Source organism: Acipenser ruthenus, chromosome 7, assembly GCF_902713425.1.
Source record: "Acipenser ruthenus chromosome 7, fAciRut3.2 maternal haplotype, whole genome shotgun sequence".
NCBI lineage: Eukaryota > Metazoa > Chordata > Actinopteri > Acipenseriformes > Acipenseridae > Acipenser > Acipenser ruthenus.
The window spans coordinates 3,536,896-3,597,843 of NC_081195.1; the positions used below are offsets into that span (position 1 = coordinate 3,536,896).

Sequence of the window (60,948 nt, forward strand, 5' to 3'; positions counted from 1 at the left end):
GAAGAGGACAGCGATGTGAAATCTGGGAGCCCTGCAGTGCTAAACAGTTGATGCAATATCTGCAGGAAGCTTGACATGAACTGTCAGTTGTCTATCTTGGAAAACTGATTGATCAAATGCCTGTCATTTAAAGCAATGGGGGTCTGTTTTGATTAAGCAGTGTTGAAGTGTACACAAGCATTGTGTCATTCTTCCTATGGTTCAGTTTGTTTAATTATTTACATTAGGTGAGGTGCTTAATTGCAATACATTGTACATTGTAACAAGCAGAGAAACCTGTTCCGAATTACGTTCAAATATATACCAACATCTTCTAGTTTATTAGTGTCTGGTGCTTTGTATTCATTATATTATACAACACCTAGATATTTCTCACCCATTACTTTTAATGGGTATCAATTGTTTTATCAATTTCTTTAATAACAGAAGGGCAAATAAATCCTCTTGCCTCTCTACAAGTCTTGCTCAGTTTAACTGCTCAGAATAACTTTTAAAATATCTGAGAAATCAGTGTAATGATATTTCTGTGACGTATTGCTCTGCCAATTTAATTGACTAACAAACAGTGACTTCAATTTAAGTCATTTCTGGTCACTGTGAGAAGCTAATTTTAATAGAATGCTGCTAAATGCAATTTTGATCAACGATGGGTTGGAATTGATTAAAAGGGAATGGGAATTGGAATTGGGAATTGATTGTAAAAAGGAATTAGAAATGGAATTGAAAAACAGGAACTGACCCAACCCTGCCTGCAACTAGTGCACTTGCATGTTTCACATGCAAACCTATAGAAAGGGTCTCCAAGCCTGGTCCTGGAAAGCCCCAGTCCTGCAGGTTTTCTAGATGTCTTTACATCATCAATAGCTACAGATCTGTAACACATGTTAATCTTGAGCCAATAATTGGTTCAATTAAATAACTGAGAGCTTGGTTAAAACGAAAACCAGAAGACCCTGTAGCTCTCCAGGACCAGCGCTGAAGGCCCCTGCACATGACTCACAGCATCTGCAAGCAGGCTTGGCCCTGTTTGTTTCTCTCTCCCAAACCTGGGGTATCTTCACAGGAAACCCACAGCCTGTCATCAGGATACCTCCCCCCAGTGGGGTCCCAGCCACTCTGACACCAACCCATTAAAGACTCATCTAATAATGGGATTCACTTGAACTGCATGGGTAAAAATGGGATGGAATTGGCTGAAGTTTAAAAAGAGTAAAAAGATACAGATGGCATTTTAAGAAGCACTTGTGTTTTAAGAGTTCAATTGTTGCTGCATTATCATGTATGAGGACTACTTACCTGTGACTGATGTGTGGTTTGACTTATGTACTCTCATTGGTAAGTAAAGTCAATCAATTTTATGTTTGATTTTTGAGTTACAATTTATATTAGCATCTCCTGTGGGACAGTAACAAAGTTGGAACAGCCTTCTTTGTGAGTTTGTGATGTTTCTTGAAGAGGGGGATTTAGATAAAATACAATTATCAGTGTAAAAACAACAACACGCTGGCTTTAAGGGTGCAGTTGCAGTAATGCCAGGAGTGACACATTCTGGTCTTTTTGGAGTCCCTGAGCCTAAAAGCAACACAGATTAGAGGACAATCGGGCCTGCCCCTTCCTCCTGGGCGATGCTCTGGGGAGACACACACTGTTTGCTCTGAACTTGCAAGAGTTTGAGATAAACAGAAGAAAGACAGTTGCAGGTTGTGTAACTTTCAATCCAGTCAGCATTACAGCCCAGTTCAACCCCCTGTTATGGAGCCTGTGCCTCCCTTAGGAATCAAAGCAGTTTACACAAGTTTGCCAGACAGAAAAACGCTTGCAAAAAGCCATCTTTTGGGGGCTGTTCTTTTGGGCCTTATAGGATGCTTTTTAGATTGTCACTTTTGGGGTTGCTCTCTGTAACAACAAAATACAAGGGAGAGTGTTAACAAGGAATTTCTGAGTGTTCGCCTCAAACTGCTGGACCACCCAATTTTAAAAAGGTGTATCTAATGTCTACAGCTCAAGGGTCTACAGAAACATATGCTTTATATATATATATATATATATATATATATATATATATATATATATATATATATATATATATATAGTGTGGAGTGGTGGTTAGGGCACTGGACTCTTGACCAGAGGCTCATGGGTACCTAGATTGCTCCAGTAAAGAAAAAACAACTGAATAAATGGGTAATTGTATGTAAAAAAACTAATGTGATATCTTGTAACAATTGTAAGTTGCCCTGGATAAGGATGTCTGCTAATAAATAAATTATATATATATATATATATATATATATATATATATATATATATATATTTCAAAAGAGAAAAGTAATCTTGATGGAATGACGTACTTGATAAAAAAAACAAAACTTTTTACTAGAACTGAATGTTTGCAGCATGCTTCTTGTTCAAACTGCACTTTTTGATGTTTATATTTCACTATTCTCTAGGAACTTCAATTCAATTTTGCTAATAGGATATTGGCTCTCTACTGGGTCTGTCAGCATCAGCATGCCCCTTTGCTTGCTACCTGATCCTGTGCTCCAGGCTGTTTTCGACAAAGCCAAAGTAATCCTCAGAAAAAAAGTTGCCTCTGTTGTGTAACAACATTTAAGGTGCACTAATTATATTGTAACTGCAATTTAAAATAACTGTAATTACATCATAATCAACCACTGTTTAGTTCAAAATGAACTGCTTTTACAAGCTACTTAAATGGCAGTCTAATTGCACTGCAGGTATTTGTCGCAATTTAATAACTCACTTTCACTGCAGATAAGGGCTGCCTAAAAAGCTGTTAAACAAGCAACACATCACAAGCTGTTCCCCAATTCTTTAGATGTTTTCTAGCATATTAAAATTAGCATTTTATTGTTATTTACATTTTCATCAAACTTATTATTTTCTCATTTTAAGAGGGTTCTTTTCTGGTTTTAAATAAAGAAGTAAATAAATTATTACTATACCTATAAACTTTACAACCTCTTACCGGGCTTTACGGAAGTATACAATAGTGCATTTTTTACTGCATTTTGCTGTGTGGTTTAACAGCCTTTTATCAACCTTTAAGCAACTGTTTCTCAACCAATAGAAAGACTATGCAAATTGCCTTGGCACATAAATATGACATCAAAGACCCCCTCCAGTGAACTTAGCACTGTTTTAGTTTTGCAGTAGTTCTCAACTAAAAACTCTGCATAAAGAATAAAGAAGACACAGAATGCAAAAACGTTTGCAGTTAATAGATTATTTTCTTTTACCTTTAATGTGTGCCTTCGTCACCAAAAATAGAAATTACAATGTCAATGCCTTCTCGTTCGTAACACTTACAGAACATCAATACAGCATATACATACACATTCATAATATATTATTACCACATGATTAGTGTATCTAATTCATTTCAACACTCATGCCAAAGTATCAATGGAGATACCATGTTTGCTGTTATACATTTTAGTGTTTTGCATGTATATTGATTACAGCTATACATGTTTTCTAAGCAAAAATAAATGCAAGAAAAATGACAATATTTTAAAATAACAACAGCACAATTTTTTGTTGTTGTTACGGGCTGTCCTGCAGGTAGACCTGAAGTAAAGTTTATAGGAGAGATTGTGTCGCCATAGCAATAGAGTTCAGCTAAAACAGCACACAGCTCCAATTTTTGTATTATTGAATTGTGGTTTGTCACACTTGTACTTTGCTTGAACAAAAGTTATTGTATTTCTTGCTCTTATTGTATTACTTGTATTGTAACACTTGAAATGTATTTGCTTACGATTGTAAGTCGCCCTGGATAAGGGCGTCTGCTAAGAAATAAATAATAATAATAATAATTTCATCCAGGCCATGCTTCAGGTTGCCCATTTTCAGATGCAACATGGTATCATTACCAGCTGCAAAGCTCACTCTTAAAAGTATTTTAAATCCTCTCTTCAGATGTTTCTATAGTGAATCAACCCTCTAATTTACACAAAAGGGAACTGGAATTGTGAAACATGGCGTTTTTCACAAAACAAACGTCCCTTCGATAAGACACAGGGCCAAGAGTGGACAATAATGCCTAAAGCTGCCAGCCATTTCTCTGACCTGATTAATTACATTGTGTGATGTAATGCATTCAATTATATCAATTTTTGCTATTGTTTAATCCAGGGGTGTCCAATCCTGGTCCTGGAGGGACAATGTCCCTCCTGGTTTTTGTTCCAACTGTGTCCTAAATTACTTAATTAGAACAATAATTCATAATAATTGGTCCAATTAAGTAATTTAGGACACAGTTGGAACAAAAGCCAGGAGGCACACCGGCCCTCCAGGACCAGGATTGGACACCAATGGTTTAATCAATACTTGAGTGGTTGTAACAGTTTCAGCACGCTCAAAAATGCATGCAAAATCCATGGATGCCACTGGCAGATACTGGTGAAGCATCAAAACAGGAGCACAGCTTTCTTTAGTCATGACAACCATGATTTCTTTATCAGGAACTATTTAATTCTCATCAGTTGGCTAATCTGAGTATAATATGATCTGCCACTGGCTGACACTTCTGTTGTATTATTATCTATGCAGATGTAATTGCTTGAAGCAGTAGCCCTGTTTAGACAACAATATTTACCCTGTTATCTATGATAAGATAGTGAATCCAGGCTCTTGTTTTATGGGCTGTCCTGTGCATTAGCTGAAGTAAAGGTTATATGAAAGCTTGCTCTAATATACAAACTAATTCAGTTTACATTTCTGCTTAAGAACAATTTGCTTGTTTGGGGCTCAGATGATAGCACAGCAAGGTCAGCAAGGTTTAGGGAGAAATGAGGCTATATCAGATGTGATATACTACATAACACTTCAGGCAAATTTGTCATTTTAGCAAGCCTCGGTTAGCACTCTTTGATAAGCTAGGAGGGACACCGGTCCTCTGTACATCTGAACAGGACTTCAAATAAAGGCCTCTTAAACCATTAGAAAATCTTGACTTCTGAAATATTCTCTCCACTTACCATTTCTGAATCCTGTACTGCATACTGCTTGCTGCAATATGACATTAAATATATGTCAATGAGAAATGTCAACACATTTCAATAAGCATACTCTATTGCTATTATACTCATAACCCTTACCATTCTAACCCAGTCAATGAATTACCAATTTATTAGACTACGTGGCAATCTGATTCAAGCATTCAACATTTTAAAAGGTATTGACAATGTCGACCCAAGGGACTTTTTCGACCTGAAAAAAGAAACAAGGACCAGGGGTCACAAATGAGATTAGATAAAGGAGCATTCAGAACAGAAAATAGGAGGCATTTTTTTACACCCTGGGATCCTTCAAGAAGCTGCTTAATGAGATTCTGGGATCAATAAACTACTAACAACCAAACGAGCAAGATGGGCCAAATGGCTTCCTCTCGTTTGTAAACTCTTATGTTCTTATGTTCTTAATGATTCACTTCTAAAATGGTTTCTAATGTTCCCTATAGTGTATGAACTGCCTCCTTGTATTGCCTGTAGTTTCTCCTAACAGTGCTGGCCATGAAGTCACGTGGATTGAGTTGCAATTTGGTTTTAGTAAGAAGGTTTTAGAGGGCCTATTTACCTGAGGGCAATATCCTGCGGTATCAAATTTATTAAATTGAATAAATAAAATCTGCTCTCACCTGAACAGGCAAGTACCATTTTTCGACATCTCTAAAAATCTCTCACCCCAGACAGTAAGGATCTTCAAAGTAAATGCTCATTTTTTTTTTTAATTCAGTTCAGTCATGTAAATTCTCCGGTGGTAAAGAGCCAAGTTGAATTAAGCCCTGGTTTCTAGGAGCAGCCCTGGCAAGGTCAGTGAGGGGTCAGAGTGTAAGGGGACACCTCAATGGGACAGTGTCTTGATCCCTAAGACTCCCTGATAAAATGTTCCAGCGGTAAGCTCTGCTCCCAGCTTAGCTTGCTGATCTTTGAAGATAATCAGGGATAATGGCTGGTAAGGCACATCAGCCCTGTATCACTTCACAGGTGGATTCATTCTTTATCCCACCTCAGCACCCATCCTGCTGTGTAGTTTATTTTTAGTGTAGCTGAGCAGCACCAGCCTCCACATGCCCAGCCAGGCATGACCCCTATCCCAGCTTAAGCAAGGTGCCTACATCGTTCCATCATATACAACTGCAAATACCCATAAGATATCCAGTAGGACTAAAAAGATGCTTAGTTATACAGTGGTAGTCAGTGCCTTTTGGGCTTCTGGAATACAATTGGGAAAATTGCCCAATACTATGATCTCGTTCACAAGCATCAGAATACAGCACACATCTTCTCAGCTACTTCCAGTTCTTGGTGTACCTGCTGAATGTCGTGATGCTATTGGGATTACCTCTTCTGAATCAGGTCCATAATAAAACATTTAACAGGTAACCAGAATCAACAAGAAGTTCGCCGTAGTAAACGATAACGTTTTGACCCTTCGCTCTTCGTGCTTTTCTAGTGCAATCTGAATTGAGATATTGATTATTAGTTATTAACCCAGGATTCACAAGAAACTCTCTCTTCTAATTCCCCACCATCTCCCTGCTTCTCAGATCAGCGCCACACTTTTGGGTAGAGCCCTTGCTGTCAGTGGCTCTGTTAAGAATTTCCACCATTTCAGTAGAGGCTAAAGAAAAATCCCTTACTGCTTTAATTATTTTGAGGCCTAAATGAGAGCCCTTTGTTCTACCCTCCTCTCTGCCTAATCCCTCTGCAGTCTTGTTCACCTCTGGCGCGGGAGGCTGTCTCCTCGGCCACAGAACAATGGAGTTTAAAACCAGGCCATGAATTCACAGATTAGGGGGCTTTAAAGTGATGTACAACCTAGCTTTCCCCACCTCCCGTTCTCCCCAGGGTTCTTTGATCTCACATCCAGAGAGGGCTGCCGCTGGACCGGCGGGGCCGCACAGAGGCTCTTCAGAACCAAGAGCAGTCTGGTTACCATGTTGATTCAATATTGAGAAGGCTGCAGCGAGTGCTCCTTCAGTTCAAACATGAGGAGATACGCAAGAGTTCTGAGAAGGGATCAGCAGTTAGCAAAGTATAGCAAAGTGCAGCACAGCATAATGAAAGCACAGACATGTTGAATGAATCAAAGGAAAAGCATGGTAAAGAAACATGGTGAACCTGCTAAATTACTGAGCAAACATACTGAGATAAACTTTAGTAGAGTGGATGCCTCATAGGAGAAACCAGTCCTCTACATCTTGGGCACGATGTATCGGATTCTTTACAGTACATAGCTTTGAACTGGAGGAAGAAGCAGCTCTTTATGAATTATGTTCCAATTAAAGAAGATATGGAATTCTCAAATTTTAAAAACAGCTGTGTAAATGGCAATGATTTATTCGTGGATGCGTTGTTGAACACGAAACGGTATACTATCTCAGTATGCGTCTCCAATGCTTTCTCTAAAAATTGTGTTGAATTCAAATCTTCTATGGCTGGAGATTATTTTAAGGTTGCAAGTTAATGTTATGTATTCCACACAGGGACCAAACAATCATGAAAAAAAGTCCACTAGCACATTTAATTCTGGGTGTAGGGGGAGACAGCATTCACTGCTCAGTATTACTTAGCACACAACACAGCACTATTCAGGTAATGAGAGGATAACTAGATTAAATGGATAAAAAAAGGATCAGTAGGTAGCACTTCCTAGAGAGAGCTAGTGATCACCAGTTCAACTTACAATCAGGAGCAAATCGGGCCGATTGTCTTTTCCAGAGAATGTCAATATGATTCAATGTGACATCCACTACCGGTATATTCAATGAAGAGAAAGCTGTCATTATATTAAGGACTGCTTAACAATGGTTTAAATTGATCCTCTTAGCTTTATTACCGGCAGTCATTCTGACTTCTGTTGCTTCAATAATGAATTTGAATAATCATTCTCTATATCATTACCCACTTTGAATCGCCTGTGCTTTTAGAAAGTTAGTTGCTAGCTCCTTTTGAGTACTTCTGGGGGTGTGGCAGCTCCTTAAGTCTTATTTTCCTCAGGTTGAGACGCAGGGTTTCTGGTTACCTGTAAAATATTGTATTATTTGCCTGGTTCAGAACAGGTAATCCTCAGCCCACTAGGATTATTCATTGTCTTAGATCACAATCAGAAGACAATGGTTTTTGTGTATGGTAAATGGAATTAAAATGGTCAGTTTTCGGTCACAGTCCCCACTTGTTTAGACTTGTGTTAATTAGATTTCTGCCCTACTGCAAAAACTGACCACAAACACTGGGGCTCATATTAGGCCACAGGTATTTAATTGACAGCTGTCAGTCCTTCAGCTGCTGCTTATGCCACCTAGAACCCTGATATGAAAAATAAATACATTGACCTGTGTTATTGCCATGTTCTAGGGCAACAGTTTCATGTTTTGCAATCGCAGGATTGTGTTCAGGGTGTGTCCTCTGATATCCATACCTTTTACCTAACCTTGACTTGAACATCACATGATGTCATGATGCGACTGCCTTTAGCAAAATACATGTCTGATTCTAACCTTTGCATCATTTCAAATGTTTCTTGCAACACATGATCACTCCCACTATGTAGTCTGTGCTTGGAGAAAAACTGGAAACATCCAGCATACACCATGAGACTTGTTTCCTCATGTGTGCTGGGTTTAAGAAAGAAAGAAAGAAAGAAAGAAAGAAAGAAAGAAAGAAAGAAAGAAAGCTCAAGGCCTCACTTTACCAGTCTTCTTTTTTATACTGGCCCTAATTACTATTTAATTTTAGCTGATAAATTAGAGAGAGAGAGAGAGAGAGAGAGAGAGAGAGAGAGAGAGAGAGAGAGAGAGAGAGAGAGAGAGAGAGAGAGAGAGAGAGAGAGCCCTGTGCTCTGTAACTCAATATGAAACACTTTATTCATCTGAATGAATCTTTGTGGCGATGCAGTGCCATTGCTGGTGGTTGATCACACTTTATTTTGTTCTCCAAATCATTTAGACACATACTTTGCTGTTTGACAGCCTCTGAACTTCCACAGGCTTGTCCCAGTGAGGTCAGTGTTGGAATCACATTCCTCTTCCCATAGGAAAAGAAAGAAATCAGAGTGGAATGCTTTGCTGCTCCGAATGCCTGGCAATACAGCATGGATCTCTATTGTTATTTTCTGTAATAATGAAATCCGTGGTGAATTCCTATTCATACAGTAAACTGCCTGGGGATCTCAGGAGGTTAAGTAAACGAGAAATGAGTGTGCTGTGAACAACACTAAAGTACTTTAATAACACAGTATAGAGCACTGACCCATATTCCATACTTACCATAAATTGATTTATAAAGTTGCATCCCACTAGCTCAATTGCAAAGTGTATGCTTATTAACACCCCTACAGAAAATATGTGTCTATTTTATAGAAATATACTATATCAAACCTAGAGCAGTCTGTTGTTCGTTAACTGGACCTGCAACACGTAGAAGCAACAACCTATCTTGTATAGTACTTCCTATCCACATTAGATACATGTGTAGCTGCGTTTTGCATGAGTTAGAAACAGACGAGAGATTGGTAAAGTACAAATTCAGATGGAATTAATATGAATGTGTGGACATTATTTGAGAGTGGAGAGCAACCCAAGCACACTGCCTCGGGGGATCCTGGCAAAGACAGCAATTAGTGCTAATTGTGATGGGGGTTGGGGTGTCTCCTGTCCATTGTAATACCACCTAAAGAGCAACATACAACTAATTATATTTGAACTGCCTTTAGCATCACTCGAGCTGCACTCTCACTGTGATCAGGCTGGTATAATCTGTAGTTACAGTGTTTAGCCTGATTGAATTATATTTTCATTCCAGTTCATCCCACACATGCATGGTGATGACGTATCAGATAGAAAATTGCAGGATAAAGAGCTAGCACACTGGTTAGGATACTAATAGGGGCCCCCGTGTATCACAAGCATTTTCAACCAAGAATGTTAAGTCTCATCGTGCCGTCCCACACTGAAGCCTATTAATACAATTTACGACACCCCACCTTCATTACATACACTGTCCTTGGGAATCCAGACAAGTCTGTTTGCTATTACCAGGCGAAGGGGGTTTTAGTGGCACTTCAAGTGAAGCGAGCCAAGGTGTAGTGATCAAATCAGCTGGGCTATATCAGCTCCTTAATTAAGAGTTTAGTCGCAATATAGTAACACCAGTGAACCCCAGAGGGATGGAGAGCATACAAGTAAAGCAGATTTATGAACTTTAGGGTGAAGTGATTTAGCATGTTGAGCCACTCCACCTACACAAGTTAAATCTATATTTATATGTGTCCTGGTGGTTCGGTTATTGGCTACTACTAAAGCAACCAGTTGTCGTTGATTTGCAATGAAACAAGTATGTGGAAAATGTGTCGGTGTATAAAATGTTATGAACTCATAAGAAAGTCGTATGTAACATCTATCACAATGAACTTGTATTTGACTGTGGCTTAATTGCACTGCAATTGTAGTTGCAAAATACTTGTTAAAAGTTTGAAGAAACAGCAAAGAAATTTACGAAGGCAAGCAACACACCATTGTATACAACAGTCAGAATTCCAGTTTGTTACATTTGTTAAAACTGCCCATTGGTGGAAGATGGAACACCGTTGTATAACAGCAGCTGTAACAAGAAAATGAATGACACAATATCTACAGAAGATGAGTCATTCAGAAGCGGCTCCTTCAATATTAATTCAAATACATTTGCTGCAATCTTTTGAACGTGATAGAGGTACATTTTGTGTCTCTCTCATGCTTTTATTCAAGTCTCTCTTTGGTTTTGTTCCCAATCTGGCAGGTAAAAGCATTATATCCAACCCTTACTCCAAAGGTTTCTCTCCCATCCTTGAACATGCTTTCTGGGGTAGCTGCCAGAGATGGTCAGTGCTGCTTGGAAGTCTTCTTGGTTTTACATTTCTATCCCAGGGGGTGAACCCCAGTCTTTAAAATAACATATCCACACGGCAGCTTTTGTAGCTGATAACTAAGCAATAATACCTGACACAGAGGGAATTATTTGACAGTAATAAACTGAGTCATAGCAACATCTTGTATCTTCTGCAATGGGGGGTTTTACTGATATTTTATGGAAGTGCATTTTATTTAAGCTTTGTTTTATTGTGATCCATTTTAGGTTTCGTGGAGGGAAGGTCCTTTGTGCTCTTTGAGGTGGGGTATTACTTGCAGCTTCTGGTTAAGTTATCAGGCAGGCAGCTACTGATATATCACATATCATAATAGCTATGAAAAGGAAAATGTGGATTTTAGATTTGTATTTAAGATTCCTTCTTGGATTTGACTCAATACTTGTACTTGCCAAAATATTCAGATGTCTTTGTGCATACCTTGTGAATGTAGGTCCTTCAATAAATGCCCATTTATCTAATCTATAATCATCTATTATGAGATGTTTAAAATGTTTTTTTCACAGGGACATGTATTGGTATTACCAATTAGGCAGGAGTCAGTGATTCTCTTATGCTCTGATGCCATGCAGCCAACTAAATCCGAACCCTCAGTTCATTAGACCCCAGCTGAGCTGAGAAGTGCCATCCTCCCTCAGTGACATTAACTTAGGCTAAATTGAAAAGTTACATCAAAGACATGTGATGAGTGCAGTACCTAACCAAAACAAACAAACTGTCACACTGTCCCCGCTATTAACAGTGGGTAACCAAGTCTCTGTCATAGCTGTGGTACACAAGCAGGCTACGAGATCTGTGAGAAGGGCAGACAGCACAACACACTGTACAAATAAATGGGAAGACTGGGGAGGCGTGGGATACCTAACTTTTTGAACTGTGGATGTGTATAAACCTCTGAAAGGAAAAGGGGAGGGATCAACATGTTTACAGTGCTTTTAATGATATTTTATTATTGTCATATTTTTGTTTAAGATTCGAAAAATAAAGAGGAAAGTACTTCTCCCATTTTACAGAGAGCAGGCAGTTTGTTTAGTTGGGAGGGGAAAGATGTCAGGGCAAATCAGGTTAAAACTGACAAATCCAAGTATTAAAAGCTGGGGGATTTGTTTGTGGAGCGCACTGTATAGGCTGCCCAGATTTGTGACAAGCGCATTTTCTTTTAAATGTATATCCCATATTGATATTAAGGCACACAGACTCCAATATTACTGTACTTGTGATCAGAGGTGTAGTCCTACATCTTAAAGTACCAGAACAGCAATTCAAATAATGTTTTTTTTTTCAAGCAAATTATACAAATTTACGTTTTATTTGTACATTGAACCTGAGGCAACACTTAATAGGTAATGAATGAGTCTCACATGTGACTTGTAGGCTACTCCCCTCCCCAGCTAAGTCAGAGACACAGGAAAAACATGGACGCACATTCCAGCCCACCGGCACCTCATTCCTCCCCCACCAAATCATAGCTTAACATGCACTTTTTTTCCCTGCAAATTTACAATGTTACCTACAGGCCAAAAAGTGTCACACAAAGCCAGCAAGGTCAGTCGTTCATTCCAATACCCAGGTCTCTGCATCGACCGATATACAAAGCAGCTTTAAACCTGTGTTTATGGCCACAGACATATGATGCACATTTGCTGTCTTCTTCATCAGCATTTTTACAAAAACAATTGTTAGCTGAAGTAGTGCTGTAGTTTGCAATAGAAGTCCCTAATGCTCTCTTCATTGCATCACTAGGATGACAGACTGAAATCAGACAATTGTGCGGGAGCTGTGTGTGACTCTCGACTCTACAAACATTTAAAATACGGGCCGGTTATTAGAGACGCCGATTCAGAGTGTACCATCAAAACTGATATTAGGGAATCCGACATGGATTTTTTTGTTCCTTGTGCCTATTCAATTGAAAGACTCACTTTATTTCCCCACGGACAATAGATAGCTTTATTGATGCCCAGGCACTGAAATTAGACCGGTCTGGCACCATATAAGCATTTTCATAACAAATTGGTAAAGATTCTTAAGCTAATTCTTAAGTCAAGGTTCTGCCTATAGAAAAAGGTACCGGAATGGTACTATCGATATATATATATATATATATATATATATATATATATATATATATATATATATATATGTATATATTACTTGCTTTAAAAACAGGTTGAATTCTTACTTGCTTGGCCATGTGGAATATTTTGTTTTGATTATTCATGGGTTGTTGGGACCTTTAATGGGGTAGCTGTGTAAGGCCTAAGAACTCAAAGTGGCCTTCCCTATTGGGGTCATAGTGAATTAGTGTAAGTTACCACAAGGCCTCCTGGTTCAGTGCTTTACTCTGAAGGGCTGCACTTACCTTCAGAGCTAGAAAATGTTTCTCCTCCCAAGTACCCATCCTTGATAAATGGATATTTTGGCCTGCCCCATCCTATCACCTAATCCTACTGAACTAAACTAAACTAAACTAAACTCTACCTCTCCAAGCGGCCTGTGTTTTTATTTCTTTCATCAGCACCAGGGATGCTCTTTATTAGGCATTCCAGCCCAGCGGGGGTCCAGGCTTTTTCCATGCAGGCCGACAGCAGGAGTGAAGACCGGAGAGTGACAGTTACTGGCAACCTGACAAAATGAGTAAACAGCAGCCGTCTATCAATCCTCACTGACCTTGGGTTAGGGTGTGTCTGTGTGAGAGGGGGTCTTTAACAACACCGCTTCAAGTGAGCGCTCAGAACCTAAATACGTTGTCAAATGTATTTGTTTATTTATTTTAAGGGATCTACAGGGGGGTTAGATTGCAGTGCGATCCAAGGGCAGGAGTGTCATGGAGATTGGGATTCCACCACTATCACTGCAGTCAATCTTTTAATTAGGATTTTATTGGGGTCATCTTTTCAGTATACATCTTTTCAGGAAGAATTCTGTATTGGGAAATGCCTGTACTGGTGTCTTTGTGTAGCACTGAATTGTGTGATCTCGTAATTGATAGAGGTGGAATTGAATTTTAGAAACATAATAATTGCTGTGATTGTTCAACTGCTTTCATTTGAAGCCAATTTAATTGACTAACAGTGACTTCCATTTAAGACATGTGTTGCCACTGTGAGAAGCTCGTTTTAACAGAATACTGCTAATTGCAATTTTGATCAATGATGTGTTGGAATTGATTAAAAATGAATTGGGAATTGATTTTAAAAAAGGAATTGGAATTGAAAAACAGGATTTGACCCAACCTTGTTCATAACATGTGCAAAACATGGAATGTGTAATAACCCAGCAATCCTAATTGCAGATACATGTCATCCCCTTACAATCAACTTTTGTCAAAGACAATGCAGTAAATTAAAGGCAAACCCCATATTTCACAAGATGGTAAGTTGAGTGGAACATGCTGAATAAACCAAGATAATTCTGTATCTTGTTATCAAACACAAGGGTGACAATTGTATCTTGTAGCTTCCTGCCACAAAAGGAATGACGGAAGATGCCAATAAAAATTCCTATTCTGTTTGCACCAGTGCAAAGCACCCCCACCCGCCCTCAAGGAGAAATAAAACTGCAGAGTTAATGTAATGGTTCTGAAGTGTGCTTCATGTGTTTGTGCTAGCTGTTTAACTCCTTGCAGAAAGCACTGGGTGCACACACAATGAAAATCAAGACCGACGTTTTGCCAAGACAGTAGGTACTGTAGCAGTTCAGTTTAAAGCTTCACAGCCCTATCATGAAAGTTGCTACACTGCTGGTTTACATGTGCAATTTTCAATCGGGTGTGTGGGGCAATCATGTAGTACTTCTTTAAAATAGGATTATTATTAGCTTTCCAACAGCCCTGTGTCTATAAAGAGCTTATAAAAGACAGAGATTTTAAATTCTTATCATGTGCCATTCTTAATATTCCACAATACTATTGCAAAAACTAGAATCTCTATGTCGGATTAGAATGATTAAGGTAATTTGTGATCCTTCTTTATTATGATCAACTGTGCATTCCCATGTAAAGTACCATAAACAGTGGTTGGTCTAAATCCCATTGGTCTAAATATTGTACAAAAATACAATAAAGAGACTTGTGTGGTAAAGGGTAATATTAATCTGCATTTAGACAGTCCACCGTTTAGATTACTTGAATCTTTGAAAGCATGGACCTTTTGTTGACTAACTCTCCCCTAATCAAGAACTAAACTGTATTCTCCTATTTTTAACAAAAACTAGATGTACTACCATATATAACTAGGTATTTTCTGGAGGAGGGGTTGCAAGTGAGCTGCTGTGTGCTCTCTTTCGCATGCATGGCTATCTTGTGATCTGGAGCACCCATTAACTGCTCCTCCGTTAGGTACACACAGCCCTATCAGTGCCACCTCAATCCGGAGATTGACTTGTCACGCTGAGGATTGTGGTCGCTGACAGCTCAAGGTATTAGACCTCAGTTAAGCCTCTGTCTCTCTCCTGGTTTACAGAAGGCATCAGCTCAGCTTTGCGAGGGACCGGCTATAGGGCTGCAATGTTGTAGACATCAAAGCATTAGAGGCAATTAAAGGGCTACTTAATCATATCCTGATGTAACTATCACTATTTAATCATATCCTGATGTAACTTTCACTATTATCTGCTGTATTATTGAATTGTGGTTTGTCACACTTGAAAAAATTATTGTATTTCTTGCTCTTATTGTATGAATTGTATTGTAACACTTGAATGTATTTGTATTTGCTTGCGATTGTAAGTCGCCCTGGATAAGGGCGTCTGCTAAGAAATAAATAATAATAATAATAATAATAATAATTGGTGAGAGATGAGAGGATCAGGGAGAGTAAACTGATCTCCTTAGTATCAGAGTGGATAAGCGCTGCAAGGGTGTATCTAGGAGGTTAGGAGGGCTGCACATTTCTCAATATTCATTTCCAATACTTTCTCAATAAAACATCTAGGCACGGTCCATGAAGTTTGTGAGCTTCTTTATACATCTCTACCAACACACATCAATCCGAACCTAAACGACCAGCATTGCTATCCTGTTCTTGTCCTTTAGGAGTAGCTGCAGCCTAACTCATTAGTATTTTTTTTTTTCCTGTGGGATACAATGGGATGAGGATAAAGACCAACAAACCCATTTCACTCTGAACCTATGGCAGATTCTAAAATATGATGTGAAACAATGAATTGGAATTGCAGACTACGGTGTGATGACAGCAAGAAACTCGTGCTCTTTCCCACTGGAATCGCTTGGCTTTGAGACCTGCCTTTACTGGTTCAATTCCCTGTCTCTGCTGGTTCTCTATAAGAAATTTGCTTTTGCCTGGGCCTGCTTTGGATTCACATTACAATGATCTAAAACACTGTTTACATGACTTAAATCTGGCCTTTCGTATACATTTAACAGACATACATACACAAATGAGACTCCCTGTTAGGGATGTGTCACTTTCCATAATCATGGTACCCAAAGCAGGGTCTTATTTTAATAATCTAAATATTGGTGATATTAAATCCTTCCACATTTGGATTAGAATAATATGGAAATGGAAAAACAAATGTCAACCGAAGTAAATGAAAAAGGGGAATTCTGATTCTCAACTGTTGCTGTGCTGATTACCAGTTGTTGGGAGGAAGTGTATTTGTGTTTTTACACACAGACATGAATTAAGCGATGATGACAGAATGCTGGGTTCCCACGACTGTTACTGCTGTCAGACTGGCAGGGTTGGCCCCTTCACATTTGAACTGCCTGCATCTTATAAAGAGCCATTACTCACCTCCCTGACCGGAGCAAGATGGCGGGGAAAAGGCAGGATCAGGTTAATCATTCCTGTGCCGCCAGAACCTCTCCGCTCACACTAGGATCAATGGAAATAAGACGGCTCAACAGGTGCTTTGTAAACAGGGAACGGAAAAAGGTGCACACAAACAAGAACACGTGATAAATTACAAATCGCTGGAGTAAGCAAATGACGGAGTCTCGACAAAGGCATTAGGTATCACTTGCCATATCACATTCCTGTAAGCACTCAAACAGAGGCGCTCATGAAAGGTGTCTGGGGCTTTTAGAAGCTCTCAACTCTTTCTTTCTTTCTTTCTTCTGTTTTTCAAGTAGCAGGTCAGGAGACAGGCTTTGTTAAGAGCTTTTGCTGCTGAGAACAAAACCCCAGCAACTTTAACATACTTGACAGGGCACAATCAAAGTGGCATTGAGGTTTGGCTGTCCTTCAGCTGGAGTTGCTTCAATTGCAACATTTACCAATTGTAACATTTTTAAATAATACAAATGATGTCTGGCCAAAAGGGTTGTCAAATTGTATCAAACATTTTTTTTTAGTGCCACTGAACCACTGAAATAATAACAGGGGGTGAGTCATGCAACGCAGGTTCGTGTCCTGGCTGTGTGAAGTCACTGGGGATTCCACTATTGGCATTGGCTCTAGTGCTCCAGTGGGTTAGGGAGGCAAAGTCGGCAGGGACTGTTCCTCCTCATCGCGCTATAGCGAACCCTGCTGGCCAGGCACCCAGTGAGCTCAAAAGCAGACGCCTGCAGGGCTGGTCTTTGTCCTCCAGAGGTTGGTAGCTCGCTACATCTGCTCTCGAGTTCCTGGGTGTAAAACAGGAAACTGGCTCGTCATGGGATCAGGGGATGCCCACTGAACCTTCAGTGCTCCTGAGCTGTGTGGGGAATTGTTGCGGTGAAGGGAAAAAATATTGAACATTCCAAATTGGGGAGAAAATCAGGGGTAAAATAATTGGGCACACTAAATTTTAAGTAAAAAAAAGTAGCAGAAGTATAAACACCTATATTTACTGATAATACATCAAAAAGTAAGTACTGTATTGGTGATGGCCTCTGCCTTGTTCATTGCAGACAGGGGTCCAAATGACAATAACCACTATACAACAGTGTTGCCACTAATTGACACCTTAGTTAGAAGTTTTACAGAGAGGCAGGTGCGACTGGAGTACTTTGTTCTCACCTTCTGAAAACAGGGATGTCTTTAGGTCTTGGTTTGGCAAATTGATTTGGTTCCACAACCGTTCTCTTGATGCCCTTTATATTTTGTCAAACTTCCACAAGTAGGCCCTAGAGCCTCAGGCCCAAGTTGCTTGCTTCTTCCCAGAGTCGTGCATGCACACAGGTATGTGTACTGACCTGGGGCTGTTAACAAGATGCTGTGTCAGAGGTGTTAAGTTGGCTGTCCCCAGGGGCTGAAGAGTGATTTCCTGACCTATTGTGCGCTCTCTCTACCTCCAGTCCAACGTGTTCATCACTAGGTAAACTGACCCTTATGCAAAACAATGGTAGCTAAACTGCAATGACTGTGTAGTAAATTGGTCCAAACAACATTACAGAAGTGTAGTCAGACTGCTGTTTAAGTGTACTGTAATTACAGGAAGAACTGAATTATTATACTGCAGCTGAACGGCAGGAACATGGTACAGATAAACACACTTTGCTCAGCACTGCAAATCAATTAGAGAATGTCTGAACTCGGCTAGATGTAAAATATATGTCATTAAACATTTTAAAATACATTACAATCTCCCCCTGATTTCACTTTGTATATCCATTGCCCCAGCCAACACGTTTCTCTACTTGACTATTATATTTGCAATTACAGATCTGATCCTCTAAACATAATTCATGAATTATTTCTAAACTACAGAACTCACTGTACAAGCAGTGTAGGAACATTTTGATTTTCTACTGCAAGGCTCTCATACTGCAGCTCATTCACCCTTTGAATGACTTGTGCTCAGTTAATACCTGAACACAGATAATCACTTTCTCTTGCCGTATTCCTCATGTGTGTAGATGTGAGCGCCCCTCCCATGTATGTGCTCTAGCTCCCTCACTGAATCTCTAGCTAAAGGTCAAATGCAGAGAAGAGACTGTAAATGGCCTCTGTACATTGCTACTGGTTTAGCTGTACACATAACACATGTGTGAATGCATTTTAATGATGTTCTACATGTAGCAGTTGTTAATAAACCCGTTATTTTCCATCCAGGACCACCCTGGCCTAAAAATGAATTTCCCCTCTTGACAATGGGTACCTGATCCACAGCCCACCTGAAACATTACAATTCTAACCCTATCCACAGCAGAGTGCGTTTATCTGTTCAGACATTGCTGTTCCAACCTGCTTGCTTCATTAGCTCGTTTGTTTTGGGTGTTTCTTTTTCAATCCAGCAATTAGTAAAGGTGGTAAAGGCCCCAGCTTCAAGATTGGAAACCTGAGAATAGGAACAGCTAACCCCAGCCTTACCCAACCTTTCCCCTGCGTTTAGTGCTACCAGCTAATGTGTAAGCGAGCTCTGTCTAACCCTTCTAAGCCCTGATACATTCAACAGTACTCTAAATAAGAAGCAAAAAAAGCTTTCAACACAAAAGGCCTGGCTTGTTTGCAGCCGACCCTTTTAAGTGCCCATGCAGTACTGTAACGGTAACACTGCGACAGTCTCACTGCGACATGGCTCTGTGGCTTCTGCCAGCTGATTCCACAGTGAGTGGAGAGCTTTCTGGTGCAGCCCCAGTTCATATACTGTGTAAAGAGCGTGAACCAACCTCCGTTCCAATACTCTTCTGAGACTTGTTGGAAGTGTATAATCGTTTCTAATAATGGCTAGCATTTATATTTAAATGAGTGGATAAATACACGTGTCTATACTGTACGTGAAATGTTTAGCTCATCTCATTATTGAATCTATATCATATTCATTCATTCATGTCCCAGAATAAACAGCATACTCATGGAGTGCTGTGTTTATTTCACTCATGCGGGTGGCAATGACCCATTTTCCCCTTCTATAAACATGCATGGAGTATCCTTTACTGGTTAATAAGTACATGACAGTCCCATTTATTATATGAAAGCGTCGTTCACATGGGTTCATTGGCCTTGCTCTGCAAACCTGCATCAAACAAACCCAATAACTTATCTGAGATTTAGAACGCTTGTTTGCGCTTCACCATTCTTTGACTATGCTTTACTGTACTTTGTTACTGGTTTACTGAGGTATTCAGAGGCACATTTTTTATAAGGTAAGGAGAGTTGGAATACAGAGATCTGGACTAAAGAACAAAGCTTCAGGCACCGCCTGCCACCACCCGGTACTTGTTACAGTATATTGACCCAGGTATTCTTCAAGACATTAAGTGGTGAGCAAAGTCTTTATGAAATTGAAAGCAATGTAATGTTCCTCCATCAATGTATTCCAATACACAGTTAATCAAGGGCGTCTGCAATTAACAGCAATCTGGTGGACAATAGCAGTGACACATGGCTGACTCGGCTTCTAAATACTATCAAATTGCAGTGCTAAGGATATTTCTAGACATTAATACAATACAGATACATGTATTTGTATTCTATACTGGCTGATTTGTATCTTGTGTTAACCTGGGCTAATGTTTTGAGACCTGATACTGCGTTACTGTATGTACATCTTTGGGAGCAGTTGAAAAGCATATATGTGTGTGTGTTAAACTCAGTAATTATCATCAATTCAAAACCTAAAACATAAAAGTGTTTTTTTTTTTTTTTTTTGCAGGTAAGCCTGTCTATAAAAACATTAGAGCCGAGATATTACCCTGGCAACTCTTCAGGTCAAAAGGTCAGGGGTTATTGCATTTTTTCGTTTTTGAGAAAGTGTTGCAACTTGTCTCTAAGTGTTAAAGTAACACAGCGTCTTACTCATATGAAAGGAAAATCAGGGCGGACTGTGCAATCACTGACCACAGAGGAGAACAAAACAAGGGGGTAAATGAAAGAATGTTGTTTCTGGAGCTCTTTGAAAGGGAATCCACAAGATGCTGGGAAATGGCAGGTATTGTTATTCAAAAAAAAGAGTCGATTTATTTTTTTCACTGCACTGTCTGAAGGGTTACAGGTAGTTGTGAATTGTCCCCATTTGTTCAATCTTTAGGTCCAGTACACAAAAAAAAGAGATTGTGTGCATTTGTGTGTGTGTGGCGGGGAGGGGGTTAAAAACTTCAAACATTCCTTCTGCAAAGTACTTACTTTAGAGACTGAAAAAGTAAAGGCCTGGCTCACATCTACATATACTGAACCTATGGCGGCCGAGAGATACCAAATTTCCAAATGCAGCCAAGGTACAACACACCGTGGTTTTTTGTGCTTGTGAGACGCAAAAACAAACGTGCCCTTCAGGTTTCCTATTCCATACCATCTCAGCTCTAAATTATGAACTCAGCTGGATAAACGAACGTGACTTGCAGTTCAGTTTTATCATACAACCTGACACGAGTCACTTCGCTGCTGGCTCCAGCCTTGTCATGGTATGCAGTTTTCCCAAGACTTTACAACTGATTCCAACAATCTGTGAAAAGAAAATCCCAAACAAATTAAGTTTAAAATGAATAAAATTAAGAGCTTTAAATGCAACACATCATAAATGCGACACATCACCTAAATCAATAGAACTGCATTCTGGTCGTCCCTGTATTTCTAATTCGCAATCAAATAGAAGACAGGTGGTGACTGCACTGCTTTAACTGGCAACGACTGCATAGGCCACTGCAGCACCACCACCTTTCCAGCCAGCACGGCGTGTACCTCTAGCGCCCTCTAGTGTTGTAATGTATATTTCTTCCTCTTCTTTGCTGTTCCTCGTGTGATCATGGCTCTTGCAAGACAACCTCACGCACCCCTTCTAATGTTATTTCAAATAAAATTTGCACGCACTTTGGAGAATATTCAGTTGAATCTAATGGTGGCAGATCCCATGTTTTAGCAAACATAAAAACACCAAAGAGACCCAAATGTGGTTCCTAAATAAAACAGGATCTTAACAAAAAAAATTTTAGGGGGAAAAAAAGGACTGAGCATGCTTCCCCTGGCTCATGTACAGTATGGGTAGTATTAAAAGGGATTTCTTAAATGTATTTTTTCAAACAAACGATCAGCACAGTGATCCAGACCTTTAATGTAACCCCATAAAATCAATTGTATGATAATAAAGTCCGCTCAAAATCAAGTTAGAATTATTCAAACTAATGAGGGTGGTCAGAAAGTCCCTAGTGCTCAGTTGTAATTACATGTGCTTTATATCATTGTCACAAATGTCCTTGTCTTTCTCAGAAGTTCTCATTCATGCAGATCTTGCAAATCATTGTAGATCTCTTGGATCCTGCTTGGTGCCATTATAAACTTTAAATCAAGTATAATGGAATTTCTAAAGGACAAAACCCCTGACACTTGAATCGATCAGCAATCTGAACTGTAAATACATCCACAGTCACCCCCCCACCCCCCTCCCTGGTTAACCTACTTCACACCGCGCTGGTAACCAGGGACAAGATCAGAGATCAAGCGTGGGTCGTTGAAGACATTTACAAGTGAACAGTAAAGTAGTAGAGCCAGAGGTGTGAGATTCGACAGCTAGGTGCCGGATCAGCAATGCACGGAGGTGTGGCAGCTTCACTGGGGGACACTCTACAGCTTACAGGGCTCAAATAAAGGCATTTTATTTTATTTTATTTTATTTTATTGAGCCATTCAGTCGCCATGCTAAGTAGCATCTACAGCTGGGGTCTTTTGAAATGGATGCGGTGGGAAGCAGCTGTTTGGATGTTTACCCCTGGGAAGAGGTCTAGAAGTCCGAACTAATGAAAGCTTCATTAGAAAGGGGGCTGGATGCGTGGGTCGTAGAAGGAGGGTGGGAGTATTCAGAAGGCTGGGTGATAGGTAGTTGTTAAGACCATTAAGCCCCAGGTTTAATGCAATGGAGGACTACTATCCCCATGCGTAGAACAATGCACAACAACACAATCCTCATATTTTTTACAAGGGATTTCATGTTTCCAAATGGAGAATTTTGAAACATGACATCAACCATACCTGACTCGTCAGGAAGCCTTCTCAATAAGTCAATGAAATGAAATAAGGCTAAAAATAGGGTTTTAAAATGGGGCTCGAAATCTCAAATAGTTTTGGAGGTATAAAACCCCATCTCTCCGAACAGTGTTAGGTTTAGGTGCAAGTGTAAGATATATTCAATAAATGCTCACCACCCCAGCCCGGGACAATCTCATTATTCTCCAGCTGGCGGAGGGGTCCTGCGACCCACTTTTATAGACGTTGTGTGGCTGAGGTATTAGGAGGTTATGTTGTTTTCTCCTCCAAGTTCACACATTGAGTTCTGCAACTTTTCCATGAGTACCATGAAAACACAAGATGAAAACACTGTGCATACCAGAAGCAATCACAGACAGCTGGAAATTTGCCAAATCTTTCAGAAAGTATGAATACTAACAAACAAACGCAACAGAAAATGACTGATCGAGAAGAGGAAGAGCTCTTATTATTACTGCTGTTATTACTATTATTATTATCATCATCATTGTTATTATAGGCCTGATGGTAATGGCACTATATTAGGCGATATGCATTTAATCATGTATGAAATTATACAAGCAAGGCACGCACATCATTAGAAATGGACTCCCATATTACGTTTTTGGCTTCAGTGTTTTTATAATTGCTTTGACTTGTCAAAAAGGTCAGGGAAATTAAATACTGCAAGTATGATCTTCTCCTACATTTTGAGTGAAAGTGACACAGGGCTTGATTTCAAACCACATGACATGAAGCTGTTCTCTGATTGCTCAGTTGTGTAGTTGTCGCGCGACGAATTCGCAAAAATAGGACCAGGTTCTTTTTTTTTTTTTTCATCGCTCGCTTTGGAATTTGTGTCGTGGCGACGTCGCTTGTAGTGTCGCTCTTTGGTGTGAATGGTGCTATTGAAAACCATAGGTTTTATTGAATTTCTCACGTCACTTTGCGGTGTCGCTCTTCGCATCGTGTCTGGAGTGTAGGGTGGTGAATTTACGTACTAAAGCTAAGTTTATTTCATAACAATAACCTAACCCTAAACCTAAGGTTCGCGGGTATTGGCCGTGGATCACCAATTAATTCTCACAGGGTAATCACGATGTTCAGTGTTCTCCCTCCCATACCGTTTATCGTCACGTGGTAGCGGTGTTGCGGTTGAATGAAGCACGATGTAAATTACCAGTTGCGCATGCAGCATTACCCCGTGTGCGCTACCCTGCGAGAGCTACGTTGCGGGAGCCTTCATTCTGCAGCGATATACTCTCAGACGCAGGAGCGGCATTGGAGCGACTCAAAGCAAATAGGATTCAATCCAATTTTTTTGCAATTTGTCTTGCGTCAGCTGGGCACTGAGCAATCAGAGAACAGCTTCAATGCACGTGGTCCGCCAGGTCAGTAAAGCAATTTTTCAAACGTATTTTTCAAACGTGTCGCATCGCCTCTGTGTGGGTTCTGGTGTGTATGGTCATGTCGCTGTGAAAGTTTTTGTCGCCCAATTAAAAAATCAAATCGCGTCTGGTGTATGCCTTTACTTCCTGTTGAGCTGCTTGACAAATAAATAAATAAATAAATAAATAAATAAAAGAATGATTATTGCTTTAGATGCAACACAAAACAATACTGTTGTGTTTAATGTATGCACAGAATGGATTCAACCGAGTAGAGAGGAAAATTGAAACCGAAAGGATTTTAGCAGGAGTGCAGATGCGGCTCTGACAAGCAGCTGCTTATGCCCTCTGCTGTTTACAATAGGTAGTGCAGGTAGTCAATTTTGCAATCGTAATAATAACACTATGTTTTTGTTTCTGGGTAGTAAGTGTTATTTCCTAATTGCTTATGCCTCAAAAGTATAGAAAATGGCTATTATTTCCCACAAACTTTGCTTTTGTGACCAGACAGTGATATTTTGAAATTTACCTATTTCCAATGAGAAAACGGGAGAATTTGTGTCTTTTCGTTCACATAAAGTCAGAAAAAAACAACATATGAATCCAAATTAACATGTATTTATACTAAAGTAATACAAAAATGACTACAAAAGATTTAGAAGTGAGTAGTTTTTCGAGATTTACGATTATACTGTAAATCACTTTCACGAATCAGCCCCCAAATGTAGTCTCCCATCATGTTCTCGTTATACTGTCCTTGGTAGCGGCGTTCAAAGTCCAGTATATCCTGGTGGAAGCGCTCGCCTTGCTCCTCCGAGTACGCTCCCATGTTCTCCTTGAATTTATCAAGATGAGCATCAAGGATATGGACTTTGAGGGACATCCTACAGCCCATTCTTCACCAGAGTCTCAACCAGCTCCACATAGTTTTCGGCCTCGTGATTGCCCAGGAAGCCCCGAACCACTGTGACAAAGCTGTTCTAAGCCGCTTTCTTCTTACTAGTGAGCTTCTTGGGGAATTCATTGCACTCCAGGATCTTCTTTATCTGTGGTCCGACGAAGACACTGGCTTTGACCTTTGCCTCAGACAGCTTAGGGAAGAAGTCTTGAAGGCACTTGAAGGCTGCCGACTCCTTATCTAGAGCTCTGACAAATTGTTTCATAAGGCCCAATTTGATGTGCAGTGGTGGCATCAGCACCTTCCGGGGGGTCCACCAGTGGCTCCCACTTGACGTTGTTCCTCCCCACAGAGAACTCGGTCCGCTGTGGCCAGTCCCGCCTGTGGTAGTGCGCCTTGGTGTCCCTGCTGTCCCAAAGGCAAAGATAGCAGGGAAACTTGGTAAAACCGTCTTAGAGACCCATCAGGAATGCCACCATTTTGAAGTCTCAAAATGCATCTGCCGGATGCTTGCAGCCTCTTGATGCCATCTCAGAAAAATGCAGATATGTATCCACTTAGGCAGCTGGAACTAAACTGAACTGGTGGGCTTAAGGCCCCTGTATTTATACTACTATTTATATTACTGGAAAGTTCTAGAAAGTTCTAGAAGTTACTCCAAGTTTACTCAGCACTGAATCTATCTGGAATGTTCTGGAAAATAGGTACATTTCAAAATATCACTGTCCTGGTCACAAAAGCAAAGTTTGTGGGGAATAATAGCCATTTTCTATACTTTTGAGGCATAAGCAATTAGGAAATAACACTTACTACCAGGAACAAAAAAAAAAAAAATTGTTACACGGTGTAATTTATTTATTTATTACAAATATGTTTAAAAAGTAACAGTTGCTAAGACTGGGGCAAATATGGCTGTTTGTGTTTGAATATTCTGAAAACCTTTTAAAGAGTTTAGTTTTAATTATAAAACTTGATATATCAAGTCAAGAAATATTCTAGGAATAAAACTTAAACCATGTATCACAACAAATTACAAAACCAAGGTAGACAAACAGCGTACAGAAGAATGTGTGTCAGCCTTCAGTTAATACATTACATATACAACTGGGTGGCAGGGCTTCTTCAAAAGCAATGCCAATAGGAATAATAGTGCAATTTCACTATAAATTGGATAATGCTTGAATTGACAGATGTCTGACTTGAGGCCGCTGGTTACACTGCAGTATTCCAATTCTGTTTGGTAGATGCATCACCTACTATAAATGGTCATTATAGTAGTGTGCATAAATTGAAAATTGTCACAGATGGATTAGGCTATCAAGAGAGCCCAACAAGGATAGCAGTGGTCTGAAAGTTCATGCCTGAACACGTAGGACTTTGGCGCCCTCTGGAGGATTGTTTGCAACACACATTTCAGTGTGCTGTACTGTATTTTGAAAATAAATTATGCAATGATGTTCAAAACAAAGTAATACCAGTGATACAGCTAGTAGAACCTCTTTTTGACAGGTAGTGAAAATAGAAACAAATAAAGTTTTTCCCCCAGGTGCAAATGTTGAGTGGCAGTTCTTACAAATACAATCCCAGCCATGGCCAGTACGGGTGTATGCTGGTTTTCAAGGGCTAGTTAAGAGGGTCGAAATATAAGCCTATTTAAAATCCCTACAGTATAACTTGTACTAGGCCATGTTTGTTCTAATTGGCAACTCTTATCTGACCACCAGTTGCTTGGATTCCCACAGAAGAGTGGTTCTATAAAAAAGGATTTGGATAAAGTGGGTTTGAAAACCTTATTGAAAGAACCTATAGGTTTTTGTGACACATGCAAATCAGTATTTCACAGCTTTCCGAAGCCTTTTTCAGGTGCATATGAAACCCTGGAAACTAATAAAATAGCAATGTACAAAGTTAGTTGTATATTTAATTTATACGTGCAATATGGGTCCAACCCATAAGACTCTTTTGAAATCCCCTCCCCAAAACGAATATGATTTGTGAGTGGACGAATTATGACAGTGACGACAGTTTTGATATCACACCATTTCCCGTAAACGTCTCGGACTAGTTAATTGCAGAAAAAAAGATACTTTGTTAAGTTGTTAAAGATATTAATTAATTATTACAGTATGCCAACGATTGTAAAGAGATTTAGCGCTGCGACTCGGAGGGTTGTAAGAAAATAACGTTTTAAACATTCATCTATTAAAACGTTTTGGATCAAAAGAAAGTAAGTTTGAACACCTACCTTCCACGGTATAAATCCGCGGGGGGCTTTCCAGAAGGTCGGTGCATATATCATTTTTCTTAGCTAGGTTTTAATTTCTTGACTGATGAAGAAAGTAAAAATGGTTAGTAGTTTCGTTTATATTTAGATCGCCAAAATTTAAAGATTTGTTGCATTTCTTACTTTCACTTTCGGTATGGACGGGTGATGGGAACTGAACTATGTTGCTGTGTCGATTTGTCTTTTGATTTTATTATACTAGATTTATATATAATATAGAAACCATGGACCATGGTTAATTTGCACTGTAAATGTAATACTTTCATAATTAAAGATTATGTAGTCTTGTCAATTGTGCAATTAATTATAAAATTAAGCTCCTGTAATTATAGTTGTGAACAGCTTAATAACGTCATAGGGTCAATATTGTTAGTTTTGAGTGCATATAATGACAGGTCCATTGCAGCTAGTGTCGTGTTATTTTGTGGTACGCGTTAAAAAGTGCGCCGTGTGCTGCGCTTGCAGGGGATGCACAAATGATTTTAGCTCAGAAAACAAGAAAACACCATCTAAAAGGGGTACAATGTACTGAGTCTGACCCTTAAAGTTCTTTTTGATATCATTTATTTCACAATCCTGCAAATTTATGTGACTTCTACTGACGAGCAACATATTGGGTCATCCAAAATTGTAAACATATACGATTTTGTGGGTGAACTAGTTTGTCTTGTTCATATTTGTGCAGTGGTCAATCACAGCACTACAGCGTACCATTTCCCGACATTACACGGGTCAAGTTTTGATATGCCTACCACATTCTTTAGAAGTCCACTAACTAGTTAAAAAGGTTAGTGGACAACTATAGGCTGCTCACAGTTCAAGTACTTTACATTTTCAAACAAAAAAAAAAAGCTTTGTTTTTCAGTTAACGGCAGTACCTGGTGCTTACAAGACACTGAGCTGACACTGACTTGTTTGCTGTGCAGTATCCAGCATTTCATGTTTTTTTTTTCTGGCATCTCTCTGTGTTTTGGTATTGGAGGTAGCAGGACTAGTAAATTCATTCCTAAAGAGAGCAAGGTGTGTCAGTTAGTAACTGCGAGCGAGGCTGTAAGTTCTGCACGCACTACTGGGTGGGACAATAATCCAGCTTCTGAGTCTTCTTTCCTGTAGAAAGAACAGAGTGGCTCTTGAAGATGAATCCGACACAGTCTGACAGCCTCGTCCTCAAAGAAGGACCAGCAACGGATAAAGGTATTTTGTAAGAAGATACTAACAAATGCAACACTTTTCATAGTACAAACTATAAAATGAACAGTATGCAAAGACAGCCCAAGCTTAATACAATATAAACAGGGCCTGCAACGGAAAAGAGTTGTGGAGGACTGGGATAACGTCTTAAAAAAGCTGTTGGACATAGTGATTTACACAGAAACCCCTTGAGAGTCCTTGCACAGTCCTAGTGTAGCACATGTGCAGTGGCTGTCAACATGGCCTAACCAGGAAGGAATGGACTCTGAATGATCAAAGCATGAAATAACCGGGAGCATAGTAGCAGCTGTATTTTATTTTCTGCCTGTTCTTTTATTTTCTTTGCATTATATTTTGTTTTAAATACATACTGGTGAAAGAAACAACACACGGTTGCACTTTACAGTTCAAACCTGTTACTTCAGAGGAGAATATAGGCCTGGTTAACTGGTTAAAGTCATTTTAAAACATGGGGATTTGTGTTTTATATGCAGAGCCCTTGCAGAGGAACACACCTGAGCAGGATGAATCGGGATATTTTGAGTAAGTAATCCACATAAACTGTGATCATTCCCTATAGCAAAGGTAGAAATTATATTGTTTTTGTCATATTTGAGCCTTTCCTCTACATTCATTTTCAATGAGATTAGGAGTGAAAAATAACTTTTTACCAGACTGCCAGGTTCCTGGAGAATCAATATTGCCCATAGAGATAGAGTCTTGCAATAACAATGAAATAATATCAATAATAAAAAAGTAATAATAAAAAATAGATGGGTAATCAGTATCCTGCTGTTAGATATACTAAGAGAAAACAATACGACCACATCGCAGGACCACCACAAAGTCCAAGGCATGGACATAAAACCCAGTGGACGTAAAACCCAGCGAACCGTTTTCTGTTTCAGACATTCTTTAAATGGCAGAGAAGAAACTGAAGAGCAGGTGGAGTGCAGCGTTGGTGAGGCCAAGTGTCCAATCACCACAGAGAGTGACAGAGATGTTACCGCAGCCCTGCTGCCCTCAGGGGGATCTCAGAGCCACCCCTATGCTGGAAGGGTGTCCGTTAGAGAAACCAACCAACAAGAGGAACAAGAGTCCTGCGTGGAGCAAGGGTCTAGTGACTACGGACAGCCAGCGAGGAATGAGCCCTGCGTGGAGCAAGGGTCTAATGACTACGGACAGCCAGCGAGGAATGAGCCCTGCGTGGAGCAAGGGTCTAATGACTACGGACAGCCAGCGAGGAATGAGCCCTGCGTGGAGCAAGGGTCTAATGACTACGGACAGCCAGCGAGGAATGAGCCCTGCGTGGAGCAAGGCTCTAGTGACTACGGACAGCCAGCGAGGAATGAGCCCTGCGTGGAGCAAGGCTCTAGTGACTACGGACAGCCAGCGAGGAATGTTCACAACAAACTCTTCAGCAGCCTTCTCCCCTCATCCTCGGCACATCCCTGGAACCTGGGAACCAGTGCCAGCAAAGACCTTCCACATTTCAATATTCCCAAACCTGATATCCATCTTTCCCAAAGCAGGGATCCACCTTCCATCAAATATAGTTTACCTTCGCTTCTCAAAAACCCGGAAGACAGTGATGGTGAATTGGAGAATTACCAGCAGTGCCACGAGCCAGGATCAATGGATACAATGTTTCAAACGACAAGCTTGAACAGCCAGTTTGAGCCAAGTGCTGTGTCACCTTCTGCTCTTTATGTGCGAGAATATGTGAACCCAGCTAATGTTTCCAAGATGGGTACATGTGAACGTGAATTCCTTGAGGAAAATACTTACAAGAACCAGAAAATCAGCCAGTGCTATGATTCTGATGTTAACAAAGAGGAAGAGCCTGAAGAACAACCAAAAGAACTGGAGTCAAATGATTCTATGACAGACGACGGAAAAGATACGGCCACTTCAGTTCTCAGCCAGGAGACACTTCCAGACATCCCTGAACTAGAACCCACAGCAACTGAAGAAGTTGTGTCTCGTACAAGTAAACTCTACCAACACCAAAGGGAATATTTAACAGCTGATCTACATCCAGTCGACACAGATCAAGATGATGGGGTATATGAAGAGCAGCCTCCAGACGTCGTTGAGCTGAGCTTAAGTATTTCAAACCAGTGCATGGGCCGCGGTGGTGGCAGCGATGAAGATTCACAGGCTGGTGAAAAAGCACACCAGGGAGTTGCAGAAGAAGGAAGCAGTGAAGCAGAGGAGGAAGCTGCAGAAGCCCCAAAGATTGAGGGTGAAAGCAATGAGAACGTAGCCCCCAGGGCTGACCAAGACGGGCCCCCCTTGCTCCAAGACGTTGGAGGCAGATTGACAGCCTGGCACTCGGAACGTGGAGTTAGAGAGAGCCAAAGGTTGACCTCTTCTGAGCCCTTCATCAGGCAATCCGTTGAAGATGTTTATGGGCGAATCATCAGGAAGTGTGGGGGCCTTTTCTTGGATACACTGAGGGAAGTTTACCTGGCGACCTATTCAAAGGACCAGTGCCGGTTCTACCTGCTGGATTCTGGACTGGTTCTGTCCGATGCAATGGGGGAGAAGCGGTCTGACAAAGTCCTGGTCACCATGGTAAGTTTTGGGTTGTTTCTTGAATTAGTTTTAATATTGGTTGTGTGTTTTAAATATGTGCTTAAGGCATTTTTGACTTTTGGTCACAAGCCTGAGGGCACTATAAAATTGTAAGATTGTATTGTACGAATGCAATAACACTTGACTGGGCATTCAGATATGGTCCAGTGTTCATACGCCTAGGGCTGTTATTTGGAACAAGGCGAAGCCAGGCCAAGTGAATCAGGCAAAATGGTTCCAAACGTTCCAAGCCGTGCTGGTATGGTGATATATTTACACAAGTTGGAACGCTTGTTAGCAATGAGATTGCACCCTCTGTTCTTGCCCTTTTATAATGTATTTTATTTGTAGAGCACATTCCTTGTACAACCAAAAATGATCAAGATTATATATAAAAAAAATGTTGATTCGATCTCCAGTTATCCATTTTAAAATGTACTGTGGGATATTAGAGGTGGCCAGGAATTTAATGACAAATCACCGTAAGAGAATTCTATTTATTGGTATCCAAAGTGTGTGAAATGCAGCTTTTGTCCTAGCCCTGGTGCTCAATACCACATATGTTTCAGAGAGACAACGTGAAATTAGCCCTAACTCCAACAAGGTGCAGCGACTATGAATATCCGATATATTTCATCAAACAACTGGATGATAACTGGTTCAGAGCCATCGACAAGCTTACACAAGAAGTGATGTTAGTGAAAAGGGTAAGTCGTAACAATGACAATGCATTTCACAGTGATAACTTGGCTTAATGATGCAGCTCTTGTATTCTTACCTTTTCCACACTCTTGTGTGACACTTCTGCTGCAAGACTGTGTGTAGTATCAGAGGATAAACAAGGTTTTAACAATGCCTTCACCATTGTGCGTTACACTTAGTTTTACCTCAGTATTTATGGTTCAATTTTTGATGTTACAGAAGATTTAACTGTATTTAAAAAACTACCATAAAAAAGTCTGTTACTTTCAAGAGACTAGAATTCTACAACAGATTCTCAACACGGTTTCACTGTTGAGTCCTGCATCATTGCCTAACCTGGCCAGCCTTTAGGAAATGCTGTTTGAAAGAGTCATTTAATAGGCACAGGGAATCAGGATTAGCAGTGACCATCACAGCAGCCTCTGTGCACTTCAGTTTAATGGCATCACAAATGCACATTGTAACACTAAACTGAATGATGTTACACTACAGGTACAGTGTTCAGCATTTTATTATGTTGTTAAACTGTAGCTTTTAATTGAAAGTAATGGATACCTTCTACTGCACATTTTCTGCAACTGCATTGTTTAGTAAAAGGGGACCAAACACAATGCCCAGTTTGAAGATGCTTTATCTGAGTTATTACAGTTGCAGTTCTGAGGTTGGGCAGATTTATCTATTCCATCTCACTCTACAACAAAATTAAGGCTTTTTTTATCTTCTAGAGCCAAGCTATAAAACTAATCACTTCCATGAATTTAAAAATAATTGTGTCGAAGCACCAACTGATCTCCGCTTTCTTATTTAACTTTATTGGTTCTATTAATCTTTTTTTGCTCCCTGCATGCACACTGAGACCCCTAAACTGTAATTTCATAATCATGATACATTAATATTCCTACTTCTTTCCTTACAGAACATTTTGTATTTTTTTTTTTTTTTTACAATTTGCGATGCTGGCCGAGTTATTACTATAATTACTTGTGTAAAATATTTACTCATGAATATTAAAGACAGTCATTAGCATGCTAACGCAGTGTCATCCTGGTTTTTGCCTCATTATTTTCTCAATTCGCTGGAGCCCTGTTGGCTGTAAAGGGAGCAGTGGCTTCAGATTCAGGGCTCCAGTGTGAACTATCTGGTGATTTACATCTTGATCTTGTGCTGTTATTAAAGGCAGCTGGGAAAAGGTGCAGTAGGCAAGGCGATGCATTTTACTTTTAATTTAAAAAGAGTCACGTCAATGAGCCACCCAGTGTTAGTCTCATGCTCAGAGTAAAGAAACTAGAGCCAGACTGAGTGTAAAGCAATGTTATTTTGTAGCTAATTATGCAGCTAATGGAAGTGCAAAATGCCTAAGATTTGTGGAATTATTTTGTTAGCTGTAATTACTTTAAGGGGTCAACGTAACCCATTTAACCTGCTGTGGAACGGCCCCATTACTGCCCTACATGCTTATTGTTTTCTGTTTCATGCTTTCATAGGTTTTAGTGACTTCTAATTGGAGGAAAACCCTGGAGAACTTCCTGTTCCTCCAGCCCCGCCCCTTCGTCCTACTTCCTTATGCTGTTGTATACGACAGGAAGGGATTCATCTACTATATCATGCAGGATCGGGACATTAAAGGTGCAGTTGCATGTGACACATGATCAGCTGCAGTATATAAGACCTGGAGCAGGTAGTTGTTAGGTAGTTTGCAGTCAAATAGGTAGAAGCTTTTTTTTCTACAGATTGTTATCCCACAAAGGTGTTTTTAAATCATATCCTGTGTTTTTTTTTCAGATTAAAGGAAAACATACTTTGTTATATTATTATGACAATCGTCCTCACACAATTCAAGAAAGTAAAAAAAAATATGTCTAAGATGTTCTAAAGCCTGATTTGTTAAAAAGCAGTTTGGTTATCACAAAGCTATTACAAAAGCATTGTGTACTGTTTGAATCGGGTTTGTTATTTATTGGCAGTGGAGGTTTACAGACATGAATATAATGTATATTACATCTTTTTCTCGTCTCCAAAATCTCCAAGGTTATAAAAATGTATTTCTCTCTCCTTCAGACTTTGGAATGCAGCTTACAGATAGCTCCTTGAACAGAAATGATGTCTTTAAGAAGAGCCTGCAGTTCCTCAGGTTCTGTAAGGAATACCACCTTCAGCCACAGGATCTCAACAGCAGCATTCTCCATACATCCCAGGCATGTCACCATCTCCGAACTTAAAACAGTTTGTTAATAATAATCCTTTTTATTTTTCACACAGATTTACTGTATGTAATTGATCTTGTTTGCAGGGTGTGTACTTTGACCCCACGACCCTTGGAAATATGGAGGACATGTGTTTGTTTAAAAAGACCCTGAGAGAGGCTGTCAGAGGAGTTTTTCAGGTAACGTACAGCTTCTCTTTTTAACCCTTTCATGCATGGAGACATCACATGGGAACGGGTAACAACAACAATCTCTCTTCTAGCTTTTATATGGGGACATATGGAAGACGCAAATGCATGATAGCCTCATTTCTTCCCCATATAAGCAATGGAAAAAAAGTAGAAAATAATTTAAATGTATGTTCATTATGTATGTACATCTATGTTGTATTCTACATGGGCGTTTCTAGTACAGTATGGTATAAGAATTGATTTCAGTGATAAAGCACCCAGAGGTATAGCTTCTTTGTATTACTTTTCAGGACCCTGCGCTGGAGGAGTGTGTCTGTGAGCGGGTGTGGAGGAGTGTGGAGGGGGAGGAGGTGGACTGCAGTCCAGCAGGCTTCTGACCTCTCTAACCACTGTGCAACAGGACAATCACACGCCTGGGAAAGCTTTAACAAATGAAAGCAGCAGTGGACTCTAAAACTGGGTGCTGTGCTTTCCTAACATATACCCTTAGAAAAAAATACTATATACTTAAGCAGTATTCTTACCATGGACTGCAGAACAAGGGGTTAATGTGAACAGGCAGGCCATTGCTACTGTAACAATAGCAGAAGATTCTACCTATTCAGAATGAGGGGTTAATGTGAACAGGCAGTCCATTGCTACTGTAACAATAGCAGAACATTCTACCTATTCAGAATGAGGGGTTAATGTGAACAGGCAGTCCATTGCTACTGTAACAATAGCAGAAGATTCTACTACTCTGATATTCTTAATTCTGCTCAGTTTATTAGGGATATATGAAAGCAGGGGTTGCTGTTTATTTTGCTTTTGACCAGCAGGTGGAGTTATAGAGATCAGACTGACTGGGCTGAAGTTTTTATTCTGGTATTTGAGGATTGTTACATTCATCCAGCGTTGCTCTCTATACATTGTTGGTACTTAAATCAGAGAAGTAATGAGCAACACCTCAGTGACAGTAATTGCTTTTCCATTCATTTACAGTATTAATGGGAATACAGTCACCAGGGATGTGCCTCCTTTTAGTATCATAGTTTTTGATAAGGTTTCCCTGTACCTGTAGTAAAATAATTTGTACTTACATTTTTTAAGTTAGTTTTGAAATATGAAAATAAAGTTATTAAGCTTCTTTTATTATTAAATTAAACATTTTAGCATACAAAAAGCTGTTCTTCTTTCCTTCAGGTAAGGCCCAGGCCATGCTAGTAAATTTGGATTAGGTGGCAAATTCACTGCATTCTTGATTCAAGTCATGTTTCACAAGCTATGCTGTAGTATTGTCACTTGGGAAGGTCAATGGGCTTGTTGTTGAGAGCCTCAGTGCCAGTAAAACTCTGTGTCTCCAATGTCCCTGTCACAGGACCCAAGATAACTGGGTAAAGATGGAAATATAATTCAATAAAAATTACTGTCAACCCATCCATGATTAATAACTCTGCCGTCTGTGTCTGCCTTCTGTGCTGCCCTATAGGTCAGATATTACCAGAATATACAATATTTTTGTAAAATGATAATTAAATGAGACAGCATAGTAAAATGGCCTAACTTAATTTTCTTAGTCAAATTCAAAGTGTTTGATTCAGTTCAGTTTTGCTCAATGGTTATGCTTTTTTCAGTTTCAAGATAAACCCCCCCCCCCCCCCCCTTTTTTCAACTATTTTTAAATGACTGGTCAGAATTTACTCTACAGCCCCCAGCTTATGCATATCCCCATCGTAATAAAATGATATCAAAATCCAGTATGGCATTAATTATTATTGCATCTAGCTATACATGTTAAGAGAGCTAGGCAGCTGTTAAAGAAAGGCTTTCTTTACATTGATGTATCTATCTATTGTATCTACATGTAGTGGCACATACACAAATCTAAATGCTATGAACATTCAGAATAGATATTCCACAGAAATGTATGATCTATTTGCTGGTAGCTGTACTGTATTCTTTCCATTCTATAAATACCTTCTTCAGCAATGACTCACGTAGACTGCTGTCAGTGCCTCTAACCTTGGCTCCTCCAGTATTGAATTGATTTATGGCTGGTCCAGCTTGCACTGACCTTGTACTTGGTCTCAAGCATTATAAATAATGGCAGGTCAGCAGCTTTGGGAATGTGGTGAACTCGGGGAGGAGCCGGCACACACTGTTTCAAAAACAACCTCCTCCATCCTCCAATGGACCTCTCGCAATTTCAGAAAAGACATCTTAAGAAAAAAAAAAGGACTTGAGGATCGACGGGCAGCAATGTTAGCTTTAATTTCATGCCTAATTTCTCTCTGTGATCTTTCTCTATCTAATCTCGGTGTCACTCTCAAGAACAAGGCTCTGTGTAAGATACAACTAATTCTCACTGGGCTGGGGAACTCTTTCATTCTTTTTGTTCTGTGTACAAATAAAAAAAGAAACAACGCCCAGACACTGTAAGCCACATGATTCAAGTCAGTCAATAGATATTAATTGTGGGGATGGGGGGGTAGAAAGTACATAATAAACAGGGAACTGAGTGTTCCAATATCCTGTACAGATTGAGATACTGGGCTGCTGGACAGCTTGTGCTAATATAATGAACTCAATTCATTTATAGAAATGATTTAACATATTACATAAAAACATCCGGCTTTAAACCCAACTAGTCTGGTGAATTATATTAGTAGCTGCCTGGAGAAAAGTAAATTAGGAGACTGGTGGTCTTTAGGGGGTGTCTCTGTTTCTCAGCTTTGCAACAACGCTATAGATTTACCCTGACTAGTCTACCCATCAATAACAATGATCACCCAGGTCATGCAATGAAAACTGTCCACCCAACACCTCACTCCAAGGTACACAGAACATCACTGAAGTACCACAGCACCCCCTGCAGTATTTAGAAGAAACATGCCATGGGAAAAAAAAAAAAAAAAAAAAAAAAAACTAGCATTGTTGCGTGATCTGGAGACACTGCGATCCTTGGACAAGGTGATTTTACATTTGTAATTAAGGGATTTCCCAATACTGTTCCGCGTTCATTCATAAGCATGTGTCCTGCTTGCTTTGTGTTTTATTAAACAGGTACAGACAAAAGGCTATATTGAGAGATGTTCTTGTATCTATTGAAGGTTTGCAGCTCTGGGAATGGTGCTTTGGGTTTTCTAGAATGGCTGCCGCTGCTCACACGTGACAAATGACTCAAATTAAAGCTTGCATTATGGGATGTTCAGCTGTTACTTTGTTTTACTCAGCTAGTGAAGAATGATTTCAATGGAGCTGGGACCCAAATCTGGTAATGTTATGGAACTAGCTTTGTCAAAACATTTAAAACAAACAAATAATAACTTACTGCTGAAAGTGCTAACCCTCTGATCAAACATTATACAATTGTTAAAAAAAAAAAAAATTAAATTATATAAGATGGTAGTAGCATTAACCATGATGAATTTCATGAATTACCAATGGTGGCTCCATAAACTGGAATGCAGAGTGTTCTAAAGATCATTCATTCCAAATGTCCTATACCATTGTAATTATAAGTACTCAGTGGGTAAGAGTAAAGGCCTATTCACACCGGAAGCGATGCGACAAGCGAATCTGTAGCATGATCACACCGAACCACGACAAGAAAAATAAAACATGTAGTTTTGATTCGAACCCTTCACACTAAGAGATGTGGAACAAAATAGGGTTGTCTACTTTTGCGATTTTGTCACGCAACAGCTAGGGAACTGATCAATGACCAACCAGAGGCGGCGTGCCTGTCACCACTGTCTACCACATCATGGATCATTATTGTTCTGTTACCTGTTTAACAACCTGGGCAATAATCCTTACACTATCAGTGCACTAGAGCAGACATTTTGAAAAGAGCTTTGAAACTGATTTGTACAGCTTTGTACAGTTAGGCGTGTAAAAAGTAGTCCGGATGCTAGCAATCAAAAGAAAAATGACAGGTACATTATTTAAACAGTTGTAGTAATACGTGGGGATATGTAACACTGTGTTTTACAGAACCCTGCTACTTACTCCATCACTATTGCTGGACAAATCACATCACGTCCAGTGTGAATAGGCCTTGAGAATTAAGGAGTAAGACGATCCTGGGATCAGATTCTAGCTTAACTCTCTGGGTCTTTGGACCGAGGCATTTGACCTCTATACAGCTTCATTCCACCCCAGCTGAAACAGGCTGGTACAACACAAGCAAAGAAAATGGAAATGATATGTTGCATTGTAGTTTGGCTGTCACGCAGGACCGATTTGTTTATCCTGTTTGGTAGTACAGATGTCTGCCAGTCTACTTCATGTTATACAGTGCTGTACACGAAAAGACATCGCTGGAAGTGCTATGGTACTGCAATTGAAAATAAAGAAGCACCAGCAGTATATATTACCTATAACTAGAGCAGGCTGTTTAGTCAGAGAATGATCTCAGCAAAGCCATGGCTTATGGTAAGCAGTATTTCATGTGTCGCTGGTGCTTAACCCTGGGACCTTTTCAAAATGACTGGGAAACTGAAATCCTTTAATATACAGTACAGCACCCTCCTCGGCTGCTGTGGGGATCAAGAGGTAATACACTTGCCTCTAGGGCTGGACCGCCGGTCACAAGGTCAAAAACAACATTGACTTACCCTTTACCTGCTCCATCTTCCAGCAATCTAGCACTGAATGTGGAGGAATTGTGCTGTACAGGCATCCCATGCATTTACTACAGGACCAGCACCCAGCATGGTGTATGATATCCACGACACACTACAGCACCAGCTCTCGAGCATGCTCTAATACTATGTGAGGCTGATGTACTGTTAATAGCTATCTGTTCCTGCTTACTCTACTAGAATCGATTCCAGGTGGAACACTAGATACAAAACCAAGGTCTTGCCACCTTTGAGGACTTTACTGTGTCCTATACACTTGCCTCTGTCAATCAGTCAGTCTGTGTACTGGCTTGTCTGTGGTATCGATCTCTGTTTCTTCCCATCTGTGCGCCCATTTATCTGCCTAACGGTATGGGGCGGTATTCATCTCTGTCGGCATGATCTGTCTATCCTCCATCAATCCTTGATAGTGTAATAACAGCTCATATTAGACATATTCCATCAGCCATCCAGACTGCTTTTTAATAGACAGAACAGACATCAGAGAGAGAGAGAGGGAGAGAGAGAGGTAGGAAGAGTAAAATAGAGAGAGAGAAAAGAGAGAGAAAGAGAGAGTGCCTTTGGCTCTTCAGACACAATTAGTGCAGCTTGTGTAGCTGTTTCCAAGCTCCTTTCCCTTTCTCTCCTTTGCCTTAATTGGAAGCCAGAGAGACCAGCTGAAATCGCATTAACAGGGGCACCGCCAGAGAAAGCCATCCATCTTTTTTTATTACAGCGTAATGGGGCTGCTTGGGAACTGAGATTCGATTTGTCACCAGCCTCGTTCGCTGATAACGGGCATTTGTCATCACTTTCTCCCTGTGTTAATGTCATCATCTCGGGCTGACAGCTGGCCCAGTCGAGGGAGCGTCAGCGACAGAGCACATCCGTCAACATAATATTTCCACGGCCAAGGGGACCGGCACGGCAATAAGCGCACATTAAAGCACTTATGAGGAGAAAATCTGTTGTCATTAATTAAAATGTTAGTGTGTGCATGCATCTGTTTGTGCAAGAGCGTGTGAGGGTCTGTCTGCAGGATTGTGTTGATGGGGGCGCAAGACGAGCCTGGGTGGTGTGTTTTACTTTCTACACCCCTTCCCGTTTCAAAGGTACTGTAACCTCAGTGGAAAAAGCTTGGAGGCCCAATTAAAAATACAGAGCTGGAGAAAAACCAAATGGGCTCACTTGTTTTAACTAAAGTTATATTTCAAATAAAGAATAATGCAGGAAGCCAGTAACTCAGGCAATGCAGCAGTGTGGTGCTTTAGCTTTCTTTTGGGATTACCATTAGACTTTAGTACTGGTCTTTGTTTGCAGGTAACCTTCACGTCACTCAATAGTCAAGTCACCTTTTCAAGGCTATAAAGTCATCACTGGACAACACAATTCTCAAACTACCACCATGGGTCATATAGGCAATGAATTCTATACCTCTTGATGCTTCTGAATTAACTTCTCAATATGACCAGTATTTCATTCCAGGGGAGCCATTGCAGTAACCTGCTATAGTCAATGGAGTCAGCCCAATAAGAACTCTTTCTGTATGCAATAGTATATAACTATTTACTGCAGAGCACTGAACAGGTAAAGACCCCAAACACTGCTCCACAAGATCATCGGCTTATCTATGTTTGTGACAAAGCCCACAGCGGACGGTATCCATACACATTATATATGTTATGATAGTGTAACCTCAAGTCATCAACTCATCTCTCTCTCTGCTTAGCGACGGTCGCAGCAGTGGGTCAATAAGATAGCCGAGTCTACACTGCTGATTGAGCAGGGAAGGCTGACTAGCCCTGACCCGCTGAAAGGCATTAATTCCCTCAAGAGTGGCAATTCACAGTGAAATATTTACTGCCATCAGCACTGTGCTCTAATTAGCACAGGCTCTCTAGAGACTGGGGCTGGGTTAAACTTGCATTACAGTTCTGTGGCACTGTGGCTAATCAATGGGAGTGTGCAGGTAGAGGAGGGGATGATCATACTGTTTAACTAGGTACCTGCTGATGTTCCCAACAGCATCAGAGCCTTCTTTGGGTTAATAAGCTCATAATACACCCCTTTCTATATCTGTAAAATGACTGCAGTGACTTCAGTTACCACGCAGTGATCTAACTATACTGTATTCAGCCGTGCATATTTTTTAGGGGATCCGTACACTGTCCTGTACCCTCTACGATCTCCAATAGTAGCATGCTGGTTCGTCGCAATCGAAAGACATGAACTACAACAGGCAATATTAATACAATATGAAATGGGCTGTTTGGTTTGCCCAAGCCCCTCACATAGATTATTAATAGATGAGGCCGTCACCGGTAAGCACCAAGGGAAGGATTTCCCTTCTGTACACTGACACACTGTCCCCTTTCTTGCCATTAGAAACTGGGTTTAGAATTCCCCAGAAAATTTAAAATATAAAAACATAATCTCTGTAACAAAGCCCAGATGAATGTGTTTAATAATGTTTCATGTTAAGGAGGCTATGTTCTTCTAGCAGTGCGTATTGACACATCGTTGTATTTTGTTTGTTCTCCCCCCCAAAAAAAAAAAATTTAATAAAAAATGTTCCTTTAAAGCTGAACAAGCAAGAAAGCGCTCTATAGTCCTGGAAATGAGCGGTGATACACTCCCATGGTGTTGACCAGACGCCCCCACTCTCATTACTGTTCCCTGGGCAGGTGATTGGCTCATTGCTAGCTAAAGCTCTGCTCAGACAGTGACCTTGGAATCTTTGCGAAAAAAAAAAAAATCTATAGATATGATTTGCCCAGCAATCCTTCTTCCTGTACCGAGAAAGGCAGGCGGTTGACAACATTTATCTATCCTGCTCTCAGTCGGAGGGCTTTTTAGCAAGGCAGGCACAGATGGAGCAGACGGCCTAAGGGGTACGAAACAACCCAGTTTACTTACCATCCACTGCGTTGAACAATCTGATTATCCTGTACTGAAATACCTAATGCTAGATTACTGATACCCCCTCCCTCCCCACATCTAAACATCGTAAAGGGCCTCTAGCTTGAAAAACACAGTTCTGGTTTTCAGCAGTCCCCACACAGGGGCTCATCACGCCTGTACTCTGGTAATGGGGACCATAATTACAGTAAATTAAGATCATACAAATGAAGAGAATGCTGAGCATGACAACACCGCCGTATTGGGAGTGACAGGCAAATGTGATTCATACTTCTTAATTTACGAGGAGAATATATATATCCACGGGGGGGGGCTTTTGTTGCTTTTAAAAGAGTCAGGCTGTATTTTCTTTCTGCTGCTGTTGTATTTAAGTACGTCAAGGCTATTAAACTCAACTGTCCGTATAATAGGACATGGACTGCATGGATAAGCTGGAAGAAGCAGCTTGCTGTCACACTAAACTCCATTACGCTGTTTGTTTGTACACAACCTTGGGGATGCTGCAAGTGTCATGAAATTCCATATCCATCATGAAATATTTGAATGATTTAACAAAGCCCCCCTCCCCCTTATCCTGCCTGTTTATAATATAATATTGTGTATTACATTATTGTAGTCTATGATGACTATTTTTCTCGATGTTTAACAAGAACATCTATTCTAAATTGTATTCAAAATGTAATGCATTCCATAAATAATTTTAAATGAACCATGTCAGTGACATTAGTGCCTACATCCGCCATACAAGTTTTAAAATGAAAAACAGACAGACAGACAGACAGACAGACAGACAAGTACCTCAATATACCCCAACATCCAATACTCTCAAGGTTCTTGGCAAGTTTCATCTCAATTGGACAACGGTTCTCTAGATAGGCATATATCAAGATTCAGCAAGTGAGACAGACAAACTGATGGATGGATGGACAGACAGACAGTCCCCATATCCCCCTGATCATGATACACAAGCGCTTCAAGAGTTCTGGAGAACTCTTAAGTTTGATACACGTCTGTACTCACAGCCCGCCTCTTCTATATTCCCAGCAGCAGACACACAGCTCCCTAAACTAACACCACAAAGTTGCCTTTTTTTCAAAACAAAAAATGTGAATAAAGTTGAGTTAAGCTACAGTACTGCCACATTTTAGGAAGCACCCCCAACTGCAAGAGTGTGTGGAGACTGGATAAGAAAGCAGTTCTGATAAAGAGGCGAATTATAAATTCATGTTAATTGAAGCCATTTTGCTGCAGATCTATGGTAACCTATGGCAACCTTTAAGCCTGTGGCAATTACAGCGGTTTGTGAACACAACAGTAGCCTATAATATATTTAATTGAAGTGACAACAACTAAATAAATAATAATAATTAAAAAATCCACTTGAGACATGTACAATTACATGGACAGCCTGTCAAATGTCGCTAAGGAAAGATATGCAGCAAAGTTATCGGCTGCAAATCTCAAAAACTGTCCCTACAAGCTCCCAGCTGATGCTTGGGTAAATGACCCAACATGCAGATTCCAGATACCTCATCGAGACACCAGGTGTGTTAGTTGTAATAGATTGTATTATAACATAAGGGGCCTACCTGTCAACACTGAGCTTCCAAAAGAAGGAGATTGTTTGGACACTGAAATGTTTTGAATACTGTTATCATGTTTACCGGCAACTGGATTAATCAATCAATAGTGTGTAGCTGCCACCACCTTTGTAACCACGGGGTCCGGAATCAATTCTTATAAAATTTACTATAAAAAGGAGGAGAATGTGAAAATCACATCAAAAAACAGGACCATTAGTTAGAACAGGGGAATTAGCGGTCTCAAAACCACATAGTAGATTTAGTAGTCAATTAAATCCGATATCAGGTATAAAATGGGAAGAATGTTTAGTAGGCCTGTGTTAAAAACAAAACTGTGCAACTGTCTGCTGGATGCTGTTTTTGTAAATAGTTTATTTCTTTTCACTTAAACATTTAATTTCTTTTTAAGTTTTGATTAAAATTACCCTTTTGCCTCTTGGAAGCATCACCGCCACTCGACACACCAGCACACATCCTGTAGTCTTTGTGTGTTTTATTAAATGGGGTTATTACTGATTTATGAGGACATTTTTACATAACAACAGAGACAGCTGTAATTTCTTTTACTCACTCATCACAGAATTATGATGTTGAAGTTTGCTTTCTTCAGCTGCAACATGGTTCAGGTTGTAGGTCAGTTCAGACTAGTGGGGTTCAGATAAGCCTACTGTAAGAATAGATATTGCATCTACAAAAATTTACATAATATCCATATTTGTCACCCAAACACAGTTGGTGCTGGTGGGTTCAGCTGTAGTTGTAAGCTCTCTCTCTCTCAGGGGTAGGATCTAGAGCTGTCCAATTCCACTGAGCTGTTCTCCATCATTCCGTAGCCATTGAACTTCTTCAGTCTGAGCTCATTGGGGTTGCCTGGGGGGCTTTTTGAAAGGATGGGCTCTTTAGTGGCAAACATCTGGCAGATCTCCACAAAAGTTTTGTTTTTAGTCTCAGGGATGACAAAGTGAACATATACTGCCACAAGCACACAGACCCCACAAAACACCAGGTAGCAGAAGGACCCAGCTGACATCTGCATCAGGGAGGGGAAAAAAACAACAAAACTTTAATACTTGAGTTTCCATTACCCCTTACCCTCGTCTCAGAACCTGCTCAAACACCCTGTCACTCTGTGTAATTCTCTTGCTGAAACTGCCCGGGAGACTGACTCACTGTATGGGTCCTGGAGGGTAATTCTACAGCAGGTTTAATAGGTGGAATTACATGACTATGAAATTTAAAGTAAACATGAAATCGGTTTAATTTCATAATTAGGGATTTTTGTCACTGAAATTCTGTCCTTGACATTTATGAATGGTGATTCAGCTGAGCAGCTATTCCCATTATTACCACCAGATGGTACTGCACTGTCTGGCAAACATTTGACCGAAACAAAAGGGAGACATTGAAGTTTCTCCCCATCACCAGAATTGCAGATTAGGATGATCTGATGCATGTTTGGTGTCTCACTCATCGGGTACCAGCAAGACAACATTTCAAATAAAAAGTGCACTAAAAGCCTGTTGAATCTTATGTTGTACTAAAAGATGGACCTCAAGTCTCCTCAGGTTTTTCCTACACTTTTTATTTTAAATGTTCACATGCACATAGGTGGGAAACAAAACAAACAAACACACAAAGACTGGCATTGAAACCCCCCCCCCCCCCAAAAAAAAAATAACATTGCGTTGCTCAATGCTGAAGACATTGAGAATGAAACGGTTGTCAAAGAACTTTCTTTTAGTGCCCCTACATATTCTACCATGGGATGTTGTTTTATGTATGTTGTTCTTTATAGAAAGCTCAATCTGTCCTTAGTACTACATACAGCAAGGATTTGTGTGTGGTTATCGAGAGTGCTGAAATCCGTAGAAAGTGATCGACTCCAGTGCTGTACTTTCAGGTGTCTCGCTCACCTGCAGGAAGGGGAAGACGAAGCCCACAGTGAAATTAGACATCCAGTTCAGGGCTCCCCCCACAGTGTAGGCCGCGGGCCTGTGAGACTGCTTGAAGAGCTCAGCTGTCATGAGAAACGGGACGCCAGCTGTGGGAGGGATGCCATTGTCAGTTCAGGAATTAAAGACAATCTCAAGGTTTACTGCCTGTAAGTAAAAACTATTTCCCTTCTCAAATCACATAACACGAGGGCACTGTACAGTATGCTCCATTCCAAACCAAAAGAGTTTCTTTATGATCTTTACAGTGGTAACAGACTGCACCATTTTTAAATTAGGTTTACAACGACAAAAAGCAAAAAATAAAAAACACGGATTGAACTGTCTTCATATAGTGCCGTTCAGCTACACCAGGTTGCTTACTTATCAAAAGGTCTTTAAACACACAACACATTCAAATTTACTTGGATGAGGCACAAATCAGTTTATCAGGGTGTTGGCTGAGACCACTGCACATATTTAATACAGGTAACTAAGTCACAGAGGCTGTATAATTCAAAACGATGACTAGGTAGTATAGTGGTTAGGGGAGGGTTCCAACTACATCACATACTCTGTGTTTGAATTATGCAGCTCCACAAATTCAATTGTTAAAGTATACATACTATCGTACAATTAAAACAAACAAACAAACAAAAACAAAAAACACTGCAATACCCCTGGACATGCAGTTTATTATTAAATAATGGTGTTTGTAATGTCCTCAGCTAAATGTTTATACTTTTCACATGTTTATTATCATTGTAAAATGGCCTGTAAAACAAAATTATATTAAAATATACTGTCAGCAGTCAAAGCGAGTACCAAAAAATACAAAAACAAACACACACACAACCCTATAATCTACTTGTTTCCTCTCATTGTTGATGCTAGAAACCAAGAATGGTTCCAATGCTTAACTTCTAATCCCTTTTGGTTACAATTGAAAAATAAGCAGGCGCTGGGTTTTTTTCAACCCTTATGAGTTTAGGAACAAGTGAAGCTGCCACTTCATTATTTGTGCATGATAATTGAGAAAGGAGGCTTAATGTAGTCAAATTTATAAGGAGCCTAGTCCGATATCCATTGTTCATGCAGGATTTCGTCTTAAAAAGTCATATTCATCATTGTTTATGAACAATGAGCCATACAAATCCTAATTAAAGATGTAATTACAGCGATAGAAATTCTTGACTGAGAATGAATTATGGATTTGTTGGAAGGTCTGATAATACATCAATTGTGTAAACCACTCAGGATCCCATTTATCATTTTTACAGAGCTAATGCACTTTTATTTTTCTTTAATTTCCAACTTTCTGTTCCCATAGGAGATGTTTTCAAACGCAGTTACTTGCTTCAGGACAGAATAGGGAATATGCAAAAGGTATTCAGTGCGTTTGGTGGCTACATATATATATATATATATATATATATATATATATATATATATATATATATATATATATATACACACATATATATGGCTTCAATGTGTGTCTCCTGATATCCACGTATGGCAGCAAACACCACAATTAATTAAAGACTAAGTGGCATCAAATGACATATTCTTTGCTATTGTCATGTGTTTGCCATTATTTGGAGTAGTTCTTATTGCAATTTGCTATTGTTTGGTAAGTCTGTGTTAAGATGCTTTGAGTTCAGAGCTGCTATCTCTTCTAGTTGCCTGCCATAGACACATGTAATGTAGGTTGGATCATGGACGTTATATTCTCAAGCCCCAAACCATCGCTGGCTGATGAAGCATGTATTTACGGCATGGTACTAGACAAAAAACACACTATTCCAGTACCTCAACTAAGAACCACTCTGAATCAATACGATCAGAAAAAGGTACATTTATTATTTTATTTGAAGGTGCTAACTTTTTAATTCACAGTTTATTGCTAGTCCATATGGTTTAATATATGTTTCACTTACCTGGTCCTATGCAGAAGCCAGCAATAATTGCCACCACACAAGCAATACTAATGTAGCGCATGAAGGCAATGTGGGTCTAAGAATCAAGAATAAAGAATTAGATTTAATAGTGCAGACCTTGGCTTAGCATGAGAGCATGTGACAAAATAAGAAACAGATTGTTTCTATACAGATTGTTATTAAAATATGAAACCATGTGCTCTAGAGGAGAGCGCAATTTGATAGGTTTCATCCACATAGTTGAGGCAATCTCATTGGCTCTTGAGTGTGCACTAACTCCCTAAGGGTTGATGGGATTTGAAGTTCCCAGGATTGAAATGCACGTGATACAGGGATGTGCAAGCAGGATTCAGAAATGTGTCGATTTGTTTGACAAAGAAACCTCTACAATGCAATTTTGAGAGTGGAACCTCGATCTCAGCTGTGCAATAAAACATTTTGAAAAGAACACGCAGGTGACACATAATGTACCAGAAAAGGTGGATTTATTTTAAATCACCACAATATTGGAGGGATGTAATTATCCCCATTTTTGCAGTATTACTAACTCTGCTTCAGGGAGTAACTCTACACCAGCAGTATAGAAATATTTAAACACTATAGGTCACAGTAAAAGGAGCAGGTTAACGCTAGGAAAGAGAGACTCACCTGTAAGACTAAGGACAGTGTAATTCCAGCACAGCCAATTCCCATAACACCAAACCCACCGATCATCAATGGGCGTCTGCCCAGCTTTTCAATGGTAAAACACTGTGGGGGGGGGGGGGGGTGTATTGTGAGCACTTGAGATACAGCAGGGTAATTAGCATATAAAGACGTACAGGAGTTCAACTGAGAAAGCATGTTACTGAAGGGCACACCAAGGAAGATTCTTTGTGTCGTCTATACAACATGTTGATGGTTTACTAAAGCTGCTGTGTCCTACAGACCTGTTCAATTTCACCAATAAAGAACTCCTTCCATTGTTCTGTAGTTTCACCTTCTCTGCACTCTCATCAGAAAGACGACTTGACTCAAAGATTTCTCATTTCCTCCCTTGCCCTCTGTGAGCCAAATAGGCATGCTCCTGCTATTACTTAAAGCAATAATGGGTAACATACACTGTAGCACAGTCAAGCAGTGTTGGAGCTCAGGAAGAATTTTAAACTAATTTAAACAGAACTTGTGATCAGAAGTTATGAGTAATGAGAAGGGCCCATAGTCAATGGCAATGCTTACAGAGGGCCAGTCGAGACTGACAGAACTGGAAGTTCTCTTGACCAAGTGCAGGACTAAGGTACGATAAGCAAACTTGTTTCACACGTGACCCAAACTGGATTCGAACCAAGGCCCAGAGCTCAGACTCACCCCTATCAATCCCGAAATGACCTCAATCGCTCCAGTTCCCACTGTCGTGTACTGGATTTGGGGTTTGGGGATCCCGGCATTTGCAAATATGGCGTTGGTATAGAACCAGATCTGAAAAGACAGGGAAAGGTCATATATGACAGCTTCAGAAAAGTTCTCCAAGCAATTCTGCGAAGCACCTGAAAATCAAGAGAGTTCTAACTGATTGGAGGTGATCCCAGATATAAATGTTGAGTCTTGTAGAAACAGTTGCTGTGCCATGCTGACTTACCGCATCTATGCCAGACAGCTGCATGCCCATGTTGATGACGATGACGGAGATGAACTGCCAGCGCACAGACTTGTCCATCATGAGGCCCCACACTGACACTGTCTCCACCGTGGAGAGAGAGCGCTGCTCCTCCTGCATCTCCTCAATCTCCGCCTGAATGTTACACTTGGAGCGGTACCACTTTAGGGCTGCAGGGGAAGACAGAGAGACACTGCAGTCAGTCATAAGGGACAAGTGAACGATACATTTCTCTATGAAGGTTGTGTTTCCACTGGCCACATTCCAATGCTGTGTTCAAAACCATTCTTGCATTTTTTCATCTCCTAAGCGGTAAAAACTGTAAGACAGGAAATATCTGCGGCAACTTCATTTTACGGATGTCTCAATATGGACATATTTACAGCAAAAAATTTTTGCGCGTGTAAGCTATGCATTTACTGTATATAACCTGAATTGAGTAATTATTCATGTTTTAATCCACAATGGAGTGTTAGGTGTAGAGGCTGACAGGTACAGGATTGGGTAGTGCAGCACTGGGTGTGGCGGTTCTTACCAGTGATGGTGGCGTGGATGTTTCGTTTCTCGATGAGCAGGTATCGTGGGCTCTCTGGAAACCAGGGCAGCAGCATGAGCTGTATGAAGGTTGGCACCACCACCAGAGACAGGAACAGGGGCCAGTACGTCTCCTGATCAAAGACAAACAAGCCACATTGAAACTGTGTACTGCGCACAGTAACATGTAATAAATACTACAGATCATACTGAGTTTAAAAACATAACTGACACTTCCTACCACATACTGAATGGATCTGCCTGTCATTTTGTTCTCAGTTTTGATGTCACATCATTGAATTCCAGTGAAGCATTGTACTGATCTTAAAATGGCGCTCCTGTCTTGTAAGGCTAGCCATGGTTTTGGTCTTGCCTACCTGCTTGGTTTACTTATTCCTTACAAACCAATAAATTCAAATGCAATGGTGCAAGGGCATTTAGTTCTCAAACTCCTTCACTTGCGAATTCACTTCCAGGTTATATCTGGAATGCTGGTGTCAATCAGTATTTTAAATAAGCTTAAAAACATGAGACTTGAGACTGACTCGAGTGTAATTTGGAGGACCAGATCCAACCTGTCAGTACATTTTAAAATCCTGTTTCATGCACCTCATTGCAAAAACAAGAAAGTTAGCATTCGTTTTTTTTCGTGGGACACATGTCCCTTGTACCTTTTAAGGGCTAATGAAGTTGACAGAGTATTTTACAATATACCTTTCCGAGCAGCTCTTCCAGCCCTAGGACTTGTGCTAAAAACACTCCCAGACAGATGAAGATACTCGGCACTAGAGTCAGGAAGCCCCTCAGGTTCTTAGGTGCGATTTCTCCCAGGTACATTGGCACCACACTCAGGCAGATCCCTGAGGGAAACACAGAACCATATCTGTGAGAACAGCAGAGATCCCAGTACAATACCTTGCATGTTTTAAGCTAGTTAAGCTCTAAATGGTATTATTTTTGGCTTTCATTTCATTTATTTATTTTTTTAACCTGTATTCCAGGTGCTTATCTGTTTGTAAAACTAGAATGCATTTACATCAATTTCCAAATGTTATCACAGGGAGGTAACATTACATTAATAGTGGGGTTAGATGATATTAGATGCAGTAGTACTGTAGTTACTCTACAGTGAGGATACATAATGACTAGTTTTTCAGGGATGGAAATAAGACTCCCCATTCATTGCAGTTTGATCCATTCCTGGTTTTACTGTGAGTTTGAGAAGACACACCTGAGCTTGTGACTTCTACACTGTGGCTAATCAAGCTCGTAGTAAAAGCTGAAATGGGTGGAAGTGCTATGCAATAGGAGTCTTATTTCCATCCCTGTTATTTCATTAATGAGTTAGGCAGATTCCTACCTGAATGGATCCCTGTAACAAACCTCCCGATAATGACCATCTCCGGGGAGTGGCAGATCCGGCTGAAGCCCATCAGAGCCCCCGCAATGAAGACCAGCACTGTGCAGTACACCAGCGTCCCTTTTCTGCACAAATTCATACAATCTTTCTTTAATCATCAACTTCTGTTTGACTGCATACTGTATTAGTCTGATTTTGACTGTTTTGATTTAAACATGACTCAAGCCTTAGCAAATACCCATCCTCTATAGTTGCTGCTTCCGATGTACTGCTGCAAATGACTGATCTTTTCATCCCCAACCAATCAATCAAAACCTTTATTTACCCAGATGAGTCAATTGAGAAAACATTTTCATTTACAATGGCACATCCTGTCTCCATATCGTGGGTCCTTTATTCAGCGAGAGAATTGCTTGTGATGTGACTGCACACCCGCTACTCGGCCTGCCTTTCTGAATAAGAAACGGCTGCAGCCATAGCACCTTGGGGCCTGGTTTTGTTGGGATTTGGAAATCTGGGAAACGTTGTAATCCACATCATACACTGGGGTGTTAGTCAGAAGGCTGTTTTGTTAGTCATCGTTTTCATAGTGGTTTGGGGCTTACCTCCCGAACTTCGTCACAAGCATGCCCACCAGCAGCGACCCGAGCAGCCCCCCGATGGCGAACACTGACACTGTAAACGAGTACAGGAGGGTGAGGGTCTCCTCGCTCAGCCCCGTGTGGTTGCGACTCAGCCACGTTCTGTTGTAGAACTCTTTAATATGCTGAAGACAAAAGTGACAATATGCAATATCCAGCACGAGAGACTTTTCTTTAAAAGGGACTCAATCTGCCTATCGTTTGCTGCTAATTTGATACCACAATCTGTTGCAATTTTAATTAACTTGAGTCAGCTGTTTAACTGTTCAGCAAGTGGCATACAGTAGGTGTTTGAATTCTCTACATACCTTTAATTCACCAAAAGAAAACAAATACACACATTCCCTCCATCAGACCAAATCCTCCTTCATAAGAACAATGCTATTCTTCCGTCCACTTTTTAAAGTTATATTTGTATGTGCTGTTAAATTGACAAGTTGTGAATGTGTATAGGGATACCTCCACAGCAGAGAGAGACTCATGATTTTGGTAGTTTTGCCAGAAGCTATCAAGTTAATTTGATACATTTTAAATGATCTATTTGAAAGGAATGCTACATTGTTTACTTTAATTTCCTTTAAATGCAATTCTGTGAAAAACTGTGCTTAGGGCAGGCTGGTGTCTGGCATGTGATGCCAGGATTTCTGTATCTGGTATCGGCAAGTCACAGATTAATGAAATTCCAGCGCTCTCTCATTTGTACATCCTCCCTTTCTCCTATTAAATTAGGACAAAGTTATGCAATGTTGGGAAAAGCAACTTTCACTGCACTTGGCTCAATTTATCAGAAGACTTCATTTGGGAAAAGTTAAAACAAAACAAAACAAAAACATGAAAAACATTTCAATCCACTTACTATTTAAACTAGATAAAAAGAACGTTCTTTCTGGACACCTGATCAAGGACTGTGTCCTTACCTCCGCGGGGGAGTTGACCACTGCTAGGTTGTAGCCATACAGCATGGAGGAGCCGAATGAGGCGAGCAGCGCCACTGTGATGAGGGACGAGGTGAGGTGCTGTAAACAAAGAGAACACATGGCTTACTCCTGGACTCAGTGTCAATTGAATACTGAATATTAACCACTGAAATAAAAAAATGTTCTAGAAAGTTCTAGAAATGCGTTCGAGTCCATCTGTGCCCTTGCCCTGTAATAACCTGTACTGCTTGTATAACTTGTTTTTGTACTGCTTATCTAACTTGTTCCTGTACTGCTTGTATAACTTGTTTCTGTACTGCTAATTTATCTTGTTTTTCTCAGAATGTTATGCGAAAGGGATAGCTTACAGAAATGATTCACAGGACGAGCCTCGAGAAAGTGATCTGGCCAATTACTCTCTCGCACGCAGAAGCCTAACTTGGTAAGCTATAAAAGGACGGGTTCCTCCCCTACTCTGATGAGAGTCAGCCGTGAGGATTTGCGCAGTCCTGCTCGGTATTTTTGGAGACAGCTGCTTTCTCTTACCAGGGTCGAGGGGCTCTCCCGATCTGCTTGGAAGGGTAAGGATTAGTTCAGTTGCGTCTCTATGAGTATATTATATCTCTGATTAATATATTCTTGTATGTGTGTTTGTCTATTATTGTATCAAGGGTGTGAAATAAAGCGGACCTTATTTGGAATTACTCTGTGTAGTAATTGTCTTATTTACCTCCACATCAACTTCCTTCTAAATTTAAAGTAATAAAATTTCACACAACAACCACTAATCCATTTATGATTTTATCGGACTGGTTAGATCTTTGTACTTCGCGTTATAAAATGTTATTACAGGAAGTTTTGTTAACTAGAAGTTCAGGGAAGTTTGGCAAATTTGGTGGTGGGGGGGGGGGTTGTTACTTTCCCTAATTTAAATATGACTTGCCCCCAAGATGCAAAGTTATTGGAAGTTGGGCGAAGTTGAGTTGATTGACTTGGAGGGATGCTCAGTTACGAGGAAGATTGCAAACTTTGCCCCAAAGACATAATCCTTGCAGGACCGTTTGTGATCGACTTGTCCTGTTGACTGATCTAGCCTACATAATATACCGTATGTCTATAGCAGAAAACGGGAACTGAAGAGCAGCTCCTGGACTCCAAGTCAAAGCACCTTTAAACAGACTTTTTTTTTATATAAAGACAATATGAGTGATTGCAATAAGAACCAACAAGAAAGGTAAGGGCACATGATATGAAAATGTTGTTAGAAGCAAACTCTTCAACAAACAGCTATCGTGTTGCTAGTATCCAATGTCCTTAAAGTAATACCAAAATTGTAGGATTCAGCACAAAATTATGACCAAATTAATTTCCACCTACTTATTTCTTCTGTTTTGTTCTGTACAACACTTTTATATACTTTTGTATGAAAGGCGCTGTGATATAAATAAAACATTGATTATAAACCTTCACATTTCAGAAGAACCTAGAGTAATAAATGGGTACCAGTGAATTTCAATGTTTGCTCATAGCCCATGTGAGCTCACGCCACTGCAGAGTTATTCATGGTGTCTGCCTTGGTTCTTCCTAGGTGTTACAGTACAGTACTGTATATAGACTGTTCTGGTAGTTAGGTATTTGATTACTTTAAGAGTAATTGGTATATAAAAAGTGAACAAATACAAATCTTCTTTTTTCTCCCAATATTCTTAAGATGTTAAATAAACAGATAAACAAAATACAGTAATAGTTTCTAAACAGACATTTTAATATGCAATATGATGTACAGAAATGTATATTATAAATAAATTCTACACTAGCATACATTTACGTGAACAATGTTATTTGAGTGTAATAGAAAGCTGTGTGTAATGTACTGACACAGGTTAACTTCACAAGCTTTACATGGACAATCAGACTGATGTTGGCAATCACAGCCTTCAATATTACCCCCATTGTTTACCCAGAAACTGGGAAGTGAATCATCTGCACCATTTTCTACTGGTTTTATTTGTTTAGAAATTCCTGGGAATTCCAGAAACTTGTTTTTCTTACCTTTCCATTCATTTCCATTGGTCTCATTTATAAGCAAACATGTTCCTTAGAAAATCCAACTCAGCCCATGCCATACAACCCCAGTGAAACAAACACAGAGCTGTGCTAAAGAGACACACTCCCAGCAAACATTGGAACTGGGAAAGAATCGGAGCACTCTAGCACTCATTCCCTGGTGTTGAGATGCTAGCTAGAATGGTATTCTGTGACCACACCCCACAGTATGTAAATTAATTAAGGTAGTTAGAAAATGTAAGCTCTATATGATTAATGACAAACAGTGTAACTCTGCTTTTATGATATGGCATTTTCATTGATTAGTATTAATTTATATATATATATATATATATATATATATATATATATATATATATATATATATATATATATATATATATATATATATACACACATATACATATACACACACACACACACACACACACACACTTCCAGGTACCTTTAAACAGCTACTTGGGTTTAATCACTTTGGACATAGACTACATTGTTATTAAACACTTGCAATTACCACCAATTTATTTATTCATTATAAACTCAAAATGAGACACAGCCCCCGCCCCCTGCCCCCTTATCAGCCATTGAAGTTGATGATTACACTATGTAACACAATTTTTGTTCCTGGGTAGTAAGTGTTATTTCCTAATTGCTTATGCCTCAAAAGTATAGAAAATGGCTATTATTCCCCACAAACTTTGCTTTTGTGACCAGGAGTGATATTTTGAAAATTACCTATTTCCAATGAGAAAACGGGCAAATTTGTGTCTTTTCGTTCACATAAAGTCAGAAAAAAACAACATATGAATCCAAATTAACATGTATTTATACTAAAGTAATACAAAAATGACTACAAAAGATTTAGAAGTGAGTAGTTTTTCAAGATTTACGATTATACTGTAAATCACTTTCACCCAGGAACAAAAAAAAATAAAAAATTGTTACACTGTGTTAATTAAAAATGAGCCAAAAATAAGTTTCTGAGAGAGATAATACATTGAATAGACATTTGATACAAATGAGAATACCAAGATGAAACAAAATAACTGGAAGAGACTAATAAATATTACAACAGGAGAAAGAGGATAGCATATGCATGGCTTATTTAGATCAGCAATAAACACAATGCATTTTTAATGATGACATGTAACTTATTACAGACGTCTGCTGCTCTGTTGTGAAACCAAAGATGTTTTTAATAGCAGGAACACTTTCAGAGAATATCAAATGCAGTACCTACTAGGTATTCAAATTCAGGTATGTATATTGAAATGGATATGGCAGCAAACAATGTAGCCAAATGCTGCAGCTAAAAAGCTGCAAAATAACTGAACAGCTGCAGGGAAAACATTCTGTATACAGGATGATATGACTGTAGTAACACTGTGCTACAATGACGTATGAGATACAACGATATGCAGGTCACGATTATCGTGTGAAAAAAAACGTAATGAGACAGGGAGGGCATGTATTCATACCAACTATAAAACACTCATTCTTCATTCAAGAACCATGTGGGGAACTACAAGGTGTTCTGCTGTGCTTTTGCTCTTGTGTCACGATACACACCTCTATTCCGACAGGTATATCACATAAAGAGAGTATCACGATTCCTCAATACGCAATGACTCATTACACACCTAGAAAGGAAGGCATCCCCTGGAGCGGAACACATTTTGCCAAGGGTATATAGTGACATTTGATGTGATACTCGACTAGTGTACAGAGTCCACAGTGTCTGCTGGGGACAGCAGCTGAAAAGTCCACTCACTTAATCTGCTGTTCAGCCCAGATGACACACTCTTCACTCACTTTCAGCTGTTCTGCCCTGTGCTTCATATGCTATTGTAAACAGCCTCTTTAGGACTCTTATTTAAGCTTTTAGGACAGACATTTTCCAAGTCTGTCACCTAAGTACATACAGTATGTTGGAAGCTACCCATACTAATACATCTAAAACAGATCTATTAGCATGTTTTTAGGGTACTTTAAAAGTGTGTAAGGCCAGTGGGAATGCCATGAAAGGAATATATTTGCTCATTAAAGTGCATCACCCTAGTCAAAGAACAGATGCCACACTTTTGGTGAATATCATGCCATGTTTTAAGCTGATGCTGGATGTTTCCTTGTTTCTAGAGCAGACTTGGCTTTTACTATAAGAAACGTTACATTTATAAACTTTTCTGAAACATTTTCCCTTTGGCCAACCAGGAGGGACTCTTTAAGCACGTGGCTATGCATGGCGATACCCACTGTAGCTGATCAATCGTATTGATATTGTAAATGGGCAGACAGACCATGTCTGTGCCAAACTTGAGCAGCTGAATAAACTGAATAAACTTGTTTCCTCATCTATGCTGGTTTTTGTTATTGCCAAGTACTGGAAGCTAAATAAGTCCCTTTTCTTTTTGCATAAGAAACTTTTAGATCAACTGCAAACCGTTATAAAAACCACTCTAAAAACAGTTCAAAGATTTTACTGGGCGTTCGTTATGTGCCAAGAGCAATGCTGACACAGTAAAATGGGGAAGATGTTGAAGATGTTTCTATTTTATTCTGTATTATTAACTACAATACCTGGAATATATGGCACATGTTAGTGCTTTTGGATTTAGGATTTCCATGGTTTCATAATGCTTATAACAGATTTTAAACAGACAAGTAAATATATATATATATATTATATATATATATATATATATATATATATATATATATATATATATATATATATATATATATATACACACATACACACACACACAGTATATAATGGTTTGAACCCAAAGAAGACCTAACACTAGGCTCAGTCAATATATTAATTGATAATAAGTGTAGCTGAAGCACATTTTTAGTCTGTTTGAAACAGAAAGCAAAGAACAAAGTTCTGTTCTGTACACGTTTACTATGGACTGTCAGATGAACATGTTCTCAGATTCAGCTCCTTCATTATGTGTGTAAGGCCACATAGTACAATAATGAATAATGTCTGCCTTGTGATACCGAATCATTTTATGTGACATGAAGTCAATCTGAACCGTACCCTCAGAAAATCTTCAGTTCACTGCAGTTTATTATATATGTCATGGACCGATGCCGAAATGCCCTGGCAGTTCGCGACGTGCCCAGCTGCTGCGGGCACATGCCGAATTAGCATCGAATTTTATGTCATTTCAGCATCTTCCAGGGCAGTTCGTCAACTGCCCACAGCCACCCGGGCTGATGGCAAAGAAAGATTTTTAACAGATACAGTATACTACTAATAGAGAGTGAATTACCTCTGGCAAAAGCGCACCGCTTAAATACTTTCTGACAACGCAGTTTCGATCAACGGAACTCAACAAAATATCAATCCACAGGTTATATCATGGATTAGATATGGCAGTAATGCATACATAGCTCAGTGCAGAGTTGCTTTGTTTGAATGAAAGATGATAAAACGGGCAAAGATACGTAAGCTCAGTTATGTAAAAAGGAGTTCACATCCAACACATCATGCTTTTAAACTTCAATTTCCACGAAGCCGCATCCTGGTCAAACTTTACTGGCTACACCTTTCATTCATTCGTGCAGCACCTCCTCTCTATTCCAGTTGATAAATGATTTGCTTGGCACTGCGTTCTTCCTGCGTTTCAGGTAACTACTTAACTGGTTGGCTTTTACACGTTTAAACTGTGATTACTAGTCTCTTGCTGATATTGAATGATCTCTCATTCAACGGAACTCTGCACAGAGATCTATATTGTATTACTGCAATAAGAATACAATAAAATATTGTTGCCTTTTACCCCCTTCCCCCCCCCCCCACCCCCACCAATTACTCTAACCTCTATATCGAACCCACGATGAAAACCTTGTGCATTTATATTTTGTTGAGTACCATTGCTCTAAAATAGCGTTGTCATACGTTTTACAATTGACCCCATACACCATTACCTGAATTTGGGCACAGGAATCTTGCACTGAAGGAAACAAAATGTTCACACATCACAATTGTGACTCAGAGTGACATATTCTTGCTTGATAAGGCCTACATTTTTAGGGATGTTAAAGTTTTAAAAGTAGGACAACACAAAAATTGCCTCAAGTGAACATTTTTGATTTTTCAATAAAAATAAACATGTTTGCTTCATGTGAAAATTGATCTTATTGAAAAAAACATTCAATTCTTGAGTTAAATGAAATGCGTTGTTATTAATTTAATTATTCTTCACAGAATGTTACATCTGACCCCACCCCCAGTTACAACTGACCCTGGCCATGGGGTCAACTGTAACACCAGACACCTTAAAAACAGGATAACTACGGGGATTGGTAGAGGAGAGATGTAAGTTGTTTGTATCAAAGTCTGGTCAAACTAGCTCAAATCATTTGGACCTAATGGAGAGAAAGGTAAACGCTACAACTGTCCCCGGTCTCCCCTACAGATCACATAATATTAATACAATAAAGCGTCCCTATATAATAAACGCTATCATGTAAAGCCTCCATGAACGTGCATTTTCTTTTCTAAATAAAAAAAGCCTGATCTGAACCACTCAGGCAAACCGCAATTCTCTCAAATTGAATACCAAAATCTACAAGCACATTGGTTTTATATAGAAAGCATCATATTTTCTATTCTCACAAGAAAATCTACCATGGTAAAGTTGGTTTGACATTCGATATTAATCTGATATTCGAAACTGCATCACATAGGCTTTCCAAACCATTTAATGTAGAGCTGGACAGTTGTGAATATATACACGACCTTTGCTTCGACTGTGAATCCTATAAACAATTTGTACCACAGTACTAAACCTCTATCTACTCTGTCAATACAAGCAAATTGTTGAAGCTGACACCCTGGGATCCTTCAAGAAGCTGCTTGATGAGATTCTGGGATCAATAAGCTACTAACAACCAAACGAGCAAGATGGGCTGAATGGCCTCCTCTCGTTTGTAAACTTTCTTATGTTCTTATGTTCTTAAATAATAGATCATACCGGTTGGCAGGGGCTTAACAAACTGTAGTAGGCCTAATGTTTGACCATTGGTTGATAATCCGTTGGACTCAGATAAACAATACAAACATTTACAATTGTTTAGATCACAGGTAATTAATTTACCAGGAACTTTTAAAACAGTCATTATGAAATTTTAAATAAAACACCTGATTTACTTACCCCTCTCATTTTCCCATGGGAAAATCTTATTAATTCTTCTGCCATTTACAAAAAAAAGTCGTTTAAAGTCCGGAAAGAGAAAGGTATTGTACAAAAAAAGAAAAAATCCAATGAATAAAACTATTTATACTGGATTTCCACTGCATAGAATCTTGACAACCTGGCAAGATCAAATAGGAACGATTGACATCCAAGTAGCCAATCAAATGTAAGATATCAAGAAGCCCTCCAATCCTCACCGTGCCTTGAGCATAATCGTGTTGCTCAGAGTAGCATGGTTGATGTGAATTTAGTCAGTCCTCATTAAAAAGTTATGGGAGAATGGGGTCACATGATGGTATGCAATGTGATTTTTTGAAGAGAAAGGAGAAAAATCAATTAGCTAACTGCATTTTAAAAGCTTTACTCCGTTTAGGCATGGCTTCTGGAATTAGCAGCGGGAGAGTTCCGCTGATTAACCCTATGTGTACCAAATCAAATTACACTGATCAGAGGTATGAATTTGAACCCTTTGTGACTGCAGTAATATTAATAAATCACATTATTAGAACGATGATCTGTAGAAGTGAACGCCACACAGTAATTAGATGGTTTAATGTTTATTTCTGTAAGTAAACGTGTAATGTGTTTTTGACGACGCTTCTCAACTTTGTGTCAGCTGATCTGAACATTGTGAAAAAAGAACCCCATTTCACTTGAACCTCATTTGTGGCGTTTGCAGATAGACGAGACTCTTTAGGAAAGTATTATTAGATAAACCCATGTACCGATTTGTAACTTCAGGTGTTTAAACCAAACCCTGCTAAAAACAGTGCCCTGTCTAGCCCCTCCTCAGCCTTACAGCTGTGAAAAAAAAATAATAATAATCTTCATCCATAACAAACTACTTTTACAAAAATCTGTTTTCTACGTATTGTACCTTTATTTCTGTTTAAAACTCCCGGTTGTTAAAATGTGATTACGCCGTCGTTAGGCATGCACACATTCTGAAGTCTATTTCTTTTTTTTTTCGTATGATGTCGCACAAGTTTCCATTTCTTCAAAGGAAATCGAGTGACGTTCTCAGCTGAGAACTTTATCCTGATTAACTATTGAGTTACAAAACAGCTAAGCTTTGAAAGTTTACATTTCAAGTTATTAATTCTCACGGACGCTTTTTTTTTCATCCGTTAACCCATCATGATTAATAGCAGGTTTCTTTGATTTGTTGACTGATACCGATCCTTTTTATAGACTGCTGTTACGCAGAGACCCTCCTCATGCAAATGCATTACACTGTGGTTTTAAGCGTAAAAGGTTTCCATTAAAGACATAGTCTCTGGGGAAATCTGGGGAAGTCTATGGGCTGTTGTTTTCTATAATACCATAACTGATTATACCGTTTATTCATAATTTGCTTTTTTTACATGACTGGTGTGTGCAACACGTGATACTGTTC

The 60,948-nt window shown here is 39.6% G+C and overlaps 2 protein-coding genes across 5 annotated transcripts; one reads left to right on the top strand and one right to left on the bottom strand.

Moving 5' to 3' along the window:
- Positions 1-27,112: 27,112 nt before the first annotated feature.
- Positions 27,113-35,811, top strand: LOC117415201 (uncharacterized). Of its 2 annotated transcripts, XM_034025235.3 has the most exons (9): positions 27,113-27,291; positions 28,462-28,542; positions 29,034-29,082; positions 29,448-31,116; positions 31,686-31,823; positions 33,303-33,444; positions 33,877-34,013; positions 34,109-34,201; positions 34,504-35,811. In XM_034025235.3, the coding sequence occupies exons 2-9, from the start codon at positions 28,485-28,487 to the stop codon at positions 34,588-34,590; spliced, it is 2,373 nt and encodes a 790-aa protein (XP_033881126.3). In that variant the 5' UTR covers positions 27,113-27,291; positions 28,462-28,484; the 3' UTR covers positions 34,591-35,811. The 2 variants fall into 2 exon arrangements, with proteins under 2 accessions (XP_033881126.3, XP_058882117.1); XM_059026134.1 differs by having other exon boundaries at positions 27,113-28,542.
- A 7,846-nt stretch (positions 35,812-43,657) lies between these two features.
- On the bottom strand, positions 43,658-60,653 carry LOC117416226 (solute carrier family 2, facilitated glucose transporter member 5-like). Of its 3 annotated transcripts, none has more exons than XM_034027316.3 (12): positions 60,430-60,653; positions 52,279-52,377; positions 51,326-51,486; positions 50,721-50,845; positions 50,075-50,220; positions 49,362-49,494; positions 48,809-48,996; positions 48,538-48,648; positions 47,839-47,940; positions 47,191-47,266; positions 45,233-45,360; positions 43,658-44,349 (listed from the first exon to the last, which is right to left on the bottom strand). In XM_034027316.3, exons 2-12 carry the CDS (start codon positions 52,321-52,323, stop codon positions 44,095-44,097), a joined length of 1,470 nt encoding a protein of 489 aa, XP_033883207.1. In that variant the 5' UTR covers positions 52,324-52,377; positions 60,430-60,653; the 3' UTR covers positions 43,658-44,094. The 3 variants fall into 3 exon arrangements, with proteins under 3 accessions (XP_033883207.1, XP_058882118.1, XP_058882119.1); XM_059026135.1 differs by lacking the exon at positions 60,430-60,653 and adding an exon at positions 59,511-60,423; XM_059026136.1 differs by lacking the exon at positions 60,430-60,653 and adding an exon at positions 54,331-54,489.
- Positions 60,654-60,948: the final 295 nt, after the last annotated feature.

Excerpts from the sequence above, each read along its gene's own strand:
- LOC117415201 (XM_059026134.1), top strand. The coding sequence starts at position 28,485 with ATGAATCCGACACAGTCTGACAGCCTCGTCCTCAAAGAAGGACCAGCA. Across the intron at positions 31,117-31,685 it reads ACAAAGTCCTGGTCACCATG|AGAGACAACGTGAAATTAGC; the intron begins GTAAGTTTTGGG and ends CATATGTTTCAG. Across the intron at positions 33,445-33,876 it reads GCAGGATCGGGACATTAAAG|ACTTTGGAATGCAGCTTACA; the intron begins GTGCAGTTGCAT and ends TCTCTCCTTCAG.
- LOC117416226 (XM_059026135.1), bottom strand. The coding sequence starts at position 59,555 with ATGGCAGAAGAATTAATAAGATTTTCCCATGGGAAAATGAGAGGG. Across the intron at positions 51,487-52,278 it reads TGGTCAACTCCCCCGCGGAG|CATATTAAAGAGTTCTACAA; the intron begins GTAAGGACACAG and ends TTTTGTCTTCAG. Across the intron at positions 47,267-47,838 it reads CACTGTCCTTAGTCTTACAG|ACCCACATTGCCTTCATGCG; the intron begins GTGAGTCTCTCT and ends CTTGATTCTTAG.